We start from the raw sequence: 72,089 nt of genomic DNA, 5'->3' as shown, positions 1-72,089 counted from the left end.
TGATGTGTTCTTGGATTCGGTTGGCAAGAATTTTATTGAGTATTTTTGCATCGATGTTCATAAGGGAAATTGGTCTGAAGTTCTCTTTCTTTGTTGGATCTTTGTGTGGCTTTGGTATCAGCGTAATTGTGGCTTCATAGAAGGAATTGGGTAGTGTTCCTTCTGTTTCTATTTTGTGGAATAGTTTGAAGAGTATTGGTGTTAACTCTTCTTTGAAGGTCTGGTAGAATTCTGCACTGAAGCCATCTGGTCCTGTGCTTTTTTTGGTTGGAAGCCTTTCTATGACTCCTTCTATTTCTTTAGGCATTATGGGACTGTTTAGATGGTCTAGTTGGTCCTGATTTAATTTTGGTATCTGGTATCTGTCAAGGAAATTGTCCATTTCCTCCAGATTCTCCAGTTGTGTTGAGTACAGGCTCTTGTAGTAGGATCTGATGATTTTTTGGATTTCCTCAGTTTCCGTTGCTATATCTCCCTTTTCATTTCTAAGTTTGTTAATTTGGATACTTTCTCTGTGCCCTTTGGTCAGTCCAATTAGATTTAACAGATATATATAGAACATTCTATCCTAAAACAAAAGAATATAACTTTTTCTCAGCACCTCATGGTACCTTCTCCAAAATCGACCAGATAATTGGTCACAAGACAGACCTCAACAAATATAAGAAGATAGAACTAATCCCATGCCTCCTATCTGATCACTATGGAGTAAAAGTGGTCTTCAATAGCAACAGAAACAACAGAAAACCCACATACACGTGGAAACTTAACAATACTCTTCTCAATGATACCTTGGTCAAGGAAGAAATAAAGAAAGAAATTAAAGACTTTTTAGAACACAATGAAAATGAAAACACAACATACCCAAATCTATGGGACACAATGAAAGCAGTGCTAAGAGGAAAACTCATAGCCCTGAGTGCCTCCAAAAAGAAAATGGAGAGAGCATACATTACCAGCTTAATGACACACCTGAAAGCCCTAGAACAAAAAGAAGCTACTTTGCCCAGGAGGAGTAGAAGGCAGGAAATCATCAAACTCAGGGCCGAAATCAATCAAGTAGAAACAAAGAGAACCATACAAAAAATCAACAAAACCAGGAGCTGGTTCTTTGAGAAAATCAACAAGATAGATAAACCCTTAGCCAGACTGACCAAAGGGCACAGAGAACGTATACAAATTAACAAACTTGTACCTCATTTGATGTATGGATTATGTTTTGGGTATTCCAGTTTTCTAAGTTAATATCCACTTATTAGTAAGTGCATACCATGATTGATCTTTTGAAACTGGGTTACCTCCCTTGGTGTGATGTTCTCCAGCTCCATCCATTTGCCTAAGAATTTCATGAATCATTGTTTCTAATGGCTGAAGAGTACTCCATTGTGTAGATATACCACATTTTTGCATTGATTCTTCTGATGAGGAATACCCAGGTTCTTTCCAGCTTCTGGCTATTATAAATAGGGCTGCTATGAACATAGTCGAGCATGTATCCTTATTACCTGCTGAGGAATCCTCTGGGTATATGGCCAGGAGTGGTATAGCAGGATCTTCTGGAATTGACATGCTCAGTTTTCTGAGGAACTGCCAGACTGATTTCCAGAGTAGTTGCACCAATTTGCAACCCCACCAGTAGTGGAGGAGTGTTCCTTTATATCCATATCATTGCCAACACCTGCTGTCTCCTGAATTTTTAATCTTAGCCATTCTGACTGGTGTAAGGTGAAATCTCAGGGTTGTTTTGATTTGCATTTCCCTAATGACTAATGAACTTGAGCATTTTATAAGATGTGTCTCCACCATCCGAAGTTCTTCAGGTGAAAATTCTTTGTTTAACTCCATACCCCATTTTTCAATAGGGTTATTTGGTTTACTGGGGTCTAACTACTTTAGTTCTTTGTATATATTGGATTTTAGCCCTGTATCTGGTGTAGGGTTGGTGAAGATCTTTTCCCAATTTGTTGGTTGACAATTTGTCCTTTTGATCGTGTCCTTAGCCTTACAGAAACTTTGCAATTTTTTGAGGTCCTATTTTTCAATTCTTGATCATAGAGCATACACTATTGGTGATCTCTTCAGAAACTTTCCCCCTGTACTGATGTCTTCAAGGGTCTTCCCCAGTTTCTTTTCTGTTAGCTTCAGAGTGTCTGGCTTTATGTGTAGGTCCTTGATTCATTTGGAGTTGAGCTTAGTACCAGGAGACAAGGATAAATAAATTCGCATTCTTCTGCATGCTTACCTCCAGTTGAACCAGCGCCATTTGTTGAAAAGGCTATCTTTTTTCCATTGGATATTTTCAGCCCCTTTGTTGAGGATCAAGTGGCCATAGGTGTGTGGGTTCATTTCTGGATCTTCAATCCTGTTCCATTGATCCACCTGCATGTCACTGTACCAATACCATACAGTTTTTAACACTATTTATCTGTAGTATTGCTTGAGGTCAGGGATACTGATTCCCCCAGAATTTCTTTTGTTGTTGAGAATAGTTAGCTCGGGCAATTAGACAACATAAGGAGGTCAAAGGGACACAAATTGGAAAGGAAGAAGTCAAACTATCACTATTTGCAGATGATATGATAGTCTAGCTAAGTGACCCAAAAAACTCCACTAGAGAACTCCTACAGCTGATAAACAACTTCAGCAATGTAGCAGATTATAAAATCAACTTAAACAAAGCAGTAGCCTTCCTATACTCAAAGGATAAGCAGGTTGAGAAAGAAATTAGGGAAATGACACCCTTCACAATAGCCACAAACAGTATACAGTACCTTGGGGAGACTCTTACCAAACATGTGAAAGATCTGTATGACACGAACTTCAAGACTCTGAAGAAGGAAATGGACGAAAACTTCAAAAAATGGAAAAAACCTCCTATGCTCATGGATAGGCAGGATTAATATATTTAAAATGGCCATTTTGCCAAAAGCAATATACAGATTCAATGCAATACCCATCAAAATCCCAAATCAGTTCTTCATCGAGTTAGAAAGAACAATTCTCAAATTCATCTGGAATAACAAAAACCCAGGATAGCTAAAGCTCTTCTCAACAACAAAAGAAATTCTGGGGGAATCAGTATCCCTGACCTCAAGCAATACTACAGAGCAATAGTGTTAAAAACTGCAAGGTATTGGTACAGAGACAGGCAGGTAGATCAATGGAATTTATGTATGTTCCTGCATTTTGTTTGGCAGATTTTATGCATAGTGTCTTTAATGCTGTAAATACATATATTCAAATGTCCTGATATGATAAAAATTTTTCTTTCTTTCTAGTAATCTTTCTACTGAACCCTTCAAAATGATCCCAGTTATTTTGAAAAATTTAACTGTATCAAAATTATTTATAGTCAAAATTGCTTAAGTATGTGTTTTAATACAGAGCACTGATAAAGATTAAATGACATAGAACTATGTATGTATCTTTCAGCATGCGCTTTTTGCAATGGCATAACACCAGCTTGCCTGCTTCTCTAAATAGCCTAATGTCTGAAGGCTTTCCGGGACTTATAGTGCATGAAGGGCAATAGGTAAGGGATCCTCCCAAACAACAACAAAATCTAGGAACCCCAAGCAGTCTAGCAGATATGACCCATCACCCACCCAAACCCACCCCACAATCCCCACTCCTCTTCCTGGCACTCTCTTTCTGCTGAGTCAAATCACCAGCTTGTCTGCTCCTCTAAAGAACGCACAGTCTGAAAGTCTCTCTGGAGATCATCTTCTTTCAAGGGATGAAATCAGTAGCCTGTCTGACCTTCTAATGATACAACAGTCTGAAGGCCTCACAGGAAGTCTTCTAGAGCCAAGGTCACAGGCCTCACAAGATACCTGCAACAATCCAGGGACATATGAGGCAGGCTCCAGACAAAGATAGGCAGACCAGCTAACACCAGATACAAGCAGATTATGAGAGGGAAGCAAAAGACCATAAACAAGAGATGCCAGTATACTTTGGAATTACAAGAACCCAATTCTCCTAACATAGCCAGGCCCGGATACAACAACACACCTGAAAACCAGGATGCTAACATAAAATGCTATCTCATGAAGATAAAAGAGTCCTTCAAGTGGGATATAAATAACTCACTGAAAGAAATACAGGAAAACACAGGTAGAAAGGTGAAAGCCATTAAAGAGTAAACACATAAATACCTTTAGGAAATATTGGAAATCTTAATCAAGCAGGTGAAGGAATTGAACAAAGCAACCCAAGACCTAAAGGTAGAAGTAACAATAAATAAAACACAAATGGTGACAACCTGGAAATGGAAAACCTACAAAAGATGTCAGGAAATGCAGATATAAGCATAAACAACAGAATACAAGAGAGAGAAGAGGGAAACCTGGATATAGAAGATATTTGAGAAGGTCAAAGATAATTTCAAAAAGAAAAAAAAACCTCTAACCCAGAATTTCCAGGAAATCTGTGACACAATGCAAAGACCATATCTAAGAATAATTGAAATAGAAGAAAATGAAGGTTCCCAGCTCAAGGGACCAAAACATGTCTTCAACAATATCATAGAAGAAAACTTAGGCAACCTAAAGAAACAGGTGGACATAGATTTACAAGAAGCAAATGGAACACCAAGTGGACTGGACCAGAAAAGGAAGTACTGTCATCAGATATAATCAAACCACAAAATGCACAGAAAAAGAAAGATTATTAAAAGATGTAAGAAAAAAGGACAAGTAGCATATAAAGACAGATAAATCAGAACAGACTTCTCAAGAGAGACCCTAAATACCAGAAGGTATAGAGCTCCCCCTGGGTGTTAGAATAAATGGGCCATTACACCTATCTATGTTTGTCCTGGAGGCCACCGAGACTGATCCTTAGGACAGAAATGTGGTTACTGTGACAAATACTTTTGTGCCTCTTGGGACTGTGAGACCACGGGTGACACCTATTGGAATCCCTCCTCTTCTTGGGACCTCATTCAGGTCAAGAGATATAACCCACCACAAGGTCAAACCTATGACCAATGGTGAGGGAACCCCTACTCAAGAGGGTATACCCCTTACTTTCTATGATGTGAGTCCCAGTGTAATACCTTACAAATAACTTTTATAGGCCAGGGAAAGAAATTTGCTTGGGAAACTTCACGAGGAGCTGAGTGAGGCCCATGTACGTATAGAGAAGGCAAACACCCATGTCTTTCCTTTAAATTACAGTTGGAAAAGACATTAACCTATATACATCAAGCCTCCATTGGACCAAATCATCAATTATTTAATTTTGCCCCCTCGTCACCCAGAGGAGCCCCAGAGTCTAGGAATCCATCGGCCACACAGGCTTCACATAATTCTTCCTTGACTATCTTGTTCCAACCTACCATCCACCGGGGTCCCATGTCATCATCTCGGGTAATTCTTTCCATCCTTAGTGCATCTGCCTCTGCTTTGCTCCTTAAGGAACAGGAGACTAATTCATCTAAATATATAGAATGCTGGATATGTTTTTTGGCCTCTCCTCCATTCTATGAGGGCGTTGCTCTTTTTGGAAATTTTACATATACCAATGATTCTGAGGGTTTAAAGGAAAATTTCTTAGGATTCACCTTCACAGAGGTATCTGCCATAGGAAGCTGCGTTCTGGGAGAATATATGCTACCCCCCTCTACAATTGTTAGAGATATGCAACAATACCATAACTATTGACAATCTTTATGAGTATTTGCTAGCCCCAAATTATACCTATTTGGCATGTTCCTCAGGATTGACTACCTATATTATAATATCTAAATTCATACAGCATCACAATTATTGTGTGCTGGTACAATTACTTCCAAGACTTAGCATTCAGGAGCCAAGAGACCTTTTAAACTTCTGGGATGAGAATGTTGAGATGTCCCATAGGGAGAAGAGAGAACCTATTTTGGCTATCACCCTTGCTGTTATTCTAGGATGAGGTGCAGCTGGAACAGGCACAGGCATTGCTTTACTTGTTACCTCTCAACAGAATCGACAACAATATCATTTACTTAGTGCTGCCATTGATAAGGACATGGCCAAACTCAGAGATGATTTAGCCAATTTAAAAGATTCTGTTGCCTCCTTATCAGAAGTAGTATTACAAAATAGGAGAGGTCTTGATCTGCACTTCTTACAACAGGGAGGACTTTGTGCAGCCTTAAGGGAAGAATGCTGTGTTTATGTGGACAAGACAGGACAGGTAGATGACAGTCTGAGGAGAGTAAAAGAAAGTTTAGAGAAACGCAAAAGAGAACGAGAACAGCAGGAGTCTTGTTAGAAAAATTGGTTCTCCACATTCCCGTGGCTTTCTACCCTACTACCTTCTATTCTAGGACACTTCATAGGGTTATTACTGTTAATCTCCTTTGGTCCCTGGGCTTTTCAACGATTAACCCACTTCATTAAATCACAAATAGATTCCACCCTACCCAAGAATTATGTATTGGTACAGTATCATCGACTGGACAGAGGGGAAATGATGGACCCGGGGAAATGAGATGGCTCAGCAGAAACCCACCACAGAGAGGCTCAATTCAATAAGCTCCTTTTGTGAGAATTTGTTTGGCTTCCACTTATTCATCCCTGGGGTTATCTGAAGGAGGAGCTGATCCAACGTAGCCGTCTTAAGGACGGGCAACTTCCTCCATCCACTGACCAACCTAAGACACAGGGCCTTGAGGATGAGAAGGTAAACCTATGACAGGTAAGGCTGGGGATAGGGAGGTCGATCTTAAGACAGAGACAGCTACACATTATCCGTCTGGCACCCTTGCCCAGTATTTCTGCCCAGACCTTACCACTTCTAATATAAGGAAAGGGAGAAAATGTGGGAAGCCATAATGGACCCTCACTAACAGCCCAGAGGGCTGGCAGGGCAAAGGTCCTGAGTAAAACAAAGAAGAGCCTCTACCCATGAACTGATGGTTGAAGGGAAGTCCGGAGATAACCGCAGGATACTCCAGACTATGCAAACATCAGATGTCTCCACTGGAGGACCCTTATCTCTTCCTGCTGAAACTGCCAAGAATGCTCCTCCCTCCTTTGTTCTTGCCTCAACGCGAGCTCTTCCTCTGAGAGCTTAAAACATGTGTACCCCAGAAAATTAAATGAGACCTCACAATTGAACCCCTCCTTGCCTGATCTCCTTTTTCTCTCCCCCCCCTTTGACCCTCAGGTAGCACCCCTTGGAACCCTGAATAACTGGACCTGCTGGACGGGTCAGAAAAATTCATTAAAACCCTCCTAATTTTAAAAGCCCATTGGACAATGGCTCTAGTACAGAACATTTTACCAGATGTTCAAGCAAAAGATGACACCAATAATCCTCAAATCATTCTATAAAATAGAAACAGAAGGAGCACAACTTAATTCATTCCATGAAGCCACATGTACTTACAGTAAAACCACATAAAAACACAACAAAAAAGAGAACTTCGAACAATTTCGCTTAAGAACATCAACACAAATATACTCAATAATATTCTTACAAATCAAATCCAAGAACGCATAAGAAATCATTCACCCCAATCAAGTAGGCTTCATCCCATAAATGCAAATTTGGTTCAATGTAAAAATATCCATTAACGCAACCCACTCTATAAAGAAACTCGAAGGAAAAAAAATCAAATTTTAATCTCATTAGATGGGAAAAAAGCATTTGACAAAATACAACACACGTTCATGTTAAAAGTATTGGAAAGATCAGGGATTTAAGGCCCATAATAAAATCAGCATACAGCAAAACGACATGTAATAACAATTAAATAGAGAGATACTTGATGCAATCTCATTAAAACTAAGGACAAAGAAAGGACATCCACACTCCCAGTATCTATTCAATATAGTATTTGAGGTTCTAGTTAGTGCAATAAGAAAACAACAGTAGTTCAAGTGGAAAAGATGTCAAGGTATCACTATTTGCAGAAGATATGATGGTGTGTAAAAGTAACCACAAAAATTCTGCCAGAGAACGTCTGTAGTGGATAAACAACTTCCAAAAAATGGGTAGATATAACATTAACCCAAAGAGATCAGGAGCCTTTCTTTATAGAAATGATGAACAGGCTGAGAGAGAAATTAAGGAAAGACCACCATTAGCAGTCATCACAAATAATAAAATCTCATGTGTAAACACTAACCAAATAAGTGAAATATTTGTATTTCAAGAACTTCAAGTCTGTCAAGAAAAGAAATTAAAGAAGAAGATTTTGGGTAAAAATTAATATATATATATATATATATATATATATATATATATACCCCTAAAAGACATACAACCAACGAAAAAATGTGATAAAGAAGTAAACAGAATCTAAATAGAGATATCTCCAACAACGAGAAAGCAAATAAAGAAATGTTCAAAGACTTTAGTGATCAGGAAAATGTAATTAAAAAAAAAAAAAAAACCTCTGTGATTCTACATTATACCAATCAGAATGACTAAGATCAAAAACTGGTGATAACACATGTTAGTGAAAATGTGGGGAAAGAGGAATACTTCATTGATGGTAGGATTGAAAACTGGTACAACAACTCTGAAAGTCAATATGAAGGTTCTTCAGGAAATTGTAGAACTACCTGAAGACACAGCTATACCACTCTTGGGCTTATACTCAAAAGATTTCCCACCATGCCACAGGTTACATGTTTCTCTATGTTCATAGTGGCCTTACTTGTGATAGCCAGAAGCTGGAAATAACCCAGATGTCCTACGATAAAAGAATGGATGCAAAAAAATGTAATTCATTTGCATAATAGAATACTATTCAGCTTTAAGAGTGAGGATATCATGAGTTTTGTAGGCAAATGGATGGTATTTGAAATTATCATACTGAGTGAGGTAACTCAGACCCAAAAGAACACAAATTGTATGTACTCATTAATAAGTGGATATTAGCCAAAAAAGTACAGAATATCTAGTATACAATCCAAAGAAATCAAAAAGTTCATCAGGTTGAAATGCATAATGGAGGATTCTTCAATCCTAGCTGGAAGTGAGAAGCAATCATGAAGAGCAAAGGGACCTGTGTGGGAAAGGGTATAGGGCAACACCATTGGGTATTGTGAGAAGGAATCAAGAATGAAGCCCTGAGGGTTAACACAAAGAATGGAAACATGCTACCTCAAAAGGTACTCTCTAAAATATACCAGAGTCCTGGGAGGTGATAGACGCTCAGGACTCAGAGGGAGACCTTGGATGAAAAATGTAACCATAGGGACAGGAAACTTGCAGATTCTTTCTGCAGTAGACGACAAGGTATCAATTATAGGGGTGGGATTGCCATACCACAGTCAAAAAGTCTGCCCCAGAATTTTCCCCATCTAAAAGAATTCCAAGGACAAACATAGAAAAGTGTCTGTGTGAAAGGAGTTTGAGTGAAAATGAATAGCACAAATTTAGATCCCACTCAAGGAAAACTCCAAGGTTTGACTCTATTATTGATACCAAAGCGTGCTTACGGATAGGACCCTAGCATGGTACTGCTCCTGAAGCCCAACAAGCAGCTGAAAGACGCAGATGCAGGTACTAAGAGCCATCCCATAGACAGAACACTGGGACTTCTGTATTTGAATTAGGGAAAGGCCGGGAGAAGCTGAGAAGGAGGGTGACCCCATAAAGAGACCAGCAATCTCAGCTAATCTCGACCCGTGAGATATCTTAGACACTTACTGAGCCACCAAACAGGCAGTTAGCGGACATGAGACCCCCCCAAAACATATAAAACAGAGGACTGCCTGTTATGACCACACTGAGAGAAGAAGCACCTAAGCCTTGAGAGGCTTGAGGCCCTGTCAGGGGGTAGTTGTGGTGGGGTGTGAAAGAAGGTGGGGACATCCTCTTGGAGATGGGAGTCTAAGGAACGGATGAGGAACTATCAATGGCTTAACTTGGATGTGGAAAAAACTGGAGTGTGTAAAAAAGATTAAGTAATAATAAAAGAATGAAATACAAATGTGTGAATCTTAAATAAAATGAGAACTGTAAGAAAGCACAAACTTCAATTATTACATTTGTACTTTTGATAACGATTCCCTGCAGAAATTACGTGAAATCCTCTTCCCTGGGGACTATGTATCATGGTACTTGAAGGTGTCATGAAAGACACCAAAGAAGAGAACCAAACAACAATTCTTCCTAGCTGTTCCACCTGTGAACCGCAATGACCAACATGACTTAATTGCATTCTTAGTTTGAATTATGCCTCACATAATATGGAGGTAGTGGATAGCTTTTTACTGGACTTAAGACATGTTGAACAAGAGAGAAACTGTGCATAGTACTAAAAACCTAGTCAACTACCCAGGGCTAGTGTAGCCATGGGTATTTGAGTACAACTCACAGCTACCACATTACTAAACCAGCATAATCTCTAAATACATTCCAAGCATTTATCATCATGTCTACTGAAAAGTGTGTTCATTACCCATCATCAAGAAAACAACTCTTGGACACATACAGAGCTCATTCTTGAAAATGAGAAACAATTATAATGCAGAATTGTGGAGATCTATCACAAAGGCTATATCTATCAAACATATCCATGAGGTAAAAGCTTTGGGATCACTGTAAAAGAAAGGATGGAGAGATTCTTAGAGCCAGAAGATCAAGGATTTTACTTTGAGATTATCTCTCCTAGGGATATGAAGAACATCCATGAAGCCTCAAAATCATGGCTGCCTAAACAGGAGATGAACAAATACAGCAGCAATAGACATGTTATCATGAAGAGGAATAAATAAAAATAACAAAACACGCACACACAGAAAACTATAGGAAACTATGAGATGTTAAGTACCGAAGTGATAGTCCTCCCCAGGCAACTGTAAACAATTTGGTTATATAAAACCAGTCCAACCTGAAAATATACATTAAAGAATCTTTATTCTGAGTAGGTTAAATTAATATGTTTAGAAATATAAAGGCATATGCATGTACACACACATGGATGTACAACAGTCAAGATAAAAGGAGACCCTCAATTTGAAAGAGAGTGAAAAGTGGTGTATAAGATATAGAGAGACAAAGTTTCAAACCTGTACATATATAAAGTAACTCATAGAGAATTACATCCATGAATGAGAAAAATCCAGATTTTTCTGTGAATAATTATCATGGAACCATGTCTTAGTGCTGGTAATTAAACACTATCAGCATAATTCAAAAATTATTTCAATAATTAAAATGTATATCCTACTATATTGGTTTTCTCTGGCTTTATATACATTGACAAGATAACATCCAAGAAAGACATTTATGCTTCAATATTTGCCTCAACCACATTATATGCCATATTTATAAGATACAACTATATATCTTAGTATAAAAATAGTTGAGGTATCTATTTACAGCCACTATCCAATTTTTACAGACATCTGGTAGATTTTTCTTTTAAAGATACGTAGCAATGTATGTAAAGAATGGCCATTAATCATTTATTTCTGTCAATACATCTGATGAGACAATTTTGATGAATGCATACTAACCCACAGAAAAATAATTTCTAAAGAAGGGCAAGTTATAAAAGACAAAATATAATTAAAATTGATATTCTAGTATACTTGTTAAAGTACCTGAATTAAAATGAGTGACTATATTTTTAATGTACTAATTTTTCTTTTAGAATTGGGAAATGATGTATAATACCGTTAAACTTTTAAAAAGAGTTTATTAAGTATAAAACAAAACCAAGTAAAGAATATATACAACATATATATTTATGTATATGCATGATAGAAAATATGAATCAAATAAGGAACTCAAAGCTCCCATCAAAATTTGACTGTTTCTTCCATTTCTATTTTGTGGAAGAGTTTGCAGAGTATTGGTATTAGATCTGCTTTGAAGATCTGATAGACTTCTACACTAAACACATCTGGTACTCAGTTGGTTTTATATTTTATATTTTTAACTTATTTTATTTTATTTCTTAGGGTAGGGAAAGCATTTAATGAGGGCCATTTATTTTCATAGAGGTTATGGGATTATTTAGGTAGTTTTCCTGATACTGGTTTAATGTCGGTACTTGGTATCTGTGTAGAAAATTGTTCACTTCATCCAGATTTTGTTGAGTATAGGATTTTTTTAGTAGGACCTGATAATTTTTGAATTTTCTTGGATTCTGTTGTGATGTCTCCCTTTTCGTTACTAATTTTGTTAATTTGGATACTCTCTTTGTGCCATCTGGTTATTCTGGATAAGGGTTTATATTGATTGAAAATCTTATTGATTTTCTAAAAGAATAAGCTCCTTGTTTTGTTATTTGTATAGTTCTTTTTGTTTCTACTTGATTGATTTCAGCCCCGAGTTTGATTATTTCCTGCCCTCCTCTTACCCAAGAGGAGTCTCTTGGGTGTATTTGATTCTTTTTTGTTCTAGAGCTTTCAGATTTGCTGTCTTGCTGCTAGTGTATGCTCTCTCCAGTTTCTTTTTGGAGGCACTCAGAGATATGACTTTACCTCTTTGCACTGCTTTCTTTGTGTCACACAAATTTGGATATGTTTTACCTTCATTTTCCTAAATTCTAAAAAGTCTTTAATTCCTTTCTTTAGTACTTCCTTAACAAAGTTATCATTGAGTAGAGTGATCTTCAGCTTCCATGTGTATGTGGGCTTTCTATTGCTCTTGCTGTTATTGAAGGCCAGCATAAATCTGTGTTGATTTGAAAAGATACATGAAATTATTTGAATCTTCTGGCATTTGTTGAGACCTATTTTGTGACCAATAATATGGGCAATTTTGGAGAAGGTACCATGAGGTGCTGAGAAGAAAATATAACCTTTTGTTTTAGGATGAAATGTTCTATAATTATGTTTTTAATTCCATTTGGTTAATAACTTCTGTTACTTTCACTTTGTGTCTGTTTATTTTCTGTTTCCATGATATTTCAATTGGAAGAGTGGGGTGATGAAGTCTCCCACTAGTATTGTGTGAGGCACAATATGTGCTTTGAATTTTACTAACATTTCTTTTATTAATATGGGTAGCCTTGCAATTGGAACATAGATGTTCAGAATTGAGAAGTAACTTTGGTAGATTTTTCATTTGATGACTATGAAGTGTCCTTCCTTAACATTTTTGATAATATTTGTTTGAAAGTCGATTTTATTTGAGATTAGAATGGATACTCCATGAATCCATAATTACACTTATAACTAAACCACATAAAAACCCAATAAAGAAACAGAACTTCAGACTAATATCCCTCATGATTATTGATGCAAAAATACTCAATCAAATTCTTACAGACTTGAAGGACACATCAAACCAATCATCAATCATGATGATGTAGGCTTCATCAAAGGGATGTAAGGATGATTGAATATATGGAAAAACATCATTATAAACCTCTCTATAAACAAATTCAAAGAAAAAAAGACATGATCAACTCATTAGATGCTGAGAATGCATATGACAAAATTCAGCACCCTTTCATGGTAAATGTCCTGGAAAGATCAGGAATTCAAGGCCCATACCTAAACATAGCAAATGTAATATACAGCAAATGAGTAGCCAACATCAAACTAAATGGAGAGAATCTTGAAGCATTCCACTAAAATCAAGGACTAGAAAGGCTGCCCAGTCTTTCCCCACCTATTCAATATTATATTCAAAATTCTAGCCAGAATGAAAGGAGGTCAGTGGGATCCTAATTGGAAAGGAATAAGCCAAAATATCACTATTTGTAGATGATATGATAATATTGTATAATTAAGTGGCCCTAAATTATATGATAGTATAGTGTGCTGAAGTAACCCCAGAGAACAACTAACCTGATAAAGTACTTCAGCAAAGTGGCTGGATATAAAATGAGCTCAAAGACATTAGTAGTAGCCTTCCTCTACTTAAAAGATAAACAGGCTGAGAAAGAAAATAATAAAACCACACTCTACAAAATAGTTACCAATAATATAAAATATCTTGTTGTGACTCTACCAAGAAAGTGAAAGATATGTATCACAAATGTCTGAAGAGAAAAGTCAAAGAACAACTCAGAAGATAGAATGAGATTTCCTATGCGCATGGATTGATGGGATTCTTGCCTAAAGTGATGTACAGATTCAATGCAATTCCCATCAAAATTCCAACTCATTTCTTCATAGAGTTAGATATAGAAATTTATTCCATCTGTTTTTGTTTTGTCAAATAATTTGAAGAGTATTGGTATTAGGTCTTCTTTGAAGGTCTGATAGAACTCTGCATTGAAGCCAACCTGTACTGAGAGGTTTTTTTTTTTTTTTTTTTTTTTTTTTTTTTTTTTTTTTTTTGGTTATGAGGTTATTAATGAGTGTTCCTATTTCTTTAGGGGTTATGGGAATCTTTATGTCATTTATCTGATCCTGAACTATTTAACTTGGGCTTTTGTAGTAGGATCTGAAGATTTTTTGGATTTCCTCAGTATCTGTTCTTATGCCACCCTTCTTTCTGATTTTGCTGATTTAGATAGTGTCTTTGTGCCTTCTGGTTAGTTTGGCTAAAGGTTTATCTATCTTGTTCAATTTTTTTGTTTGTTTGTTTTTTGTTTGTTTTTTGTTTTGTTTTGTTTTTTTTTTTGTTTTTTGTTTTTTGTTTTTTTTTTTTTTTAATTTGGTTCTTTCGAAAGAACCTCTATGAGGGTGCTTCTTCACCCATTCGCCTACTCCTGCCTCACCCCTGTAGCATCCCCCCATTCTGGAGCATCAAGCCATCCTCCTCTCCAATTGAAGTCAGATAAGACCATCATCTGCTACCATGTATCTGGAGTTCATGCCCCCTCCATCTATACTCTTTGCCTGGGGGTTTCTTCCGTGGGAGCTTTGGGTGGTCCAGTTAGTTGACATTGTTCTTCAGCTCTTTCAGTTCTTCCCCTAGCTCTTCCACTGGGCTCTGAGGGCTCAGCCTGATGGTTTGAGTATCTGCATTTGTGTTGCTCAGGTGGTGGTAGCACCTCTCAGAAGACAACCACATCAGGTTCCTGCCAGCAGGCACATCTTGCTATCAACAATGGTGTGGAAGTTTGGTGTCTTCAGATGAAATGCATCCTTAGGTAGGGAGGTCTCTGGTTGGCCTTTCCTTTATTCTCTGTTCCATTTTCTGTCCCTGTCTTTCATTTAAACAAGAATAATTCTGGGTTAAAAAATTTGAAATTTGTGGGTAGCCCTCAACTGGGGACCATGCCTATCTACTGGAGGTTGTTTTTACAGGTTGTATCTCCAATTTTGTCAGGTATTTTGGCTAAATTCATTGTAATTGGATCCTGGGAACCTCTTGCTTCCATGGAGTCTGGTACTTTCTAGTGGTTAGCACCAGTTCCCTATTTGCTATTGCTACATATTTCTACTACATTTTGTGACCCTCTGTTCTTCTCTCTTGTCTTTTCCAATACCTGTTCCTGCCCCCCCCCCACTTTCTCCCTACCCTTCCTCTTTTCCTCTCAGTTTCCTCCCCACTTTGTGCTGTGAATATTTTGTTCCCTCTTCTATGTAGGATTAAAACATCAACACTTTGGCCTCCCTTCTTAAGCCACTTATGGTTTGAGGATGATATCATGGGTATTCTCAGCTTTGGGGCTAAAATTCACTTACCAATATGAAAATACCATGTGTGTTCTTTGTGTCTGGGTTATGTCACTCAGGATTATATATTCTAGTTCTATCAAGCCTGCACATTCCATGATGTGATTGAATTTAATAGCTGAATAGTACTCCATTGTGTAAACTTACCACATTTGGGTTGTTTTCAACTTCTATCTATAATAAATAAGGCTGCTATCAATATAATGGAGCATGTATTCTTGTTATATATTGGAGTGGGGTTTTTTTTTGGGGGGGGGTATGTGCCCAGTGTGGGTATTGCTGTGACTTCAGGTAGAACTATTTCAAATTTTCTAAGGAACCTCCAGATTGATTTCCAAAATGCTTTTACCAGCTTGCAAGCTCATTAGCAAAAAAGGGGGTGTTGTTTCTCCACATCTTCCCAAGGATCCACTGTCTCCTGAGATTTTTAATATAACCATTGCAATTGTTGTGGCATGGAATATCAGCGGTTTTTTTTTTTTTTGCATTTCCCTGATGACTAAGAATGTTAAAATTTCTTTTAAGTGCCTCCCACCCATTCAAGATTCCTCAGTTGAGAATTCTTTGCTTAACTCTGTGCCCCATTTTTAAATAGGGTTTTTTGTTTCTCAGGAGTCTAACTTCTGGAGTTCTTTGAATGTTTTGTATATTATCCCTCTACTGGTTTTAGGGTTGGTAAAGATCTTTCCACAATCTGTGGGTTGCCACTTGGTCCTATTAACATGGTGCTGGTCTTACAGAAGCTTTTCAGTTTTATGAGGTCCCATTTGTCAGTTGTTGATCTTAGAACAATTGTTCATCTGTTCAGTAAATTTCCTCCCATTCCCATGCATTCTTTCCCACTTTGTCTTCCTTTTGATTCAGTATATCTGGTTTCATGTGGTCCTTGATCCACTTGGACTTTACCTTTCTGCAGGGAGATAAGAATGGGTTAATTTGCATTCTCCTACGTGCAGACCTACAGTTGAAGCAGCACCATTTGTTCAATATACTATATATTTTTTCCACTGTAGGGTTTGATTCTTCGTCAAACATCAAGTGACAATAGGTGTGCAGGTTTATTTCTGGGTCTTCAATTTTATTCCATTGATCTACCTGTCTCTGATACATTACTATGCTGTTTTTTTATCATTATTGCTCTGTGGTACAACTTAAGTTCAGGGATGGTGATTCCCCAGAGAAGTTCTTTTATTGCTGAGAATGTTTTTTCTTTATGCTGGGTCTTTTGTTATTCCAGGTCAATTTGAGAATTATTCTTTCAATCTTCGTGAGGAATTGAGTTGGAAATTTGATCGGGATTGCATTGAATATGTAGATTGCCTTTGGTAAGATGCCCATTTTTTTCTATGTTAATCCTATCAATCCATAAGCATGGGGTATCTTTCCATCTTCAAATTCTTCCTTGATATCTTTCTTCAGAGACTTGAAGTTCATGCCATACAGATCGTATAGTTCCTTGGTTAGAGTCATATCATGTTTTTGTCATTATTATTATTATTATTATTATTATCAATGACAATTTTGAAGGGCATTGTTTCCCTAAATGCTTTCTCAGCCTCTTTATCCTTTGAGTCGAGGAAGTCTACTAATTTGAGTTGATTTTGTATCTAGACACTTTGCTTAAGCTGTTATTACCTGTTGTAGTTCTTTGTTGGATTTTCTGGTGTCACTTATATATACTATCATATCATCCAGAAACACTGATACATTGACTTCCTCCTTTCCAATTTTCATCTCTTTTTGTTGCCTAATTGCTCTGGCTAGAAACACAAATACTGTATTGGATAGAAAGGTAGAGAGTGGGCAGCCATATTTTGTCCCTGATTTTAGTGGGATTGCTTCCAATTTCTCTCCATTTACTTTGATGTTGGCTATTGTATTGCTGTGCATTGTTTTTTTAATATTATGTCTGGGCCTTGACTTCTTGAATTCAGGATCTTTCCAATACTTGTAACATGATGAGGTATTGCATTTTGTCAAAGACTTTTTCACCATCTAATGATCATGTATTTTTTGTTTTTTGTTTTTGTTTGTTTTATTCTAGTTTTTAAATAGTAGAGTGTGTCGATGTACGATTTACATACATTGATACATCCTTGCATCACTGGAATGAACCCTACTTGATTATGGTGAATGATTGTATTGATGTGTTCTTGGAATCTGTTGGTGAGAATTTTATTGAATATTTCTGTGTCAATATTGTTAAGGGAACTTGTCCTGAAGATTCCTTTATTTGCTGGGATTTGTGTGGTTTAGGTATCAGTTTAACTGCAACTTCCTAGAATGAATTGGCTAGATTTCCTTCTGCTTGTAGTTTGTGCATTAGTTTGAGACATATTGGTTTTAGGTCCTCTTTGAAGGTCTGAAAGAATTATCCACTAAAACCATCTGGTCCTGGACTTTTTTGGTTGGGAGAGTTTTAATGACTACTTCCATTTCTCTATTGGATATGAGGCTACTTAGAAGGTTTATCTGATTCTGATTTAACTTTGGTACCTGGTATCTGTCTATAAAATCATCCATTTCATCTATATTATCCAGTTTTGTTGACCATAAGCTTTTGCAGTAGGATCTTATGATTTTTTCAGTTCCTTCAGTTTCTGTTGTTATGGTTCCCTTTTCATTTCTGATTTTGATAATTTGCATACTGTCACTGTACCCTCTGGTTATTCTGGCTAAGAATTTATCTATCCTGTTGATTTTCTCAAATAACCTGCTGCTCCTGGTTTTGGTGATTCTTTTGTAGTTCTCTTTGTCTCTACATGGTTGATTCCAGCCCTGAGTTTGATTAATTCCTGCTGTCTACTATTCTTCAGTGTGTTGGTTGCTTCTTTTTATTCTAGAACATTCAGATGTGCTGTTAAACTGTCAGTGTATGCATTATCCAGTTTTACTGTTTGTTTTGTTTTGTTTATAGAAGTACTCAGAGCTCTGCTTTTGTTATATCTTAAAAGTTTGGGTATGTTATGCCTTCATTTTTGTTAAATTCTAAAACAGTCTGTCATTTCATTCTTTATTTCTTCCTTGACTAAGTTATCAATTAATATATAGTTGTTTAGCTTCTATATGTATGTGGGCTTTCTGTTGTTTTGTTGTTAAGTCTAGTCTTAGTCTGTGGTGATCTGCTAGGATGTACAGCATTATTTCAATCTCCTTGTATAGGTTGAGGCTTGTTTTGTGTCTGATTATATGGTCTAATTTGAAGAAGGTATCATGAGATACTGAGAAGTATATTCTATTGTTTTAGGGTAAAATGTTCTGTAGATATATGTTAACTCCATTTGATTAATAAATTCTGTTAGATTAACTGTGTCTTTGTTTAATTTTCATTTCTATGATCTGTCCACTGGTGAGAATGGGGTGTTGCAATCTCCTACTATTATTGTGTGAGGTTTAATGTGTGCTTTGAGCTTTAGTAATGTTGTATTAGAAATGTGGGTACCCTCGCATTTGGAATGTTAATTTTCAGAATTGAGAATTTATCTTGGTGGATTTTTCTTCTGATGAGTATGTGGTTTCCTTTCCCATGATTTTTGATAACTTTTGGTTGGAAGCCTATTTTATTGGATATAAGAGTTCCTCCTCAAGCTTGTTTCTTGGGACCGTTTCCTTGTAATTTTTTCCAGTATTTTACTTTGAAATAGTGTCTGAATTTATGACTGAGATGTGTTTCCTGTATGCAACAAACACCTGAGTTCCCTTTACATATTCAGTCTGTTAGCCTGTCTTTTTAATAGGGAATTGAGTCCATTGATGTTGGGGGATATTAATCACCAATGATTGTTGATTCCTGTTATTTTTGTTGTTAGACATGGAATTACAATTGTGTGGTTCTCTAGGGTTTATTATGACAAGATTAATTTATTGCCTTTTCTTTGATTTTTGTCATGGGTTGTATCCATTTGTGTTTTCTTTAATGTTTCTATTTCCAATTTTAGATCTTGGATGGTTTTCTTCAATTTCTTCACCAGTTCGGTTGAGTTTTTCTGTATTTCTTTAAGAGATTTATGTGTTTCCCCTTTAAGGCTTTCTGCATATTTACCTGTTTCCTCCTGTATTTTTTAAAAGGAGTTATTTATATCCTTCTTAAGATTATCTATCACCTTCATGGGATGGGATTTTATTTCTGAATCTTGCTTTCATGGTGTGTTGGTGGTATCCTGGGTTCTGAAGTTTACACGTAGCATTGGTTTCTGTTGTTTATATTGTTGTGCTTGCCTCTTGCTGTTTATCTCTAGTGTTGACTGGCCTTGCTGTCTCTGACTGATGTCTGTTACTCCTGTATGCCTGTGATGCTGTGATGCTGTGATCTTGACTGTGCCAGAAATCCTGGGAGTGAGTTCATCTCTTTCTGTGATCCTGTGATCTCATGGTCTTGAGATCTTGGGCCTGTCAGAGCACATGCATGTCATGCTGCTTCTGAGTGTGGATGCAGTGGGTTTAGCACCAGAGCAGAGGCTCTGCTCTGGGAATTGTTACAAAATGAAAGGAACATTTGCATCTGGCTGTGCAGGCGATCTTGAATCCTCTGTGTCTTGGGGAATCCCAGTTATGCTGCATATTTGGGGCAGAAGATGGGGCCTCACATCTGGTGCTGGGTTTGTAAGAGCTCAGAGTCAAGCTATCTGTAGGTATGGACAGAGCTGGTGGAGAGCCAGAACCCAAGGTTCACTCTGGGCTCAGGTGAAAACCAGAAGTAACTTATACCTCAGCGTTGCAGATATGCCAGGTATTGGAATGGAGGTTGTGAACCTTAGCTGAGGTCCTGGGTGTGTCAGAGCTCATGGAAATAATATTGCTTCTGGGGCTGTTTCTGGATATAGGTGGAGTCAGTGGTGAATATTTATTTTATCTTCTTCTCTCTCTCTCTCTCTCTCTCTCTTTTTTTTTTGATCCACATGGCTTCTCTAATGGAAAATACTAAAATATCTAATCTAAGTAGATTTCAATTTATTTCTTTTTTTTGTCTTTTTTTTTATTCGATATATTTTTATTTACATTTCAAATGATTTCCCCTTTTCTAGCCCCCCACTCCCCGAAAGTCCCATAAGCTCCCTTTTCTCCCCCTGTCCTCCCACCCACCCCTTCCCACTTCCCCGTTCTGGTTTTGCCCTATACTTCTTCACTGAGTCTTTCTAGAACAAGGGGCCACTCCTCCTTTCTTCTTGTACCTCATTTGATGTATGGATTATGTTTGGGGTATTCCAGTTTTTTGGTTAATATCCACTTATTAGTGAGTGCATACCATGAGTCACTTTTTGAGTCGGGGTTACCTCACTTAGTATGATGTTTTCTAGCTCCATCCATTTGCCTAAGAATTTCATGAATTCATTGTTTCTAATGGCTGAATAGTACTCCATTGTGTAGATATACCACATTTATTGCATCCACTCTTCTGTTGAGGGATACCTGGGTTCTTTCCAGCATCTGGCAATTTATTTCTTAAAATCAGTAGTGCATTTTACAAAATTAATTTTGTATCCATTTATTTACTTATTTATTTACTTATTTTTTATGAAATTAGGGGCACAAGAATTTGGGACATATATGTTTACTTTAATAAGGTCTTCTTTGTTAACTGTGCATTTTGTTAGAACAAAGTGTCTCTATTTATGTGAAACATCTTTCAATTCTGACAGAAAATTTTATTGGCATAATAGTCTAGGATTACATCATAGTCCTTTCAGCTTGTAATTCGTCACCAAAGGTTTCTCAGATTTTCAAATTTTCTATTGGGAAATTACTTCTTATTTTCATAAGATTGTCCCTATATGTTCCTTGCACTTTCTTCCTATTGAGGATTTCAATTCACATTCTTTGTTATGTATATTTACTACACTATGTAATTCAATCCCAAATGCCTTGGAATTTTATTATATGGTCTTTTATATTTGGGGTTTTGTGTTTATCTTGTGTCTGTATGGGCATATTTTTTTCCTTTTTTTTTTTTTTTTTTTTTTTTTTTTTTGAGACAGGGTTCCGCTGTATAGTCCTGGCTGTCCTGGAACTCACTCTGTAGACCTGGTTCGCCTTGGACTCAGAAATCTGGCTGCCTCTGCCTCCCAAGTGCTGAGATTAAACGCAAGTGCCACCACTGCCCAGCTTTTTCCCTTAATTTAATGAGATTTTCTTCTGTGACCTTGTTAAAGACCTGGTATATGCCATTAATTTGGGTTTTTTTTTCTTCCTCATCTATAATGCAGTATAATTCATATGTTTTATATTTTTATGGTTCCTACAATTGCTCTGTTGCATTTTTTTCTTTAAAAATCAATATTGTGTTCAATATTTATTTGTTGTCTATCCTATTTTTTAATATCCTTCTAGTCCCAATATTCTGCTTTCTTGATCAATTCTACTTCAAAGACTTTTCTCTGAGTTCCCAAGTTACATGAATGAATTCTTGAATATTATCATCATCTTATCTTTCACTTTAGTGTTTGTATTTCTTTACTGAGTCTATTCATGCCTTTTGGTTCTCCAATTTTTTTTTCCATTTTCTTCATGATGCACATACAACGTGAACACAAGGCAGGGAAGCATGGAATGGAGCCAGGTTCTGAATTCTTCTTATTCACTTTGGGTATTCAAACACTATTGTACACCAAACAAGAAAGAATCAATCAGAGCCCAGAACTATCCTGACAGGTTCGTGGTCCAGCAGTGAATGTAGTTGGGAGATCATCTCTGAGGATTTCACTGTTATTTCTCCTTTAGATGATATTCAGTGAAACAGTTCTCTTGGATAATAGTCAAAGAAACAACTTGCACTCTTTGTTCAGAGTGCTATATTAATCTTGCAAAGTGGTAGGGGGTTCTTCTTAGGGTCATTTCATTGCTTAAGGCCTTACATTCTGAGGAATCCGTATTTGTATGAAAAAGAATTTAGGAAGTTTAACATGTAATTTTACTGAGAACTGTATGACACCCCTAATATAGAAGATGTGTGGGTTAGACACCCTAGAGTAGGCAAAGAAAAGGAAGCCCTGCTAAGAAAAGTGAGTCTTCTACTTTATATTGAAGTCAGGAAAGTTGTCTGGAAATGGCTGATAACAATGTCAGTGGTAGGTTTTAACAAAATCTGACATCACCTCAGAATGTCTTCTTCTTAGGTTAACTTTCCTATTTTTGAGTTATTTCTTTGTTTCTTTTTAAATTATCTGAATTCTTTAATAAATATAATGATAGTTCTTATACAGTCTGTTCCCTTGTGTTCATCCAGCATTTGTTTTCAGTAGCAAACATTGCTTTAGGCATGGTATGTTTAGGAGTGAATGTACGGATGTAATTTTTTTATAGTAATTTTTAAATGGAATGTGGATGGTGTGGGCATTTTTACTTGTAGTATGTCTAATATTCACAAGGTAGATTGGATCAGAAGTAGGACATGTGTAGTGTGTTGGGCCTTGAGGTTATCAATGACTTACATAGAAGAAAGTCAGATATAGAGAGCAGTCTGGGATTGTTTACATGTTGTGTATCTTTATTCACTTGGATTGTGAAGATTTATCTTTTTTGGTGAAGTCAATTGAAGTGGAATGGGAGTGAGATGAATATTTAGTGGTAGAAAAGTCATGTCCTGATTGATCATAGAGGAGATTGGTTTGCTCAGTCTAGGCTAGGCCCATGATGTGGGATTGGAGAAAGAATTAGAAGGAAAGGGAGGGAAAAGTTGTGCAAGATTTTGTTAGGTAGATGGTTCATTGACCTTGTATATATAAGCTGCTTCATATCTCTGTTTTCCCAGACAGTACTCATATCGGTGCAAATGTATAATGAACTGATTCTCTGACACTGTTTGTGTGATATCACCTTCCTCACGCAGGAAGAGAATTTATGATAAGGAGATTGTTTCTTAGCATGTTTTTTTTTTTTTTTTTTTTTTTTTTTTTTTTTTTTTTTTGTGCTGAAACCCATCTGCATTCCTGGGTTCATGAGATTTTGTGTCTCTACATTCTTACATAATGCTTTTTGATTATGTTTTACTAGTAATTTAAGACTTGTGGAGAGATGAGAATTTGTCTAGTAAATCCTTCTGATACTGGTGAGATCAGATCTTAGGACAAAATAATCAAATCTCTGGTGGCAGGACAAAATGCAATAGTGAGAGGATAATATTCACCTGGCCTCTTAGGATCAAAAAGTTATTCATAAAGAACTCTATACTTCTGTTATTTTTATGCCTTGAGGATTTGAGCTGCAATGGAAAGATAAACCAATTGCAAATATGGATAATGAGAAGTTAGATAATTGAACCTGGAGGGTCAACATTAATGCAACTAGTGGACACAGATCTACTTTATAATATCACTATGTATAGGACAGGAGAAGCACATTTAATTTTACACACAGCCATTCAAGTCATAGTCAGGAAGCTTGTTGTTCTGCTAGCCCATCTATCTTTCCTGGGATCACAATTTCCACCTTTATTTTTCAATATCCAGAAAGGAAGTGGACAATAATTCCTTGATATATGCAAGATAATCTCAAGCTTTCCACAGTAAATATATGCAAGACTGAGGCTTCTGTTTCCTTTATTTCTTTCTATTACAATTCTCCCTTCTCAATTATTTTTTCACTACTCTCTTTTCCTTTTCTATTCTCTCCTCTACTTTCTTTCCTCTTTCTATTCTCTCCCCTCCCCTCCTCTCTCCTTTGTTCCTTTCACAGCTTCTGTTCTAGTGCTGGTATTATTTTCTTTCCTATTGTCCTCTCACTGTCTCTCCTGTTTTTTGTTTGTATGTTTGCTTATTTGTTTTACTCCTTTCTTGTCTTCTCATCTAATTTTGATTACCTCACTTCTCTCATCTTCAGCTAATTTTGTTCCTTGACAATGCAAAGAATGAGTTAAACATCAATTAATTGTTATCATGATTAATTGATAAGTTTGCAAATTAATTTGACACTATTATTTTGATATAGTTTGCTCTTTCATTCTATCTCATCATATTCACATATTTTTATTCCAAATTTTAAACTTCTCTCAAAAATATGATTTATCTTTTACAGAATGCATTTGCATATTTCCTTTACTAATTTTTTAGCTGATGTGCCTTGGTTTTTAAATTAGTTAATTTTCTAAATATAACCATCTCTGGCTGGGAATTTTAACTCTTAATAGAAACTAAGTTTCACCTTTAGTTTTTGTTTCATTTTTGTTGTGACTGACAAAATTCTATTTATGTAGTTCAGATTATTTATTTAATCACCTCTTTCACCTGTCTCAGCATCATGAGTACTTGAAATATACATACTAACTTCATAAAATTAATGTATTGCCACTCCATTCCTTTAAAAAAATATATCCATTTCTTCGCAAACTTGAAGTTCTTATCATACAAATCTTTTACTTTCTTGATTAGCATGACACCAAGATACTTTATATTATTTGTGACTATTGTAAAGGGTATAATTTACCAATTCTTTCTTAGTCACTTATCCTCTGAGTAAAGCAAAGCTATTGATTTGTTTGAGTTAATTGGAAAACTCATGATAGAACTCACAGACCATATGAAACTCAAGGAGAAAGAAGACCACAGCCAAGTGTGGATGCTACCATTCTATTCAGTAGGAGGAAGAGAACAATCTTAGGGAAGCTGTGGGAGACAGGTATCTGGGAGGGAGAAAGGAGGGGGAGAGAAAAGGGGGGGAATTCAGTTACTGGAGGTGAAGGGGAAGAAGTGCAAAGTGTTAGGAATTTGAAAGTAGGTGTGTAGCAGTGGAGGAGAGGGAACTTGAGGTAACCACTAGAATGTCCCAGATGCCAGGGACCAAAGAGGATCCCAGGATCCAACAGGGAAGGCATTAGCCACAATAACCAAGAAAGGGAAGATAGAACCTGGGAAGACTATATTCAGTGGATAAGCACTGCCCCCAGTTGAGGGATGGGGTATCCACCCACCCCAAAAATATTAACCCAGAATTTCTTTGGTGAAAGGAAATGCAGAGACAAAGAGTGGAGCAGAAACTGAAGTAAAGGCCATCCAGAGACTGTCCCACCTAGTGGTCCATCCCATCTGATGACACCAAACCCAGACACTATTTCTGATGCCAAGATGTGCTTACTGAGAGGAGACTATCCCCCAAAATGGATCTGCCAGAACTAGACAAATACAGATGCAGATGTACATAGACAAATATTAGACTGAGGGTGGGGACCCTAATGGAGAAGTTAGGGAAAGGACTGTCCTTTCAGCTCCTACTCTAGGAGCTGAAGGCATTGTCAGCCTCATAGGAAGAATAACATTATCAATCAACCTGACCCCCAAAGCTCCTAGAGACAAAACTTCGAACCAAAGAGTGCACTGTGAGTTACTGTGGGTCCAGCTGGATATGGAACAGGGAATTGCCTTATGTGGCATCACTGGTCATCCTGTCCTCATCATGTCCTCAGCAATTCTGTTTCTGTGATTCTGGGCATGTCACAGCATCTGGAAGTGGAACTTCCTCTAGGTGTCACAGGAGGAGCAGCGAGATTTACTTTCACATTAGGATGTAAAGCAGTACAAACCAGGAAAACAAACATACTGGAGTGTGGCATTCAATTATCTTATTTTTCTTTCTTGATTGATTGATTAAAAATAGGTTTATAAAAATAATGCATTATGATTAGAATTTACTCTGCTTCAACTCTCCACAGATATCTCCCAATTCCCCACCTAACATTTCTTTCTCCCTTCTATTGGAATACAAATACGCATCTAAAAAAGCAACATAACAAGATGAAAACATACAAATCAGCACAACAAAGAAATGGGGGAAAAGCAGAGAAAATGTATAAGAAACACATCTAGAATCTCCTATACTCAAAGGATAAGCAGGCTGAGAAAGAAGTTAGGGAAATGACACCCTTCTCAATAGCCACAAACAAAATAAAGTATCTTGGTGTGACTCTAACCAAACAAGTGAAAGATTTACCAAAAGAACTTCAGGTCTCTGAAGAAGGAAATCAAAGAAGACCTCAGAAAATGGAAAAATCTGCCATGCTCAGGGATTGGCAGGATTAATATAGTTAAAATGGCCATCTTGCCAAAAGCAATATACAGATTCAAGGTGATCCCCATCAAAATCCCAACTCAGTTCTTCACAGAATTAGAAAAAGCAATTCTCAAATTTATCAGGATAGCTAAAACTATTCTCAACAGTAAAAGAACTTCTGGGGGTATTAGTATCCCAGACCTCAAGCAATACTACAGAGCAATAGTGTTAAAAACTGCATGGTATTGGCACAGGGACAGGCAAGTGGACCAATGGAATAGAATTGAAGACCCAGAAATGAATCCACACACCTATGGTCACTTGATCTTCAACAAAGGAGTTGAAAACATCCAGTGGAAAGAAGATAGCCTTTTCAACAAATGGTGCTGGCTCAACTAGAGGTCAGCATACAGGAGAATGCGAATTGATCCATTCTTATCTCCTTGTACTAAGCTCAACTCCAAGTGAATCAAGGAGCTCCACATAAAACCAGACACACTGAAACTAATAGAAAAGAAACTGGGGAAAACCCTTGAGGACATAGGCACAGGGGAAAAGTTCCTGAACAGAACACCAATAGCTTATGCTCTAAGATCAAGAATTGACAAATGGGATCTCATAAAATTACAAAATTTCTCTAAGGCAAAGGACACTGTCAAAAGGACAAAATGGCAACCAACAAATAGGGAAAAGATCTTCACCAACCCTACATCAGATAGAGGGCTAATATTCAATATATACAAAGAACTCAAGAAGTTAGACCCCAGGGAACCAAATAACCCTATTAAAAAATAGGGTACAGACCTAAACAAAGAATTTTTGCTTGAAATTTGGATGGCCAAGAAGCACCTTAAGAAATGCTCAACATCATTAGCCATTAGGGAAATGAAGATCAAAACAACCCTGTGATTTCACCTCACACCAGTCAGAATGGCTAAGGTTAAAATCTCAGTAGACAGCAGGTGTTGGTGAGGATGTGGAGAAAGAGGAACACTCCTTCACTGCTGGTGGGATTGTAAGATGGTACAACCACTATGGAAATCAGTCTGGTGTTTCCTAAGAAAACTGGGGCATGGCACTTCCGGAGGACCCTACTATACCTCTTCTGGGCATATATCCAGAGGATTCCCCAACATGCAATAAGGACACATGCTCCACTATGTTTGTAGCAGCCTTATTTATAATAGCCAGAAGCTGGAAAGAACCCAGATATCTCTCAATGGAGGAATGGATACAGAAAATGTGGTATGTATACAGAATGGAGTACTATTCAGCAATTAAAAACAATAAATTCATGATTTTTTTAGGCAAATGGATGGAACTGGAAAATATCATCCTAAGTGAGGTAACCCAATCACAAAAGAATACACATGGAATGCAGTAATTGATAAGTGTATATTAATTAGCCCCGAAGCTCTGAACACTGAAGATACAATTAGCATATCAAATGATTCCCATGAAGAAGGAAGAAGAGAGCCCTAATCCTGGAAAGGCTTGATCCAGCATAGTAGGGGAGTATCAGGACAGAGAAAAGGGAGGGGGAAAGACAGGAGAATGAATGGAGAGAAAAAGGACTTATGGAACATATGGGGGGGGGGGTGACTGGGAAAGGGGAAGGCTTCTAGAATGTAAACCAAGAATATAGAAAAATAAATAAAAAAAATTTTAAAAAAGACTCTTGAGACACACATGTTCATACATACACAGAAAACCCTTAAAACAAAGTAAAACTCTCATTGTAATAAGGAAAAGACCTCTAAGGTTAAAAAAAAATCCAGAAAATACACTGTGAAATGGAAAATCTCAGAAAGTACCCTTTAGTTTATTTTATATTGGCCACAAGAGATGAGCATATATTCCTCTATAAAGATGAAAAATTATTTATAGATAAAAGGAAGTCTGTAGAAAACTCTTAGCAAATCTCTTTACTCTCATATACTTGAACATGTTAACAAAAATTTACATCATGCATGTGGAAACTGAATGCCTTACAACTGTGCAATTGCATATTTTTTTAAAGTTCCAGCATTGTTCTTATATCACACATTTATGACAGTGTGGGATTAAAAACTATGACCATGCTTGTTCATTTCAAAATTTTATGTTGAAACTGTAAATATTTTTCTGTTATCTTTTTCTTGGAAAATTCTGCTACAAAACCAAGAATTAGGCTAGAAGGCTCATGACAATATTCAAATGCCATATGAAATATTTCCATGATATTGTACTATGATATTTAAACATCTTTATTGAAAACTCTTATGTCAGTTTGTGGAAAGAACTTAGAAATGAACAAATAGCTATTTTGCAATACATTTTATTTATATTATATAAAACATTATCAGTTTTTTAAATATTTTCAGTTATTCTTGAGCATATCCACTCATGTTCTGTCATCTATCTACCTATAGAATTGCCTAAACACGGTTTTTCAATCTTCATGTTCCAGATTTTTTAGACACTCTTTTCTATTACATTTCCAACTTATTTTGCATATACGTAATTTTACTTGAATAAATAGATAAATAGAACTTGATGTTCTATCTCACTGAACAGAACACCAACAGAACACCGTAGCTTATGCTCTAAGATCAAGTATTAACAAATGTGAGTTCATAAAATTACAAAGGAAGGCAAAGGACACTTGTCAAAAGGCAAAATGGTCACCAACCAATTTGAAAAAAGGGATCTTTACTTATTCTACATCCTCTAGAGGGCTAATATCCAATATATACCAATAAATAAAGAAGTTATACTCCAGAGAACCAAATAACCCTATTAAAAACGGAGTACAGAGCTAAACAAAGAATTTTCAACCGAGGAATACTGAATGGCTGAGAAGCACCTAAAGAAATGTTCAACATTCTTAGTCATTATAGAAATGGAAATCAAAACTACCCTGAGATTATACCTCACTCTAGTCTGAATGGCTAAAATCAAAACCTCAGGTGACAGCTGGGGAAAATATGGAGAAAGAGGAACACTCCTCCACTGCTGGCAGGATTGTAAGCTGGACAACTACTCTGGAAATCAGACTGGCAGGTCCTCAGAAAATTAGGCATAATACTACCAGATAATAATGTTTTAGGGACATAAATTAAGCTTTCTACTTTGCCTGCCCCAATAATTATGGTAGCTACTTTGGTTAACAATGCGAAAGTATGAAGTTTGTCACAAAATTATCTAAAAGTGAACATAAATTTCTTGACAAAGTTATTATAAGAAGTAAGGAATTTAAAGATTATAAAATTTTGAGAATTTGTGGAAACATAATGAAAAATAATGAGGGTTGTTTGAAACAGAAATTTCTGGTGTCTTTGGAGACTCACTTATTCCATGAGCTGTTTTTTTTTTTTTTTTTTTTTTTTTTTTTTTTTTTTTTTTTTTTTTTGGAAGCTCTTATAAGAGGATGCTTTTGATGAAGCAGACTTCTTGCAGATGTGTTGCTCAAAACAGACACATGATGGTTTCTGGGAGTTGTGTGGAAAAAGAGCATGTGACATTTTGCTACAATAGACTCTTGAGATAATATGTTATTTTTGGAAATTGTATAAATATAACCCAACAGACAATGGGTGAGGCGGTATAGTAAATGTTCTCCCTTGCGTTCTTTTTTGATCACTGTTTGTCATGACTTTGTAGAGAGAAATATGCCAAACAAATACTGGTGGTGCTTCAGTGGCTTCTTGATACTTATGAGGTTTCTTTTTTATCAAGCTGCCTTTGCTGATTTGAAAATTGTGTTTGGGAGTGGATCAAGCTATAGCTACTGATTTATGTGAAATGAACTGCTGATATCTTGACAATGAAGATTAGTTTTGCCCCCCAAAACTGTATCTAGACAAGTCTACATCCTCTTCTGTCCATTAATATTTTCTTTATACCGCCTCTGTTTGAAAAAGACCTAGAAGGGAGTTAATACACTTAGTTATATTTATTATTACTTTTAAAAATCTAAGCATAGAGTTGTTTTCTTTTAGAATTTTTGATAAATTTACAAAGAAAAAGAATGATGCCCTTGAAAAAAAACTGCTTCTAGTATCTTATTATATGGTGACAAAGAACAACTATAATCTAAGTTCATAAAATTGACCATCTCTAGAGTAACAGATAGAAAGTAAAGTTCATCAATGTGTTCTAGAGTAGCCAAAGAATTCAAGTTACAGAAAACTCAAACAGATCTCATTATAAGATTGGATGAATTCTGATGAAAATCTGGTCTTGAAGAGTATCATTGGTTATAGTAATGGCACTGATCATTAAAGAACATGAACCTGTACATTCAGATGGATATGTGTGTTCGGGATTTAATGATTCTAAAAACTTAGAAAACTTATGTACTTGAGGATTATTTCAACCAAGGAAGATTTACCTTATCCCTTAATAAAAAGTGTGCTCACACTTCTATCACATAGAGTATTTCCTCTTCCTTTAGCAGATAAAAGCAATCCTTTACCTTTTGCTAACGCAGGAGTGATTTTCTCTGAAGGAGATGCCAGATAGAAAATACTTATGTACCTCATAGTTACCGCTGGAACATACTTAAGGATAATCAGGCTTCTAGAGTAAAGAAAGTATAGTCATTGAAGAGTGGCATTACACTAATGAAGAACTTCAAGTATTTACTTATTTATTCAGGCAGGAGCTGAGAAATAAGTATGGGAGGAAGGAATATAAAACTGGATCACACAGAGTTTACCGGTATGAGCCCACTGAGTGGAGATTCTATGATTAATAGGGACACTCACACAGTTAAAAGAAGATGACAAAAGTTTTTTTGGGTATTTGGTAGAAGTATTTGTCAAAAGATGTCCCATTACAAAGAAGTTGGAGATGCCTGTTATTCCTTAGCTAAGTGATAATGAATGGATTTTTGAGCTTTGAAGGCATTTTAGTGCTATGGTGGGTATGCCATATGAAACATAGTCTGCTACAGGGCATAAGTAGAAAAGATATATTTTCACTACTCCTATAAAATGCAAAATGTTGAGAAGTGTACCATCATACCTAAAGAGATGTGTTGCTGCTATTATCATTGTGCCAGAATTTATGAGTGAGAACTAACTTTAACATACCTTCTTAGCTATTAATGTGGGAGGGCCTAGCCCATTTTGTGTGGTGCCATCTATGCACTGGTGTTCCTAGTTCCTAGTTTCTATAAGAAAGCATGCTAAGCAAAGACATGAGAGCAAGCCAGTAATCAGGACCCATCTATGACTTATGCATAAGTTACTTTCTCAAGGTTCTAGACATGTTTGAGTTCCTGTAAAGGCTTCCTTCCATTATTGACTACAATTTAGAAGTTTAAGCCAGATAAACACCTTCCTCCTCTATCTTGCTTTTTAATCATGGTGTTTCATTGCTGCAATAGAAACTCTAAGACAAATGGTAATTGAACAATGGGTGAAAGTAACCATTCAGACTTTGCTGGATCTATTGAATACTGTGACCTTATAGGGGTAAGTGTACAACAGTCAAAATGGTACAAACAAAAACAGTACAAAATCATAGATATTTCAGATCCACTGGATAAGGATTTAGAACTGACACTGATAATATTAGACCCCTAGAAGGACAGAGGCTCTCAAGTTAAAGTAGGGGCTTATGAACATCAGGTCATCAATGGAGATTGGGTTGAGGCCTGCAATACATGCTGTATTTGCTTCTCTATTCCTAAATTTATAATTGGCATACATATACTTGGAAGAGGACAGAAAACTCACACTGGTTCCATGTCTTATGGAGTGAGAAGTATGATGGTTAAAAGATTAAACTTTTGGAATTTCCTCTACCATGAAAATTGTGATGAAAGAAACTATTGGATCCTCAGTCGATTTGCAGAAATTAATTCCAGCTTTGAGGACATGAAAAATGTGAGGGTGGTTATGACACATGTCTGTTTAACTCTCTTGACTGGCTAGTTAGAGGTCAGAATGATCTGTGGAAGATATTAATTGAATATTAAAAGCATAAACAAATGTTGACTCAAATTGCAGGTACTTTACAAGATGTGATGTCCTATTCAAGCAGACCAATGCAGATCCTATTATGTGGAGTCTTAGTCATGTTCTATTAATATGAAGAGACACATGATCAAGGAAACTCTAATAAAAGAAAACATTTAATTGGGCACATGCTTGCTGTTTCAGGGTGTTCATTAATTCTTATCATGGAAGGTACCAGACAGATAAGTCCTGGAGCATTAGCTGGTATCTTTATATTTTGATCATATGGCAACAGGCATCAAGTAATGGAATTTGTGTAAAACTTTGAAGCCTCAAAGCACAGCTCAGGTATATATCTTCTCCTAAAAGGGCTTAAATCCAAATCCTTCCCAGCAGTCTAGCAACTTGAAATCAAACATATAAGTCCTCTCCTATATATGGCATTTTCATTTAAACTACAATACATAACATATAACTAACCATTGATCCAGAAAAAGTCTTTTTCCATAAAGGCCACCAGGACCAATTTGCTTTAACCTTACAAGTTCATCAGTATACATTTCCAGTTTTTACCACAAGGATATATTGCCTCCTCATCCCTATGCTATAAATAAGTTCTAATGAATCTTGGTCTTATGTCTCTTTCACAGAATTTTAATTTTTTAAATTTCTGAAATTTCATTAATGATTAAGTTAATTTACTATCATGTTGACTTCTATTTTTTTCTTCAAGTCTCCTCACATCTGTCTCCCCACACCCTTTCTAATTCAATGTACATTTTCCAGAAAATGTACTGTATCGAGACATTGCTGATCCTACATGAATGGCAGTCAGGATATCCACAGGAGCATGGGAAATACCGTTAGTTAATGACCAATTATTAAAAATGTGTGATTCCTCTTCTTCCAACAATTACTCATTCCAAAAAGCTCTTAAGCATTGATTTGGGCCTGGGTCTTTTGTACTTGTTCTATGTAAGATTTTTGTCTGCCTTAATCTTGTACAGTTATTGTATACTAAACCACAGTGATTGTGAGTTTATGAGATCAAATACCATATTATTCATAGAGACCAAATTTCATAGCACTCCTCATAATTATGTTATTTGTTACTTATCTTCTTCAGCCACATTTACTAGCCCTAACTCTTAGACATGTTGATGATGTGCTTAATGCAGGTGTTTCTTTTGGAAATTAAATCTCAATCTCTTCATCTCAGCACTTGGCCCAGTGATGAATTTCCCCATTGACTACTGCCTGCATCTGAAAGAAATTTGTCTCATCATGGATTAGAGCACCCTGAGTCTAAGAAAAGAAGCACAAATATGTAAAAGGCAATCATTACAGCCTAGCCTGTGTAATAGTCCTAACTTATTGTGGTTTTATTGATGTCTACTTAACTATTAATGTGGTAAAATAATACTTGCCTTATTTTTGGCTTTCCTTTAGTAATCTATCTCTTCTTAGAGCAAAAATATCTATTCACACTTGGCAATTGCATCATCATTATTATTATTATTAATTTCCCCAGACACACAAACAGAAGCAGCCCATACAAGAATCATTTGAAGAGAGTTCTTTAAAAATGTGATAAGGATTCTGAAGTGAAGCTTTTCACAGTTGAAGGCTTCTGGCAATGAGTAGGGGAAGAACTCTGGTATGTTTAGTGAGCTGGTTACTGAGAGTCTGACTATGCTCTAATGAGTATATGAGGAACAAAATTTGACCATGGTATATTAATATTATTTTTGGTATGTGGTCACAAATTAGGTCCTTACACTTGGTAAGAATGAGAAGCAAGTGTAATTGGGATTAATTTTATGAAAGTCTGAAATAATTCATGAAAGCATTATGTTTGAAAAAATATAATCACATTATTTCTTCCTTCCCTAATATATTTTCCATTTTCTTATGTTGTAAATTACTTTTTTAAAAAATTCTTTATATATCCTTCTCTATCTGAGAATTGCAACTCTTTTCCTTTCTTTGTGTTTAGGCTTTTCAGTTCTGTCTCACTGGAAATTAATTTTCATTTTGGGCTAGTAAGAGAACCTTTATATTGTCATTTATTTGAGATAAACCTTTCTCGTTGTGTATATTAAATTTGGCATTCCAATACTCTATAAGCTTTCCATGATTTCCAGCATATTTGTAGTCAATTGCTTTTCACAGAAGGACACTCTTACACATTGCATTATTTCGTTTCTCTCAGTAACATATATTCATGGTCATACCTATATTTCCATATAGTTTAATTCGGAATGAAAATAAATTTGTTTTTCAATATGTAAGATACATATATTCAGAAAAAAGTAAGAAGAAACCATAAATATGTAGTTATTTTAAAATTTATGTATAGATGCCTAATGAAATTTATCAGGACATGGTATATTATAAAACCTGCTTCTAACACATTTTTACATAATTATATTGAAATAAAGATTTTATTTTTAATTGTGGAGTTTACACACACACACACACACACACACATGCACACATGCTTTGATTAAATCCACCCACATTCATTCCACTCCTTTTATCCCCCTATGACTCCAACACTTTCTTATTAATAGGGTATGTAGTCTTTGCTTTAAAAAAAATTTTTTTGGATTCGGCGGTGGCGGCAGCAGCAGCAGCAGCAGCAGTAGCAGCAGCGGCTGGTCCAGAGGAAGGACCATCAGTAGTAGAACCAAGCGGACAGGGTCCAGGCAGACCCTGTGCCCACGACTACTGGCCATCGCTGGCCAGCCAGGCTGCGAGCAGCGGAGGATTTAAGGCGCCTTTCACCACACAGAAGCCACATCAGAATTCTGCCTCCCGCCAGTCAGTTACGAGGCCTCCATATTGGTTCTCGGTCGCCAGAGAAATCAGACTAAGGTACGCAAATATAACCCGCGACCAACATTGCGGGGGTCTAAGCCCGACGGGCGTTGGCCTGCACCGAGGCAGGCCCTGGGCTGATTGGGGGGGTCACCCGGGTGCAAACCCAGCCAGGAGGTTTTCTTCCCCGGGCCAGCACGTGCAACACCGCCATTTTGCCTAAGGGAATCCAGAGAGACCTAGCAGGCTAAACCAAACTGGCTAACAGGCATAGCCCGAGGCGGTCATAGCAGGGGTCTCAGACGGTCAGGCCCTGGACTGCCCCCAGGTCCTGGGCTGCTCGGTGGGCCATCTGTGTGCCGACCCAGCCAGGAGCTTGTTTGCCCCGGGCCGGCGCACTCCACCGCCATTTTGCCTACAGGAAGCCAGAGAGACTAGCAGACAAAACCAAACCAGCTAACAGGCATAGCCAGAGGCGGACATAGCAGGGGTCTCAGACAGTCAGGCCCTGGACTGCCCCCAGGCCCTGGGCTACTCGGTGGGCCATCTGTGTGCTGACCCAGCCAGGAGGTTGTTTATCTGGGCCGGTTTGTGCACCACCGCCATTTTGCCTACGGGAAGCCAGAGAGACCTAGCAGGCAAAACCAAACCAACTAACAGGCATAGCCCGAGGCAGACATAGCAGGGGTCTCAGACGGTCAGGCCCTGGACTGCCCCCAGGCCCTGGGCTGCTCGGTGGGCCATCTGTGTGCTGACCCGGCCAGCAGGTCGTTAGCCCAGCAGACTCTCCCAGCACTCTCAGGGAGCACGCGCACGCCACCATCCTAGCCACCTGACAGACCCAATTAACACTCACAGCTGAGGGGCACTTTGCTCCGACATTGGCCTGCCAGGCTTTTGCCTAGACTCAGGGCCTGAGCAGCTAGGCTAGCCTTGTGTGCACCAACCCGGTTGGGAGTCCTGCTGCCCAGCAGAGAGATCAGCACACAGAAAAGGTCCCTGCAGCATACAGCATCAGCGCTCCCTGAAGGAGCAAACGGGCACCTTCTGGCTCCCAGACACAATCTGGGGCAAAGAACACTAGGGCTGCAAGGGCACCCAAGAGGAGGAAAGCACATCAGCAATCTGCAAAAGGGAAAACCCTGCCCTCCAGTGTTGCAGAAATAGCCCTAGAGCCTCTCAGGAGGCTGTAACACCAGCCGGAGACAAGACCAATTAGCTCCAGAGAACAAGATGGCAAAGGGCAAATGCAGGAACGCTACTAACAGAAATCTAGGCAATATGGCAGCATCTGAACCAAACTCTCCAACATCAGCAAGTCCTGGTTATGCCAACACACCAGAGAAACAAGATTTGGATTTAAAATCACTGTTCATGATGCTGCTAGAAGAACACAAAAAGGACATGAATGAATCTCTTAAAGCAATACAGGGGAACATGAATAAGCTAGAAACCCGTTTAATGGAAACACAAAAAAACACTTAAAGAAATGCAGGAGAATAAGGCCCAAGAGATAGAAGCCAATAAAGAAGAAAGGCAAAAAAAAAAAAAAAAAAAAAAAAAAAAAAAAAACTTAAAGAAATGCAGGAGAACTTGAGTCAACAGGCAGAAGTCATGAAAGAAGAAACACAAAAATCTCTTAAAGAATTACAGGAAAACACAGACAAACAAATGATGGAAATGAGCAAAACCATCCTGGACCTAAAAACAGAAGTAGAAACAACTAAGAAATCACAAAGGGAGACAACTTTGGAGATAGAAAACCTTGAGAAAAAATCAGGGGCCATAGATGCAAATATAAACAACAGAATACAAGAGATGGAAGAAAGAATCTCAGATGCCGAAGATACTATAGAAACCATTGACTCAACTGTCAAAGAAAATGCAAAATGTAAAAAGCTTGTATCCCAGAACATCCAGGAAATCCAGGATACAATGAGAAGACCAAACCTAAGGATTATAGGTATAGATGAGAGTGAAGATTTACAACAGAAAGGGCCAGCAAATATCTTCAACAAAATTATGGAAGAAAACTTTCCTAACTTAAAGAGAGAGATGCCTATGAATATACAAGAAGCCTACAGAACTCCAAACAGACTGGACCTGAGCAGAAATACCTCCCGTCACATAATAATCAAAACCCCAAATGCTCTAAACAAAGAAAAAATATTAAAGGCAGTAAGAGAGAAATGCCAAGTAACATAAAGGAAGACCTATCAGAATCACAGCAGACTTCTCACCAGAGACCATGAAAGCTAGACGATCCTGGGCAGATCTCATGCAGACTCTAAGAGAACACAAATGTCAGCCAAGACTACTATACCCATCAAAACTCTCATTCACCATAGATGGAGAAACCAAGATATTCCATGACAAAACCAAATTCACACAATATCTTTCCACAAACCCAGCTCTGCAAAGAATAATAGGAGGAAAACTCCAATACAAGGAGGGAAACTACACACTGGAAAAAGCAAGATAGTTACCTTCCTTCATCAAACCTAAAAGAAGATAACCACTCAAATATAAAAAGAATATCAAAAATGACAGGAAGTAATAATCAATATTCCCTAATATCTCTTAACATCAATGGTCTCAATTCCCCAATAAAAAGGCATAGACTAACAGACTGGATAAGGCAACAGGACCCTACAATTTGCTGTATACAGGAGACACACCTCAGTGTCAAAGATAAAAACTACCTCAGAGTAAAAGGCTGGAAGACAATCTTACAAGCCAATGGTCACAGGAAACGAGCAGGAGTAGCCATTCTAATATCAGATAAAATTGACTTTCAACCTAAAGTCATCAAAAGAGACACAGAAGGACATTTCTTGCTGGTCAAAGGAAAAATCCACCAAGAAGAACTTCAAATTCTGAACATCTATGCGCCAAATGCAAGGGCACCCTCATTCGTAAAAGAAACCTTACTAAAGCTCAAAACACACATTGCACCTAACACAATAATTGTGGGGGACTTCAACACTCCACTTTCCTCAATGGACCGATCGGGAAAACAGAAACTAAACAGGGCCACAGTAAAACTAATTGAAGCTTTGGATCAATTGGATTTGACTGATATTTATAGAACATTTCACCCTAAAGCAAAAGAATATACCTTTTTCTCAGCACCTCATGGTACCTTCTCCAAAATCGACCATATAATTGGACACAAGGCAGACCTCAACAAATATAAGAAGATCGAAGTAATCCCATGCCTCCTATCAGATCACTATGGAGTAAAAGTGATCTTCAATAGCAACAAAAACAGCAGAAAACCCACATACACGTGAAAACTGAACAATATTCTACTCAATGATACCTTGGTCAAGGAAGAAATAAAGAAAGAAATTAAAGACTTTTTAGAACACAATGAAAATGAAAACACAACAGACCCAAATCTATGGGACACAATGAAAGCAGTGCTAAGAGGAAAACTCATAGCCCTGAGTGCCTCCAAAAAGAAAATGGAGAGAGCACACATTACCAGCTTAATGACACACCTGAAAGCCCTGGAACAAAAAGAAGCTATTTCACCCAGGAGGAGTAGAAGGCAGGAAATCATCAAACTCAAGGCCGAAATCAACCAAGTAGAAACAAAGAGAACCATACAAAAAATCAACAAAACCAGGAGCTGGTACTTTGAGAAAATCAACAAGATAGATAAACCCTTAGCCAGACTGACCAAAGGGCACAGAGAAAGTATCCAAATTAACAAACTTAGAAATGAAAAGGGAGATATAACAACGGAAACTGAGGAAATCCAAAAAATCATCAGATCCTACTACAAGAGCCTGTACTCAACACAACTGGAGAATCTGGAGGAAATGGACAATTTCCTTGACAGATACCAAATACCAAAATTAAATCAGGACCAACTAGACCATCTAAACAGTCCCATAATGTCTAAAGAAATAGAAGGAGTCATAGAAAGTCTTCCAACAAAAAAAGCACAGGACCAGATGGTTTCAGTGCAGAATTCTATCAGACCTTCAAAGAAGAGTTAACACCAATACTCTTCAAACTGTTCCACAAAATAGAAACAGAAGGAACACTACCCAATTCCTTCTACGAAGCCACAATTACGCTGATACCAAAGCCACACAAAGATCCAACAAAGAAAGAGAACTTCAGACCAATTTCCCTTATGAACATCGATGCAAAAATACTCAATAAAATTCTTGCCAACCGAATCCAAGAACACATCAAAACGATCATCCACCATGATCAAGTAGGCTTTATCCCGGGAATGCAGGGTTGGTTCAATATACGGAAATCCATCAATGCAATCCACTACATTCACAAACTCAAAGAACAAAACCACATGGTCATTTCATTGGATGCTGAAAAACATTTGACGAAATTCAGCATCCTTTCATGCTTAAAGTCTTGGAGAGAACAGGAATTCAAGGCCCATACCTAAACATAGTAAAAGCAATATACAGCAAACCGGTAGCCAGCATCAAATTAAATGTAGAGAAACTTGAAGCAATCCCACTGAAATCAGGGACCAGACAAGACTGCCCCCTTTCTCCTTCTCTTTTCAATATTGTACTTGAGGTACTAGCTCGGGCAATTCGACAACATAAGGAGGTCAAAGGGATACAAATTGGAAAGGAAGAAGTCAAACTTTCATTATTTGCAGATGACATGATAGTCTACCTAAGTGACCCAAAAAACTCCACTAGAGAGCTCCTACAGCTGATAAACAACTTCAGCAAAGTGGCAGGTTATAAAATCAACACAAGCAAATCAGTGGCCTTCCTATACTCAAAGGATAAGCAGGCTGAGAAAGAAATTAGGGAAATGACCCCCTTCACAATAGCCACAAACAATATAAAGTATCTTGGGGTGACTCTTACCAAACATGTGAAAGATCTGTATGACAAGAACTTCAAGACTCTGAAGAAGGAAATGGAAGAAGACCTCAAAAAATGGGAAAACCTCCCATGCTCATGGATCGGTAGAATCAATATAGTTAAAATGGCCATTTTGCCAAAAGCAATATACAGATTCAATGCAATACCCATCAAAATCCCAACTCAATTCTTCACAGAGTTAGAAAGAGCAATTATCAAATTCATCTGGAACAACAAAAAACCCAGGATAGCTAAAACTATTCTCAGCAACAAAAGAAAATCTGGAGGAATCAGTATCCCTGACCTCAAGCAATACTACAGAGCAATAGTGTTAAAAACTGCATGATATTGGTACAGTGACAGGCAGGAGGATCAATGGAACAGGATTGAAGATCCAGAAATGAACCCACACACCTATGGCCACTTGATCCTCGACAAAGAGGCTGAAAACATCCAATGGAAAAAAGATAGCCTTTTCAGCAAATGGTGCTGGTTCAACTGGAGGTCAGCATGCAGAAGAATGCGAATTGATCCATCCTTGTCTCCTTGTACTAAGCTCAAATCCAAATGGATCAAGGACCTCCACATAAAGCCACACACTCTGAAGTTAATAGAAAAGAAACTGGGGAAGACCCTTGAGGACATCGGTACAGGGAGAAAGTTTCTGAAGAGAACACCAATAGCGTATGCTCTAAGAGCAAGAATTGACAAATGGGACCTCATAAAATTACAAAGTTTCTGTAAGGCAAAGGACACCAACAAGAGGACAAATCGGCAACCAACAAATTGGGAAAAGATCTTCACCAATCCTACATCAGATAGAGGGCTAATATCCAATATATATAAAGAACTCAAGAAGTTAGACTCCAGAAAACCGAACAACCCTATTAAAAAATGGGGTACAGAGTTAAACAAAGAATTCTCACCTGAAGAACTTCAGATGGCGGAGAAGCATTTTAAAAAATGCTCAACTTCATTAGTCATTAGGGAAATGCAAATCAAAACAACCCTGAGATTTCATCTTATACCAGTCAGAATGGCTAAGATTAAAAATTCAGGAGACAGCAGGTGTTGGAGAGGGTGTGGAGAAAGAGGAACACTCCTCCACTGCTGGTGGGGCTGCAAATTGGTACAACCACTCTGGAAATCAGTCTGGCGTTTCCTCTGAAAACTGGGCACCTCACTTCCAGAAGATCCTGCTATTCCACTCCTGGGCATATACCCAGAGGATTCCCCACCATGTAATAAGGATACATGCTCTACTATGTTCATAGCACCCCTATTTATAATTGCCAGATGCTGGAAAGAACCCAGGTATCCCTCAACAGAAGAGTGGATACAAAAAATGTGGTATATCTACACAATGGAGTACTATTCAGCCATTAGAAACAATGAATTCATGAAATTCTTAGGCAAATGGATGGAGCTAGAGAACATCATACTAAGTGAGGTAACCCAGACTCAAAAGGTGAATCATGGTATGCACTCACTAATAAGTGGTTATTAACCTAGAAAACTGGAATACCCAAAACATAATCCACACATCAAATGAGGTACAAGGAGAAAGGAGGACTGGCCCCTGGTTCTGGAGAGACTCAGTGAATCAGTATTCGGCAAAACCAGAACAGGGAAGTGGGAAGGGGTGGGTGGGAGGACAGGGAAAGAGAAGGGGACTTAAGGGACTTTCGGGGATTGGGGGGCTAGAAACGGGGAAATCATTTGAAATGTAAATAAATTATATCGAATAAAAAAAAGAAAAGAAAAAAAATAAATCACAAAAAAAAAAATCTTAGTGCTCTTTTGCATGTGCATGTATGTAGTGTCATATACTGGTTCATTGGTACCCAGTGCAATCATATCTTAAAGATCAAAAATTAGGCAAATACTTAGGAAACCTTGCTCTTCAAGTCTAGAACAGGGATGTATTATAGCAATTGTTTCAGAATTTGAAATTATTCTAGCAGAGGATAGGGCTTAAATGACATATTTTTAACATCATAAATTTACATAATATTTTTCTAAACTCATTGATTCTATCAAGAAAATCAGGCAAGGATAGAAAAGATTTAATGGAGAAGTAAAAGACAAAGATAATTTATAGATCTTTCTTCTATCCTATATTCTTGAAAATAAATCAAAGCATTCTAATTTAATTCACTACTGTTAAGATTGTTTAATTGTTTTGGCCTGAGAGCATATTCAATGTTGAATTTTTAAGGCATTATACATACAATTTACCTGATAATTTATAGAAGTAAATTTAATTGATGATGACATATTATTCTGGGTATTCTTATTATGACAGCTATCAGTACACATCTACAAAATTGTTCAGAATCTAAAAACTGCGTTGCAACTATTTGGTCACCAATAATACTATCATGGAGATGCAATTTGTGTCAGTTGTATCCATTCCATAACCAATTGTAATTAATTTTCAAAATCAAAAGAGAAAACATATCTCCATGACAACTGTAATCATTTGCTCAGTATTTTAAGCGTTACATCCATTTTCAAAGAGTCCATATGAATACTGAAAAAAACAAAATATGATTAAATATTAAGCATAGTGAAGAATATTCTATTTAAGAGCTTTTAATAAGTACATTTATTAAATGCATTATATGGATATTATTTGTGGGTGACAAAATTGGGTTTCACTTAAAACAATAAATACAGGATGACCATAATTAACACTAGAAATAAAATGCTGACTGCCTGTATCTGAAATTCATCACCATAACTAATATAAATTATGATTTTCTTCCTATCTTATCTTTTTTGGCCTTACTACCTGAAATAATTTTAAAATAATCTGCCAATTACACAAAATTCTTCTCTCTTCTTTTACTGGTTCTGCATAATCTAGTACTCAATACTTACCACATCTTATAACCCCATCTAAATGACAAAAACCCTAAAAATGTATTTAAGGCTACCATTTTGTACAGTACAGAGAGGGAATGTGGCTATTGCATCAAAGATAAACATTATTGTGGCAAAAAAGAGCTAAAGTGATATGACTTTTTATATTATATTCAACTTGACCTATGCATTTTTTCTGAAACTCACAGCAGCTTTGAGTAGACTTGAATTACTATTAACTATAACCTGCCATCTGCCTTACTTTATATGTATTTGAAAAGAATATGTTCAATTTTAACTCAAAATTAAAGACATATTTTGTATTTTATAAAAGATGTCACATTCACTGTTTAGTTTCAAGTGTGATGTATCTGAATTCTATTTTTTAAATGTAGTAGATTTTATTGATGATAATTAATGCCAGACTGTCTTAAAACTGTCAACAACCCAATAATGTCACAGAGAGAGTTATTATTTATTATACCTCAGGCTTTTGCTTAGGCTATTCCACAGGTAGCTCATATAAATCAATCATCTTATTTATTCTAATACAAATTTTGTCAAGTAGCCCTTTACCCTTCCTTTCGTTATACCATCTTTTCTTTCAAACAGGGCTTGCAGCAAAATCTCCCATACCAGATTCTTTCTTAGAGTTCTCATCCCTAATCTGATGTCCTGACTTCCATCCCTGCCCTGCTATAGGCAATCAGATGTTTATCAAATCATTCAGAAGTTGATGAAGAAGAATGATTATGAAACACTGAGACAGGCACATAAAAATCACAATACCAATATCCACACTGTAGTCAGTGCTCTGCTGGAAAAGAAATCAATACTGGAATAATACAAACCAATTTTTAAACAGATTATCATAAACAGATTATCCCAACAATAATACTTAATACAATGAATATTTTAATTATGATATAAAGAATAATCCTCAGTAATAACTATGTTGTTTATCAGAATCTAAAACACAAGTTTCAGTTCTCCAGTACTCAAAACTCATATAAATACACCTTCATTTCAGTAGTATCTATACTGTATATATTTTATTAACAGTACCTACTTTTGAAAAATCAATAGAGAAAATATGACGCAATGACAGCTGTAATTTTAGTGTTGCTTTCTGTGTACTGTGCATAAAGTATGAGCTTTGAAATCTAAATTTAATTGATGAATATTAACCCAAACAATATAACTTAAGTGAAATATGCCAAGTGATTCCACATTTCAATCATTTTAAAGACTACAGGAAACTGAGAACTTCAGATCATTATATCCACTTAATTTGAATTTCTCTAAAATGCTACATTCATGCTGTAGGATACAGCACAGAAGATAAATGATTCTTTAAATAAAAGGGTTCTATAATGCAGGAACAACAAACAAATAATTGGATTGTTTCCAATGGAACGTCTCAAGGCACAGGTGATATATATACCGCAAATCAGATATTTACCAAGTTTCTTAGAGACTAAGAACCATTTTTCAATCCTCTAATACACATTAATACAATAACATGGATGAAATTTGGATTAGTGTTATGTTTACTAAGTATAGGTTACCAACAACAACTAATTTTAAGAAAACATAGAAAATATAACACCATGATACCTGTAATTTTAGAGTGTCTATCTATGAATTGTGGATAACACAAAGAACTAAAGTGAGAGACTAGGATTAATCCAAAAAACATTTGAAAGAAAATCAAATGTTTAACATGAGTTGAAATACACCAAGTACACATTGGAGTCACTTACATGAATACAGGAAAGTGTAGAATTTTTGCTCATTAAAATTATACTTAATTTGGCTTTCTTTGTACTGACACATCAGTAGCACATGATACATCATATAAGATAAATGAGCCTACCAAGAAGTTTCCTCAAGGCTTCCTTCATTTCTCTATTTCTTAGACTATAGATAAGTGGGTTTAGCAATGGAGGAACTACACTGTACATCACGGAAGCCATTGCTGTGTTTCTAAGAGAATCTGTCATGGCAGAACTGAGGTAAACTCCAAATCCTGTCCCATAGAACAAAGAAACCACAGACAGATGTGAAGCACAGGTAGAAAAAGCTCTGTGCTTCCCTCCAGATGACATTCTCGAGACTGATGAAACAATGTAAATATATGAAAAAACAATTCCACATACAGGACCACCCACAAAGACAAAAGCTGCAACAAATATAAAAAAATTATTGAGAAATGTATCAGAACAGGCAAGTTTGATAATCTGAGCCAGCTCACAGAAAAAGTGTGGGATTTCTAGGTCTGTGCAGAAGGAAAGCCTCAAAACCATTAGACTATGGAGTAAGGCATCCATAATGCTAAAGAAAAGGGAGAATAGAACCATCAGGACACAGCAAATAGGGTTCATGATGACTGTGTACCTAAGAGGCTTGCAAATGGCCACATATCTATCATAGGCCATTACTGCCAGGAGAAAATTTTCCATGCCACCAAAAATTGAAAGAAAGCAGATTTGAGAGAGACATTCTATGTAACTTATGCTATCATCATGGGCTTGGATGTTCACCAGCATTTTAGGGATTGTTACTGTACTGTAGCAGATATCATTAATGGAAAGGATAGAGAGGAATAGGTACATGGGAGTGTGCAGTTGGGAGCCAAAGCTGATAGCCATAATAATAAGCAGGTTTCCCAGAACTGTAATCAGATACATAGAGAGGAACATGGCGAAGATGAGGGGCAGCAGTTTGTAATTGTCTGTCAGTCCAAGCAGATGAAATTCTGAAACTGCTGTTTGGTTTTTCAGTTCCATTGTTTTGGTATAAACTTTGAAAAGTAGAAAGAAGTAAAAAGAAATTCGAATTCATGAGCAAAAGTGGTTTTGTCAAAACCACTTAGGTACCTCTTAAAATGGCATTAGAATAGCATTGCCTATAATAATTCTACTAATATAAACCTGTATCATATTTTGAACACAGCTAATGTATAAGAGTTGGTCACAGTACTTAGAACTACTCCTAAAACTTCTCTCCCCAGTGTGCAAAATCAGGAAAATTCTTTAGTATTTTAAAGAGAAATCTTGATTGAGAAGAGGCATATTTTTCAATGGAATAAAACCATATCTGTCATTGTCCAGAATTTGAAACCTGTAAGTAAAACCTTGGTTAATATTTGTTTAAATTCATGTGATCATTTGACAGAGAAGAGAGAATTCATAAGAATCTCTTTTCATAGTTCACTTTGCCTTGTTTACTTTCAAATTCCATTTTTAGGGCAAAATTTTCATAAAATATTTGCTTTATTTATTATATTTGCTCTTTGTGAATTCCCAATTATGCACCAAAAGGTATTCATGTCTTCCTCCCATCTTATCAGTTCTCTTACTTTTCAATCTTCTCATCCCAACAACAAACTGAAAAAAAAATCTCATTATGGAAGCTATAATGTTTCACAGTGTAATATGCATTGCTTCCTCAAACTTCTTTGTTTGCTAATGTTCATTGCAATGATGTGTTGGTCTGGCATGATGTTTCTGGTTTCTGCTACTCTACCAATACTTGAACCTCACTATGACTTGTCTAGATATCTTCTTGTAGCCCTGTGCATTAGTGATCCTCGAACTTTGAATCTGTAAATCTGGGTACTTCATGAACTCCAGTATTTTACTAATGATGTAGATGTTGGTTTGGGCCAATTCAGTTTCCTGAATCATGTACTCTGTTCTAGCTCACATAAAACCTCTGCAATCAGGGCCATCTTTTACCTGCAATTCAGGCAAGGGTCAGAGCTTGCTTTTACCACAGTGTGGCAGTCAGGGAGAGATTTGGACAGTTATTCCACTCTTAGAACCCTTCAACCAGCTGTCCTTTCTGACCCAGATGGTAAGGTATAATGTGGTGGTGGGAATGGGAGTTTCTATACCTTGTCTGTCCCACTGCCATTGCCCTAATTTTTAAAGCTCACCTGATTATTGGAAATTGTGTATATGTCCTCAGGAACTTTTTTTCTTAATAGGTCCAAGGTTTTCTGGTGCTGAGAGTATAAGTACTATGCTTTAAATTTATACCATACACCAAATTACACAGCTTCTTATCTCATGGGTGATAAATAGCAAATCTCCTAATTAGTCCATTTATCTTCATCATGGTTGTGGAATCCCCACAATGTCTACTGTGCAAAGCAAGTAGCATTTCACGTGCCTTGTTCTATGACTCTGGAGACAATATAAGTGCAGTTTTTAATTTTTCATTTATTTATTCACTTTACATCCCTATTGCATCCCCCTTCTCCCAGTTCCACCCTTACAAAAACCTCCTCCACTACCCTCTTTTTTGTCCTCACAAAATTGGAAACTCTATTGGGTTCTTGCCTACCCTTGGGCATCAAATCTCAGCAGAACTAGGTATAACCTCTCTAATGAAATTACACAAGGCAATCCAACTATGGGAAGGGATCCAATGGTAGACCAGAGAGTCAGAGACATCCCTCATTCCAATTATTAAGGGATTCTCATGAAAAACAAGCTGGGCATATTATTCTTTCTATTTATTGCATCACCCTTATTTGATAGATAGAGCCAGAATTTAGGTGTGAAATTTTTCTCCTCAGTCACATATTCTGGCAAATACAATGTTTTCCCTAAGCATATAGTGTCAGGCAGTTATAGACTCAACTTTCAGAAACTATGAAAAAAAACAATATTTGTATTCTTTCAGTGTTTTCTTCAAGTATCTTCAGTGCTATAAAAAGTTACTTATATATAAAAAGTCACTGAGCACATTTTCACTTATCTATCATAAATTTACATATTGTCTTCATAACTAGATAATAGGAAGACAAATGATGAATAGGTAGATGTTTAGAATATATCCATCATTTATTTTATTTCATTCATTATTTTACTTATTTGCATTTCAATTGTTATCCCCTGGGAACAGTTTCCCCTACACAAGACCCCTGTCCCTTGGCCCCTCCACCTGCCTCTGTGAGGGTGCTCCCCCATCCACTTTCCCACTCCTTACTCAGTGCCCTAGTGTTTCCCAACTCTGGGTTATTGAGCCTCCAAATGACTAAGGGGCTCCCTTCCCAGTGATGTAGGAAAAGGTGATCCTCTGCATATCTGGCTGGAGCCATGCCCCACAACTTACATATTCTGTGGTTGGTGGTTTAGTCCTTGGGAGTTTTGGGGGTTCTAGTGGGGTGATATTGTTGTTCTTCATATGATTTATTTTTATGGTGTTAATCTCCATTTCAGAGTTTCCTTGGGGGAAAAGCATCATATTTTGCTGATTGATTAATCTTACTTTTTCCAACATAATATTTTTACTGATTATTTGGGAATTTCACCTTATACCCTCCAAACACATTCATTTTTCAGTCATTCTATGTGTTCCCTCTCAGTTATGGATAGCCCTGGTCTTGTCTTTTGATTCTAATTTTACTATCCTGGCAGGGACTTCAGAAGAGGAATCACATATGCAGGTGCCTTATAAACCTTGACCCCACCTTAACATTTGAAATAAAGGCTGGAGCCAGTAATTCAGCAGTAGAAGGAAGATGAAGCTGAAAAATTTGGGGGAGAAGGGAGTGAGGAGGAGAGAGTGAAATGCAGGATGTGGAAGGAGAATAGAACAGAAGCATGTGGCTTAGAGAAAATACAAGTTATATGGGATATCGTAAGTGGGAATAGAGTAGTGTAGTGGTAGATCTGCCTAATCTATGCATGTAGCTTGTATTCAAATTAATTGAGGTATCATTGGCCAATTTGTTCTGGAGATTTTTCTCAACAAATTTGTGCCCAATTTAGTGCTTAGAACTCAACAACCCTGAGATAAAAAGTTCACTGTCCCCCAACCTCTGAATATGGCTTGGGCAGTAATATAGGCTACAGTAGTATGGGTTGGAAACTATCTGGGTCTGAGTGACCTAAAGAGAAAGGCAGGAACTCCCTCAGTTCCTGACAGAGAGCTATGGCCAGGGGCAGAACCTCAACCTATAGGGAGGGATAGAAGTCCCTGGAGCACAACTGCCTGTAAGATACTTTTGTGGCAGAAACAGTGAACTATTAGGGGCATCTATGCCTCAAAGAGACTTTCTGTGTTAGTTCCCTGTGTCCTTTACTCTCAACCGTGTTTCCCCCACCCCATGTTTAGGACAGCCAGACTGGATTTCCAGACTGCTTGTCTAAACTGTGGGTTGCCTAAGATCAACACACAAGCACAAGCTGACAGCTGCAACCCAAACAGGGACACAGACAGTGTGGGTCTTTCCATACTCAGCCAATACCTATGATTAAAGAATTAGGAGATAAAGATACAAAGGTCTCTATACCAGGTAATTCATTGATATAAAGAGAGATGTATAAGATTATAATACTTAAAGATGAGGAACACAATTACTATATTTTTGGCTCTATGTGATAATATTCTGAATGGCTTGACAGGAATGGACTTAGAGGAAATAGACACCTTCTCATTTACTGGTCTTGAAATATTTATCCTGTCCATTTATTATGTCCTGACAAAAGACAGGGCCCTAGATAAAAAAAAAAATCCCTTGCCTTAGAAAAGAGATAAAAAAAAAAAACCACTAAAACTAAATGTTCAGAATTATTTTGGTCAAAATTAACAACAAAAATAGAATGAAGGTTGGACACAGAAGCTGGAAGTGATGCTAGAACAGAAATTTCTGAAGTTCATAGATGAGTGAGCAACAGAGACATAACATTAAGATCTAGCACCATAGTCTAGAGGAAACACTAGAACTAAAGTTTTAGGATTCCATTGGTCCAAATAAGGAGCCAAAAGAGGAGAATGAAGGTTGGAGACATAAGTTGGAAGACACACACACACACACACACACACTCAAAAAAAATAAATAATTTACAGATCAAACTCAACAGCAAGGGTATAGAGATAAAATTTGAAAGTAAAGTCTTGAGGATAATTTACTAAAGTTAGCAAATGAAAATAAATCAGATTCTGAAATATTAGAATTACAACATAAAGAGAAGCTAAGATTATGCAAGCAGGACTAAGTACAGAAGATACAGGAAATTATAGAACAGCATGAACAACAGAAAGAGGAAGTTAGGACTTACAACATGCCTTAGAGGAAACACTAGAATTGAAGAAACAGGGAATTATAGATCACAAAAAGAGAGAGAAAGATGAAAATGCTGGTGGGAAATGGGAGCTAGAAAAGATGCTAGAACAAAGGACACAGCAGCTCACAGATCAGTCTGAGCAGCCGAGAGAAAATAATGAGGTTTGGAAGTTAGTCTTGAAGAATAACCTTTGAAAATTGATCAATCAAAATAAAATGGACATCAAACTATCAGAATTTCAATATAAAGAACAAAATCAAATTGTGAAGGCAGAACTTTGGACAGAGAATATAGGAACTCAAGGAACAGAAAAATCTACAAAAGGAGAGATATGGAGGGTGGACACAGACATTAATGGAGGAATTTAAAATTTCACATAAGGAAAACACTCAGGTAGAGACAGAAGATAAAATTAGAGAAATCCAACCAAAGCTTATTAGAAAACAAACTTTGGTCTACCAGTCTACTCAGTTAATATACAACAAAAACCTCCAGACAATGATTATCCACAGGATTATCAGGAATTTGAATGCCAACCTGTAGATATGCTAGATCTGAGAAAATTTAAGAAAAGTGTCACTAATTTTGGAATGCATTCACCATTTGCAAAACAAATCCAAACTTCTTGAGCTATTAAAAATAGAATAATCCCCTAAGACTGGAAGGATATGGCAAGAGCATCACTAGAAACTACTACAAATTTACAATGGTTTGAATGGTGGAGAGATGAAGTGAGGGAGATAGCACAACAAAATATAGAGTCAGGGATAGAGAGATTTCCACAAACCAACTGCTTGGTGAAGGTCATTTTGCTGATGTAGATGTGTAAGGTGTATGTGATGCAGAAACTCTGGAATTGTGTCCATTATCAGCCTTAAAAGCCTGGGGCAAAGTAACAGAATCAGGGAACAGACTTGAATCATTTATTCAAGTCATACAAGGGTCATTGGAAACCTTCCCTGACTTTTTACAAAGGCTAACCTCAGCTGTGGAAAGTATATCAGATTCAACATCAAGAAAGGTAATAATTGAGTCTAGCATTTGAAAATGCAGATGCTGAACACAAAGAAGTAATCAGACCATGAGGGCAAGATCAGCATCAATAGGTGAGTAGATTAGATATACAGCTGATGTTGGATTGCACTTATTGATATGACTATAACAGAAGAAGCTGCTACCAGACACCTAGAGATGACTCAAGATTTCAAATCTTATTGTCCTGAACAGGGTCACCTCAGAAATGACTACAGGAACAAACAAAGTAATACCAAAAGGGGGCCTATGCCTTCTGGAACATGTCAAAGATCTGTCAAAGGCTGACATTTGACTAGGGAATTTAGAGGAAGAACAGACAAAGGGGACAACACCCTGCCAAAAAACCCCCAAGGGATCCTCTCACAGGTCCTAATGCCAGGCAGGGAGAGTTCTATTCCTCAGGACAATGAAACATCAGTGCTTCAAAAACAGATGTTCTGAGACCAGCCAAGACTGAAACAAGTTCTATAGACAATTTAAAAGGCCTCAAAGGGAGCCAGTAACAAATATTTTGGCAAATTTCTATAAAGGATCAAAGGCAAAAATTAAGAATACTAATAAACAATATTGAGATTGAAGGAATTATTGACATAGGATTAGATGTCACCATTTTCTCTCCAAAATCTATGCCTGTGAGTTGGCCCCTTCAAGAAGTAGACAGCCGATTTCAAGGAATTGTGACCTTAATCCAAATAAAGCAAATTACCAGATGGATTATATGTATAGGAGCAGAAGGTCAGGCTGGAAAATTGAAACCATATGTGGCTGATAAAGCCATTAACTTATGGGGAAGAGACCTATTAGGTATGTTACTTCTATTTATTTCCCTATAGGAATTCTTATGCATAGGGCAGATTATATCTTAGAATTGATATTTTTAGCACACGAACAAAGTAAGAAATTAAAAACCTACATTGAGAATGTCTCTGAATTGATACTAAAATGAAAATGAGTCTTTGACAATTAGTTGGAATGGATCTGGCTGAAATTGTAATACCTTTTACTAATGCAGAAATTGCTTCATTATGGGGCACAGGCTGAACATTGGCAAAGAGAATACAATAACTTCTTGAGAGATATTAACAACAGATACCTTAAGATTATGCCTCTACTGTTCATAAAAGGAACTAATTGGATTCTTCCTTGGATAATAAAGGGAACTCCAATATCTGGAGCCCATACATTTCACACTGATGCCAGTAAATGAGGAAAGATAGAATATAAATCAGAAGATATAAATAAGGTGGCTGAGAGTCCCTATAAGTCAGTTAAGAAATCTGAAGTATATGCAGTCATCATGTTGTCAGATTTTCAGGAATCTCTTAAAACAGTAACTGACTCTCAATATGCAGAAAGGGTTGCTTTACACATAGAGACTGCTGAACTTATTCAGAATGATTCTGAATTGACTTCATTAATTATTCAGCTACAACAAATGATCAGAAGTGTGGTTATCCACTATATATAACACACATAAGATCCCATACAGGCCTGCCAGGCCCTGTGGTGCAAGGTAATAAAATTGTCCAACTATAGATTGGAAGTGTACTAAATGTTTCAGAATTCCATTAAAAAACATGTTAGCAGCAAAAGTTAAAAAAAAGAATTCTCTTGTCACTTGGCAACAAGTCAGGGAAATTGTGAGGCAATGTCCTACTTGTTTATTATATAACCAAACTCCATTGCCTATAGGAATTATCCCTAAGAGTATCCAAAGAAATGATACTTGGCAAATCAATGTCTTCCATTTTGCAGAATTTGGTAAGCTCAAATATGAGCACTATAGTATAGACATATATTCAGGATTTATTTTTTTATTTTTATAATTTTTGTTTTCAATATTCTTTGTTTACATTCAATATTATTTTCCCTTTCCCAGTTCCTCCCTCCCCATAAGTTGCCTAAGCCCTCTTCCCTCCGCCCATTTCCTATCAACCCCCTCCTACTTCTTGGTCCTGGTATTTCCTTACAATGCTGGAATAAGCATTTTCAGGACCAGGGACCTCTCTTTCCTCCTTATTGGGAGTCATTTGATATGTGAATTGTGTCTTGGGTATTCAGAGTTTCTGAGCTAATATCCCCTTATCAGTGACTGTATTCCATGTGTGTTCTTTTGTGATTGGGTTAACTCACTTAGGATGATATTTTCCATATTCAGGATTTCAATGGGCAACTGACTTAGCATCAGAAAAAATCTGATTCTGTAATTACAAGTTTTTTAGAATTTATGGCCATTATGGGACTACCCATAAAAACTGAAGCAGACAGTGGTCCAAGATATATCTCTAATAAGATGAAACAGTATTTTTGTATACTATAATATAAAACATGGTTCAGGCGTATCACACAATCCTACAGGACAAGCAATTGTGGAGAGAAGTAATTGAACTCTAAGGGAGATGCTTAATATGCAAAAAGGGATTAACAAGATCCCCCAAACATAGATTATAAAAGTGTTTTATTTACCTTAAATTTTTAAATGCTACTGAACAAAACACCACAGTTGCTGAAAGACATTAGATTGCAGAACGAACTATTGAACTAATCCAGACTGTTTATATTAAGGATATTCTAGCATCACAATGGAAAATGGGAAATGTGTTATGCTGGGGGAGGGGTTAGGCCTATGTTTCCACAGGAAGAGAATAGGTGGAAACATAGGCCTATGGGTATGTGGGTCCCTTCTACATTTATAAAAAAAAAATTAGACATGGCAAAGGGAGATCTCCTGAAGAACATGGTGGACAGAGAAGAAAAGGGAGATTTGTGCAATCAACAAAATAGGTGATGTATATGTGGTGATGTTTATGTCTCCATATGGAAACAGCTCTGGAACCAGGTGAGATTAAAGTGTCTATATGCACTCAATAACACTTATTGCATACAAATTTCTCTTAACTTGATATTTGCCAGGAGACATTCTCACATAGATCCCAAAACCTCCTCTGTTCAGCCATCTTACATGCTCAAGACTGCTTCTAGAAGAAAAAAATATTAGCTTTCAGGTGTGACAAATAGCAAGTTGGTCACCACATATAGAGCTCATGTTGGTTAGAAAAGAGTTCACCTGCATTTAGGTTATTATAGCAATCTCTTTCCACTTCACCTCCTCGTGATCATTTTAGTTTGACAGCTTCCTTGAAGCCCAAGCCAGGCTTGTCATGAGATTCTGAGAGATGATTCTGAGAGACTACTTCCTAGAGACGATGTTTAGAGACAGTGCTTGCCGCCCAAGAGGCTGTTTTCTGGAGACAATATTTGCCCCTCATACCCCCTCCTTACATCTTGCTTGCTTTCTTTTATATTGCCGTGTGTAAACCAATAAAATTTGACAGCTTGATCAGAATACTGTCTTGCTGTCTGTTTCTTGCATCTCTTGTCTCACATTCTCTCCTAGTTGATCTGGGGATGCAGTTGACTGTCCTATGGGTCGGGACAGTTTTTGTGACAGCTCCTTCCCATAATTCAACCCCCACTCAAAACAAAATAAAACAAACAAACAAAAATGTCAACAGTCTAAACAGAAAGATATTGAAGAGGACTCTATAGAAGTGTGATAAGGAGGCCAGAGTGTAGCTCTCCACACCTGATGGCTTCTGGCAGGGTTGTGTGTGGGAAAGGACTCAGTTCTAATCAAGAGCCAAGTCATTGAGAGTATGACCAAGCTCTAGTGAAAGTAAAGATAATAGAAATTAGATGTGTTTTCTTTTTGTTGTTTTTGTTGGGGATTCAGAAGAGTTGAGAGGTGTTGGAGTAAATCTGCAAGACAGAGTGGCTCAGATAAAGAAATCACAACTCAATTAATTTGAATACAATCTATAAGCCTAGATTGGGTAGATCTACCACTACACTACTCTATTCCCATCTATGAGATCCCATATAACTTATGGTTTCTCCAAGTCACATGCCTCTCCCTCCATTCTCCCTCCACTTCCTCTATTGTTCTCTCTCCACCCCACTCCCTTCTCCCCTAAACTTTTCAACTCCACTTTCCTTCCTACTGCTGGAATCACTGGCTCTAGCCTTTATTGAAAAGTTAAGGTGGAAAAGGCTATCTTTTTTCCATTGGATGTTTTCAGCCTCTTTGTCGAGGATCAAGTGGCCATAGATGTGTGGGTTCATTTCTGGATCTTCAATCCTGTTCCATTGATCCTCCTGCCTGTCACTGTACCAATACCATGCAGTTTTTAACACTATTGCTCTGTAGTATTGCTTGAGGTCAGGGATACTGATTCCCCCAGAATTTCTTTTGTTGCTGAGAATAGTTTTAGCTATCCTGGGTTTTTTGTTATTCCAGATGAATTTGATAATTGCTCTTTCCAACTCTGTGAAGAATTGAGTTGGGATTTTGATGGGTATTGCATTGAATCTGTAGATTACTTTTGGCAAAATGGCCATTTTAACTATATTGATTCTACCGATCCATGAGCATGGGAGGTTTTCCCATTTTTTGAGGTCCTCTTCCATTTCCTTCTTCAGAGTCTTGAAGTTCTTGTCATACAGATCTTTCACATGTTTGGTAAGCCTTTTCAACAAATGGTGCTGGTTCAACTGGAGGTCAGCATGCAGAAAAATGCGAATTGATCCATCCTTGTCTCCTTGTACTAAGCTCAAATCCAAATGGATCAAGGACCTCCACATAAAGCCAGACACTCTGAAGCTAATAGAAAAGAAACTGGGGAAGACCCTTGAGGACATCGGTACAGGGAGAAAGTTTCTGAACAGAACACCAATAGCATATGCTCTAAGAGCAAGAATTGACAAATGGGACCTCATAAAATTACAAAGTTTCTGTAAGGCAAAGGACACCATCAAGAGGACAAATCGGCAACCAACAAATTGGGAAAAGATCTTCACCAATCCTACATCAGATAGAGGGCTAATATCCAATATATATAAAGAACTCAAGAAGTTAGATTCCAGAAAACCAAACAACCCTATTAAAAATGGGGTACAGAGTTAAACAAAGAATTCTCACCTGAAGAACTTCGGATGGCGGAGAAGCATCTTAAAAAATGCTCAACATCATTAGTCATTAAGGAAATGCAAATCAAAACAACCGTGAGATTTCACCTTACACAAGTCAGAATGGCTAAGATTAAAAATTCAGGAGATAGCAGGTGTTGGAGAGGGTGTGGAGAAAGAGGAACACTCCTCCACTGCTGGTGGGGTTGCAAATTGGTACAACCACTCTGGAAATCAGTCTGGCGGTTCCTCCAAAAACTGGGCACTTCACTTCCAGAAGATCCTGCTATACCACTCCTGGGCATATAGCCAGAGGATTCCCCACCATGTAATAAGGATACATGCTCTACTATGTTCATAGCAGCCCTATTTATAATTGCCAGGTGTTGGAAAGAACCCAGGTATCCCTCAACAGAAGAGTGGATGCAAAAAATGTGGTATATCTACACAATGGAGTACTATTCAGCCATTAGAAACAACGAATTCATGAAATTCTTAGGTAAATGGATGGAGCTAGAGAACATCATACTGAGTGAGGTAACCCAGACTCAAAAGGTGAATCATGGTATGCACTCACTAATAAGTGGATATTAACCTAGAAACCTAGATTACCCAAAACATAATCCACACATCAAATGAGGTACAAGAAGAAAGGAAGAGTGGCCCCTTGTTCTGGAAAGACTCAATGAAGCAGTATTCAGCAAAACCAGAACGGGGAAGTGGGAAAGGGTGGGTGGGAGGACAGGGGGAGAGAAGGGGGCTTACGGGACTCTTTGGGAGTGGGGAAATCATTTGAAATGTAAATAAAAAATATATCGAAGAAAAAAAAAGAAAAAAAAAGAAAAGTTAAGGTGGTAAGAAGTTTCACAAGGCACCTGTATATGTGATTCACTCCCCTTCTAAAGCCCCTCCCAGAATAGTAGAATTAGCATCAAAATACAAGACCAGTGCTATCCACAACACTTCCCCCTCTCTATCCAATTATAGGACTCTTTTATCTCAGTTATAAATTGAGCACAACTATTACCATATTGTAATTTGTAAAGTACAAATTAGACCTAACACCCAGTCCATCATTTTTGTTAATTAAATAGGACCTCTGTCATCTATAGTTAACATAAAGGACTTATAATTCAACACCCGACTCATGTCCTGGCTTTAGATTGTATGCCATCTGAAAACCATCATCTCAAATCTATATCATCCTTCTCAATGCTAAATAGCTTGGACTGGATCTGAGACTACCAGTCTTTAACCCTGTCAGAAATCCAAGAACGACTAATATTGCCTGAAAAGGTAAGTAGCACAAAATAAAGCTTCCAAATCTTAGATAAATTATAGAGATTACTGATTACTCGGAGAGTCCCTGTATTTCAAAAGTCTGAGCATCAGTCTTTAGCCTCCTGGCCCAGGATCATCTGACAGACCTATGCAATGCAGAATTTTGAAGGGCTTATTACCCTGTCTTGCACATAGTGCGTCCTTTATCTGGACAGTATTTTATCTGTAGATGAAATGAAACAATTCTTGTCTAGTGGCTGTCTTACCACAACTAGAGCAACTCCACTGATGCGAAATTTCTTCTTTGAATCATAAAAAGGTGCTTTCAGGAGCAGACAAGTCTCTAGGTAAATTATCTTTAATGAAGAAATGTCCATAAATTTCATATTCTCTGGACTTATAATGCCTTTGAAGGCTATCTATCTATGAAAAGCATCTCTGAACTGTTAAGCTTTGACTACACTCTTGACAATTTCTAATTGAAATATCTCTGAAACACCCTTTTAAGTAACTCAAAACCATGAGTTTGCTTTCTGGTGCTTAACTCCTATTGCTTAATTATCTTAAAACGGTTTATAATAGCAGTAATAGAAAAACTGTGTCTAAGCTTTATATTCTTAAATATGTTATACAGGCACGTGCCTATATGAGAATAACAATATTAATCCCAATTTTATATCAATAAGAGATTTATACCAATGAAAATCTTAAATGTGTATCAAATAAATTCTGTACCAACATAAGAAGGGACTGTATTTTTCTTTGTTTAGCCTACAGTATATAAAACTTAAAAGTAGCATGTAGTGCTGTAAATACATTCAAATGGAGTATGCAGGATGCACAGACTGGTCAATGAAGATCAATAAAGAAAGATGATTGCCTTTCTTCAGTAAAGTTTGATCACATAATCAAACTGCAATATAACTTTGTATACTTGCTTTCATAAAGGACAGTATGTAGTATCTGTCAAGACCCACAGGACATACAGTCTTTCTGCTGGCCCTGTGGCAGCATTTCCCCTCACCCAATACCAGATCAGGTTCTCTTCTCACCCCAAACTGCCCCATCCACTTTCCCTCTCAGCTAATTCTCTCTCTCCCCACATGTGGTTGCTTTCTTCTACATCCCAAGGGGAGCTGGTCTAACTTGCTGTCTGTATGTAGAAACATGAAAATAAACACATATTTGTCACCTTGCACAAACCTCAAGTGAAAGTGGATCATGGATCTCAACATAAAACCAGATACACTGAAACCAATACAAGAGAAAGTGGGAAAGAGCATTTATCTCATTGACTCAGGGAGGAATTTTCTAAACAGAACTCTAATGGCTCATGCTCTAATATCAAAAATTAATAAATGGAACCTCATGAAACTGGAAAGCTTCTGTAAGGCAAATGATATAATCAATAAGAAAAATTGGCAAACCACAGATTGGGAATATATCTTCATTAACTCCATATGGCCAATAGATGACCAATACCCAAAATATATAAATAAGCCAAGAAGCTAATCACCAAAAACCCAAACAACTCAATAAAATATTTGGTATAGAACTAACCCAGATTTCACAACTGAGGAATCTTGAATGGCTGAGAAGCACCTGAAGGCATGTTCAAAGTCCTTAGTGATCAGAGAAATGCAAATCAAAATGACACTGTGATTCTACCTTACACCAATGAGAATGGCTAAGATCAAAACCTCAGATGACAGCACATGTTGGAGAGGATGTGTTAAAAGCGAAAAACTCCTTCATTGCTGATGGGATTATAAACTGCTACAATCACTCTGGAAATCAAACTGGAGTTTCCTCAGAAATTTGGAAATAGATCTACTGGAATACCCAGCTGTACCACTCTTGGGAATGCATCCAAAGATACATTATGCCATAGGGGCACGTCTTCCACTATATTCTTAGTGGTCCTACTTGCAATAGCCAGAAGCTAGACACAATGCATATGTCCCACTACAGAAGAATGGATACAGAAAATGTGGTTCAATTACACAATGGAATACTACTCAGCTATTACGAATGAAGACATCCTGAATTTTTCAGGAAAATGTATGGAGGTAAAAAATATCATTCTGAGCAAGGCATCTCAGACCCAAAAAAGAAATGCATGTTATGTGCTCACTAATGCATACATATTAGCCAAAATATATACAGTACAAAGTACCCAAAATATGGTCCACAGAACTCAAAATATTTAATTAACAAGCTGAAGTGCCCAAGTGAGTAGAGTTTCTGTATAGGCACCTTCTTTGAACTGATACTGGATTCTATTTATATATAACAGTATTTAGTCATGAAAACAATTTGTGAATTTCAGTGCAAGGTTGGCTCTGCACTTCAGAAAATTACTCTTAATTAATAATATTACTCATAACCAGAGAGGCTTTCTCCACCTGCTAATGGGAGCCAAGACTCACAGCCAAGCATTATGAAGAAAGAGAAAACTCAAATTGAAGCTCTCCATCTGTTTTTTCACATTAGAACTCAAGTAATCCCAAGGAAAAGTGGGAGGAATAATTTTAGAAGCAAGAGGGACCAAAAGAACAAGGCAACAAATCTCACAGAATCAACTAATCAGGGCTTATAGGTGCCCACAGTGCCTGAAACAATAATCATGGATTTTAACTGCGTCTTTGGCATATATGTTTTTGTTGGATTATTCAGTGGGAATGGGGAATATCTCTGGCTCTTTTACTTGAACCTAGGACCCCCTTTCTCTTACTTAATTGCCTTGGCCATCCCAGATATAACAATTTGTACCTAGTTTTATTCTGCCTTGTAATGCCATGTTCCCATAATATCCCTGCTCTTTTTTAAACTGAAGGAGAAGTGGATATACAGAAGAGTGGAGGTAGCAGCGGTGGTGGGGTGGAGTTGTAGTGAGGTGTTTGGGATAAGAGTAGTGGATGGAGGGAAACTGCAGTCAGGATGCATTGCATAAATCAAGAATGTTTTAAGAAGAGCAGAAAATACTACCATACAATATTATGTCAGATAATTTAATAAAAGATGTTTTTATGTGTTCATTAAATAATTTGATAACACTCATTTTTACAAATTAATTTTCAAATATTTCATATGTTTTATTTCAAAATTGTAGTCAATGTTATATTAATATTTTTTACAAGCTTGTGCATAGAGATCCCTTATTTAAGGCATATGTATTAAGAGCTAAAAAGAGTATTGAACTATTGCTGATAGCCCAGAATATTTGAAAGGGTTAGAAAATATCTGGATGGACAACATCACCATACTTAAGTGAGGATTGATGACACTGAATGCATTATCTTATGAATAAAGCTCACAACTTAAAGTATTAGAAGATAATTTCAAACTACTGGCATAATCTGATAATTTGTAAGAATATAAATGAAATAAGGTACATGGAAAAAGTCATTAAAGATATATCACTTCTAGGAACAAATTTCAGAACCTTTAAAAGTGAAAGCAGTTCCAACCATTTGCCTAAATATTTCATAGATTCATTGTTTTTAATTGGTGAGTAGTATTCCACTGTGTGAATATACCACATTTTCTATATCCATTTCTCCATTGAGGGACATCTGGGTCCTTTCCAGATTCTGGCTATTATAAATAAGTCTGCTATGAACATAGTGTAGCATGTGTCCTTATTACATGCTGGGGAATCCTCTGGATATATGCCCAGGAGTGGTATAGCAGCGTCCTCCGGAAGTGTCATGTTCAGTTTTCTGAGGAACTGCCGGACTGATTTCCAAAGTGGTTGTGCCATCTTGCTATCCCACTAGCAGTGGAGGAGTTTCTCCACATTCTTGGCAATACCTGCTGTCTCCTGAGTTTTTAACCTTAGCCACTCTGACTGGTGTGAGGTGAAGTCTCAGAGCTGTTTTGATTTGCATTTCCCTAATGACTAATGATGTTGAACATTTCTTAAGGTGCTTCTCGGCCATCTGAATTTCTTCAGGCAGAAATTCTTTGTTTAGCTCTGTACTCCATTTTAATAGGGTTATTTGGTTCCTTGGGGTCTAACTTCTTGAATTCTTTGTATATATTGGATATTAGTTCTGCTGCATTGGATGTAGGGTTGGTGAAGATCTTTTCCCAATTTGTTGGTTGCCATTTTGTCCGTTTGACAGTGTCCTTTGCCTTACAGAAACTTTGTAATTTTATGAGGTCCCATTTGTCAATTCGTGATCTTAGAGCATAAGCTATTGGTGTTCTGTTCAGGAGCGTTTCCCCTGTGTCCATGTCCTCAAGGGTTTTCCCCAGTTTCCTTTCTATTAGAATCAGTGTGTCTGGTTTTTCGTGGAGGTCCTTGATCCACTTGGAATTGAGCTTAGTACAAGGAGATAAGGATGGATGAATTCACATTCTTCTGCATGCTGACTTCCAGTTGAACAAGCACCATTTGTTGAAAAGGCTATCTTTTTACCACTGGATGTTTTCCACTCCTTTGTCGAAGATCAAGTGACCATAGGTGTGTGGATTCATTTCTGGGTCTTCAATTCTATGCCATTGGTCCACTTGCCTGTTGCTGTGCCAATACCATGCAGTTTTTAACACTATTACTCTGTAGTATTGCTTGAGGTCTGTGATACTCATTCCTCCAGAAGTTCTTTTACTGTTGAGAATAGTTTCAGCTCTCCTGGATTTTTTGTTATTCCAGATAAATTTGGGAATTGCTCCTAAGTGAGGTAACCCAATCACAAAAGAATACACATGGAATGCAATCACTGATAAGTGGATTTTTTTATTGTTATTTTTTTTTATTCGATATAATTTATTTACATTTCAAATGATTTCCCCTTTTCTAGCCCCCCCCCACTCCCCAAAAGTCCCGTAAGCCCCCTTCTCTTCCCCTGTCCTCCCTCCCACCCCTTCCCAGTTCCCCGTTCTGGTTTTGCCAAATACTGTTTCACTGAGTCTTTCCAGAACCAGGGACCACTCCTGCTTTCTTCTTGTATCTCCTTTGATGTGTGGATTATGTTTTGGGTATTCCAGTTTTCTAGGTTAATAACCACTTATTAGTGAGTGCATACCATGATTCACCTTTTGAGTCTGGGTTACCTCACCTAGTATGATGTTCTCTAGCTCCATCCATTTGCCTAAGAATTTCATGAATTCACTGTTTCTAATGGCTGAATAGTACTCCATTGTGTAGATATACCACATTTTTTGAGTCCACTCTTCTGTTGAGGGATACCTGGGTTCTTTCCAGCATCTGGCAATTATAAATAGGGCTGCTATGAACATAGTAGAGCATGTATCCTTATTACATGGTGGGGAATCCTCTGGGTATATGCCCAGGAGTGGTATAGCAGGATCTTCTGGAAGTGAGGTGCCCAGTTTTCGGAGGAACCGCCAGACTGCTTTCCAGAGTGGTTGTACCAATTTGCAACCCCACCAGCAGTGGAGGAGTGTTCCTCTTTCTCCGCACCCTCTCCAATACCTGCTGTCTCCTGAATTTTTAATCTTAGCCATTCTGACTGGTGTAAGATGAAATCTTAGGGTTGTTTTGATTTGCATTTCCCTAATGACTAATGAAGTTGAGCATTTTTTAAGATGCTTCTCTGCCATCCGAAGTTCTTCAGGTGAGAATTCTTTGTTTAACTCTGTACCCCATTTTTTAATAGGGTTGTTCGGTTTTCTGGAGTCTAACTTCTTGAGTTCTTTATATATATTGGATATTAGCCCTCTATCTGATGTAGGATTGGTGAAGATCTTTTCCCAATTTGTTGGTTGCCGATCTGTCCTCTTGATGGTGTCCTTTGCCTTACAGAAACTCTGTAACCTTATGAGGTCCCATTTGTCAATTCTTGCTCTTAGAGCATACGCTGTTGGTGTTCTGTTCAGAAACTTTCTCCCTGTACCGATGTCCTCAAGGGTCTTCCCCAGTTTCTTTTCTATTAGCTTCAGAGTGTCTGGCTTTATGTGGAGGTCCTTGATCCATTTGGATTTGAGCTTAGTACAAGGAGACAAGGATGGATCAATTCGCATTCTTCTGCATGCTGACCTCCAGTTGAACCAGCACCATTTGTTGAAAAGGCTATCTTTTTTCCATTGGATGTTTTCAGCCTCTTTGTCGAGGATCAAGTGGCCATAGGTGTGTGGGTTCATTTCTGGATCTTCATTCCTGTTCCATTGATCCTCCTGCCTGTCACTGTACCAATACCATGCAGTTTTTATATCTCTTAACATCAATGGACTCAATGCCCCAATAAAAAGACACAGACTAACTGACTGGATACGTAAACAGGACCCTACATTTTGCTGCTTACAGGAAACACACCTCAGGGTCAAAGACAAACTCTACCTTAGAGTAAAAGGCTGGAAGACAATTTTACAAGCAAATGGTCTCAGGAAACAAGCTGGAGTAGCCATTTTAATATCAGATAAAATTGACTTTCAACCCAAAGTCATCAAAAGAGACTCTGAGGGACACTTCTTGCTGGTCAAAGGAAAAATACAATGAGAAGAACTCTCAATTCTGAACATCTATGCTCCAAATTCAAGGGCACCCTCTTTCATAAAAGAAACTTTATTAAAACTCAAAGCACACATTGCACCTAACACAATAATTGTGGGTGACTTCAACACTGCACTTTCCTCAATGGACCGATCAGGAAAACAGAAACTAAACAAGGACACAATGAAACTAATTGAAGCTTTGGACCAATTAGATTTAACTGATATTTATAGAACATTCTATCCTAAAACAAAAGAATATACCTTTTTTTCAGCACCTCAGGGCACCTTCTCCAAAATCGACCATATAATTGGTCACAAGAGAGACCTCAACAAATATAAGAAGATCGAACTAATCCCATGCCTCCTATCTGATCACTATGGAATAAAAGTGGTCTTCAATAGCAACAGAAACAATAGAAAACCCACATACACGTGGAAATTGAACAATAGTCTACTCAATGATACCTTGGTCAAGGAAGAAATAAAGAAAGAAATTAAAGACTTTTTAGAACACAATGAAAATGAAAACACAACATACCCAAATCTATGGGAGACAATGAAAGCAGTGCTAAGAGGAAAACTCATAGCCCTGAGTGCCTCCAAAAAGAAAATGGAGAGAGCATACATTACCAACTTAATGACACACCTGAAAGCCCTAGAACAAAAAGAAGCTATTTCACCCAGGAGGAGTAGAAGGCAGGAAATCATCAAACTCAGGGCCGAAATCAATCAAGTAGAAACAAAGAGAACCATACAAAAAATCAACAAAACCAGGAGCTGGTTCTTTGAGAAAATCAACAAGATAGAAAAACCCTTAGCCAGACTGACCAAAGGGCACAAAGAAAGTATCCAAATTAACAAACTTAGAAATGAAAAGGGAGACATAACAACGGAAACTGAGGAAATCCAAAAAATCATCAGATCCTACTACAAGAGCCTGTACTCAACACAACTGGAGAATCTGGAGGAAATGGACAATTTCCTTGACAGATACCAAATACCAAAATTAAATCAGGACCAACTAGACCATCTGAACAGTCCCATAAAGCCTAAAGAAATAGAAGGAGTCATAGAAAGTCTTCCAACCAAAAAAAGCACAGGACCAGATGGTTTCAGTGCAGAATTCTACCAGACCTTCAAAGAAGAGTTAACACCAATACTCTTCAAACTATTCCACAAAATAGAAACAGAAGGAACACTACCCAATTCCTTCTACGAAGCCACAATTACGCTGATACCAAAGCCACACAAAGATCCAACAAAGAAAGAGAACTTCAGACCAATTTCCCTTATGAACATCGATGCAAAAATACTCAATAAAATTCTTGCCAACCGAATCCAAGAACACATCAAAACGATCATCCACCATGATCAAGTAGGCTTTATCCCGGGAATGCAGGGTTGGTTCAATATACGGAAATCCATCAATACAATCCACTACATAAACAAACTCAAAGAACAAAACCACATGGTCATTTCATTGGATGCTGAAAAAGCATTTGACAAAATTCAGCATCCTTTCATGCTTAAAGTCTTGGAGAGAACAGGAATTAGAGGCCCGTACCTAAACATAGTAAAAGCAATATACAGCAAACCGGTAGGCAGCATCAAACTAAATGGAGAGAAACTTGAAGCAATCCCACTGAAATCAGGGACCAGACAAGGCTGCCCCCTTTCTCCTTATCTTTTCAATATTGTACTTGAGGTACTAGCTCAGGCAATTCGACAACATAAGGAGGTCAAAGGGATACAAATTGGAAAGGAGGAAGTCAAACTATCATTATTTGCAGACGACATGATAGTCTACCTAAGTGACCTAAAAAACTCCACTAGAGAGCTCCTACAGCTGATAAACAACTTCAGCAAAGTGGCAGGTTATAAAATCAACTCAAGCAAATCAGTGGCCTTCCTATACTCAAAGGATAAGCAGGCTGAGAAAGAAATTAGGGAAATGACCCCCTTCACAATAGCCACAAACAGTATAAAGTATCTTGGGGTGACTCTTACCAAACATGTGAAAGATCTGTATGACAAAAACTTCAAGACTCTGAAGAAGGAAATGGAAGAAGACCTCAAAAAATGGGAAAACCTCCCATGCTCATGGATCGGTAGAATCAATATAGTTAAAATGGCCATTTTGCCTAAAGCACTATACAGATTCAATGCAATACCCATCAAAATCCCAACTCAATTCTTCACAGAGTTAGAAAGAGCAATTATCAAATTCATCTGGAACAACAAAAAACCCAGGATAGCTAAAACTATTCTCAGCAACAAAAGAAAATCTGGGGGAATTAGTATACCTGACCTCAAGCAATACTACAGAGCAATAGTGATAAGTGGATTTTAATTAGTTCAGAAGCTCTGAATACCCCAGACATAAGTAGCATATCAAATTGCTCCCAGGAAGAAGTAAGGAGAGAGCCCTGATCCTGGAAAGGCCTGATCCAGCATTGTAGGGGAGTACCAGGATAGAGAAAAGGGGGGGAGGTGATTGGAAAATGGGTGGAGAGAAGGCTTATTAGACATATGGGGAGGGGAGAACCGGGAAAGGGGAAATCATTGGGAATGTAAACAAAGAATTTAGAAAATAATAATAAAAAAATAATGGTTTAACTTAGCTTTTGCCAAAAAAAAAGTGAAAGCACACTTTTGCCATCAAGCTAAAACTCCAATTCCCTGTCATAGCTTTTTGAATGATGAGATTAACAACTATGTATCACTTGCCTGATAGTATATTTTAAAAGAATGTCATTTTTTAAATATAAGTTCATATTAAAGATATAAACCACATGATATTACAATGTGATCATGTAAAATCTAACATAATATGCATTAAACATTGCTGAAATCTTTTGCCCTACATATCTGTCTATAAAAAATTCCACTTCGAGTTAGTTAAATAAATATTTGTTGAAATTGAAACTCCAACTCAAAAAGACTTTGTAGAATCAGTTACTACAATTTTTAATTTAGAATCACTTGAAAAAATACAGATCTGAGCACATAAGTGAATCAGATTAAATTTTTCACTGAAATGTACCTAGATATCATGTTATTATTAATTGAGGAAGATACTGGTGACAGATAACTCAAAATTTGAGTTTCACCCTCATTTTATATTTTGTAAAACTCCTACTATGGAAACAGGTATATGTCTAATACTTTACCTGCATTTGAGACATTTCTTTCCTTCTTTCTCCCATTGGGGGGCCTTCTTGTATATTATTATTATTATTATTATTATTATTATTATTATTTTGCTATTTGGCTGTCATGACCAGGAGGTGCTAGGTTTTTCTGTTGAGGAAATGGAGGAGGTGTAGATCACAGGAGTTTGAGGGAGGTGTTAACAGATTTTAAGAAGAACCTGAGGTTTTTTGAATCTCTTAAATCTACTACAGAATGTATTGATGGATGCTTCTATTTTCAATAAGAAAGGAGAGAGAGAGAGAGAAGGAAAGAAAGATAAAGAGATAGAGAAATAAAGATTGATTGATAGAAACACAAATGGACAAATAGAAAGAAAATAATGTTTTTACATATTTCTTGTATGGATGCAACTGTATCAAGAAGAACATAATATTTATGAGAATTAGCTTGTGTTACCAAACAAAACTTAATTTAAAAAGTGAACTTAGCCCATGTAGTCTATTACTGAAGGGAATGTACCTTTGTCATGCCTCAGATTTTTTGGGAAATATTTGAATCTGAAAATTTTCTGTGGTACTTCAAATTAACTGTCTCGTGAATGTATGAGGAAATGATATAAGAAACAGCCTCAGTAATTTTTTGACAGTGCTATTTCAGTCTATAGATTACCTCATATCTTATTTGGCCATCTTGGCAAATGCTTTCAAGTACAAAATTAAAAATGATAATTTAAAGTTATTTCATTTGTGTATTTAAAGGTGTGTGACATTCACATGCATATATGTGTTGTAATTTCATAGGTACATGTATGTGGATTTAGGAGTAGGTTAGAGAACTAACCTGGGTACTGTCACTCAGCCCTTAATCACTTTATGCCTTTTAGATTTTTTAAAGACAGTTTTGGTGAAGGCTGTGTGACCTGAATTCTCCAGGAATCCACCCATTTCTACTTTCTTATATCTGGAACCACAAGCACACACCAAAATTGTTGACTTTTAAAACATATTGATGTTTAGAATTCAATCTCAGGTCCTCTGAAAAGTGTTTTGCCCACTGAACTATATTCCAAGCTGAATAATAAAAATGGTTCAAATTACTTGATAACAGTGACACAAATTTTTTCTTTATTTTTCTGGTTGGTGTGCTTAATTGCACTTATTAGATCCCCTGTGACAGGCAGAAAGCCTCCAGGAGTTCTTTCACAATAGGTAAAAAATCATTGTGTCTCACAGACCTCACTTAGCCTATCTTGCTGTAAATGAAAGTATTATGTTATAGTAATTAACCTCTACATGTGAATATAATTGTTTGATTCTCTGTCTTATTCTAGTGGACTCTATTCTCATGAGACTTATAGCATGTCATTATACAATATAAACATACACCAAAAATAGCTAAATGAGGAAAGCAAACAGAAAATCTATGAAAACAGAAGAGAATGCAATCTTCCAGCGACAGTGACTCACTATAAAATAGATCTAAATAATTGAGCTTTTAAATAGAGATCTCCTTAGAGAGCAATAGTATTTAGCTCCCTGAGAACATAGAAGTAGTTTGACTGTGATAATTATTTCTTACAATGTTGGTTTCACACACTTGAAAATTGGTACAGTATCTTACTTTCTTTTAGAACAAGGAAATTTATTAAATTGGATGAGGTGGCCTGTGTTCTCATGGGATTTGCTAGGTATAGTTCCTAAGGGCAAGATAGTAACCACTTTGCAAAGCGTATATTTTTCCAGATTTCATAAACAGAGTGGAAAAAAAGAAACTCAGAAACTCAAATGATTTTACTCTCATCTTTAATCTACCCACCCTTGCTTGATTTTGTAACTTCTCTCTCTCTCTCTCTCTCTCTCTCTCTCTCTCTCTCTCTCTCTCTCTCTCTCTCTCTCTCTCAGTGTGTGAGTGTGTGTCTGTTTGACTCCTCATATTACCTTGACTTTATTAACACTTAGGAAATGGAGCAGTATTTGAAAGAATAAGAATGACGCTACTAAAATGAATGCAAATTTCAGAGAAAAGTTGGTGTGCTCTATGCACATCAGGAAATCTTATTTATGTAGAAAAATAAAGGAAACTGCATCTATGACACAAACACTTATGAATTTTTATTAAATGTACTTAATGCAAAGGAATAGCCCGCTCTTCTGATAGAACCAATTAACCAATTTTTGCCCTTCTCAGAGGTTTCCTGACACATGCTGGCATGTAAAAAGAATCATAGCAACAGCAATAAGATGTCATGAGGGAAAATTTGATGAGTATATATTGTGATAATAAGTCCATAAAATTTCATAGTTTAAGACAAACATGATCTGAAGAAAGGAAATGCAGAAGGGTGTTCTGGCATTAACCAATATATCTCAGCTACTCTTTGTAACATATATGCCTTAAATCAGTTAACATTTCTTTTTGAAGCCAATTAATACCTGAAAATTATCTAGGAATCATTTTGAAATTTTCTATAACTACAAAAGCCCAGGTGTTTCTATTGTTAAAGTATGTTATAAACAAAGATGTATGCACAAAGCAAACAGCAAGTTCACAATGTCTTGAGAAGATATCCTATAGATCAGACTTCTCACCCAGTTTGATAAGTAAATTCACCAGAATTCATGGTTAAGGGTTTATGTTGTTTGTATTATTACTGATTTTTCCACTGATGAAATGTTTTTGTCACAAAGCTGAAAACATAACCAAATAACAAAAAACATGTCATATCATGCTTGAGAGAAAAAGACTGAATTTTCGACTGCATTCTTAAACTGAGATGCCAAACATCAACAGACTTTATAAAAACTTTTCTGGATCATAGTTTGAACAATTTCACCTTATTTTCATGTTGCATACAGAGCAATATTCTGAAGCATTATCAAGAATTCAGAAGTATAATCCTTTCCAACCCTTTTAAAGAATACTTTACTGAATGATGATATCATACAAATATTAAAGCCGGGTGGTGGGTGCACAATCCTTTAATCCCAGCACTTGGGAAGCAGAGGCAGGTGGTTTTCTAAGTTCAAGGACAGCCTGATCTACAGAGTGAGTTCCAGGACAGCCAGGGCTACACAGAGAAAGCCTGTCTCGAAAAAACAAACAAAAAATATTAAACAAACCACCAAGTGGTTTTCAAGTTCCAAAGAGCATCTGATAAATATTCAAACACTTCTAATACAGAAAAGATGAGAAATCAGTCATTAATTTTATCCTAAAATTAGTTAGTAATACAGTGATACCTTGGTAACATAATGATAATAAATCAAGCTGACAGTGACTTGAAATTTTCTACTTGCCATATAGCTTTTCTTTCTTTTTCATTTAATATATTTTATTACTTTGAAATTTCAAAAATTATATGTACAATGTAGTTTAATCATGTCTACCCACCCAAAAATATGGAACGCTTCACGAATTTGCTTGTCATCCTTGCGCAGGGGCCATGATAATCTTCTCTGTATCGTTCCAATTTTAGTATATGTGCTGCCGAAGCAAGCATGCCATATAGCTTTTCAAGGTACTATAGAAACTATTGTATAGAAATTGTCTAACTTTATTCCTTCTTAGCTGTAGATCTATTATGATAGACTACTAATATATGAGGTAAACATTGTGCAGTAGTAGCCCATGGAAAATTTATCCTATTCATAAAGAAACCACAACTTTCACTGTGCCATTATTTTGAATTTATCTCATTTTCTCCTTTATCTCCTTTGAATAATCTCCACTTCTAGTTTTTGTGCTAATGGAAAACTTATCATACTTATTAAATATAGTAAACATGTTAAATTACTGACACTGGCTGTGCTTTCATTTATAGTACTCTAGTCATCATTCTTGTTGTGTTGCTGATACAAATATTTTTTATCATTTCATAATTAGTATTGACTACAATACCTGAACATATAATTTCACTGGAATTCAATTGTAAATATAAAGGAAAGTGCCTAAGTTATGTGAAGATAGTGTTCTAAAACATGATACATTGCTATGTGCCAGCCTGGCAAAAAATGTGCCTTTAGATATTACTATTATCAGGCATCCAATACCAGATGACTGGATTAGGCATTCTGACAATTCAATGTGATTATATATTAGGGTGTTTGAAACTATTGCTACCATTAAACTACAAGTATTTGCCCTTGTCAAAAATATCTATCAACCAACAGCAGTTCAATTATGCCTTAAGTTGGATAAGAACAGGGACACTACAATAAGAAAACTTGTATAGTTAGAAATTTACAAATGTAGTATTTAACATCTGGAACAGCAGAGGATGACTAAATATCTCATATATACAGTTTTATTAGCAAATAAGATATATATATATATATATGCCATGATGAATTTATTGTTAAATAACTAGTATAATTGAGGGAATGGAGCAATAGTGTGATTTTCCAACATTTTAATGGCAAATACTCATGCAAAATTAGCTAAATTCTAGAGATGCCTACTTCCTTAAACAGAGAGAGACAGAAAGATAGACACACACACACACACACACACGCAGAGAGAGAGAGAGAGAGAGAGAGAGAGAGAGAGAGAGAGAGAGAGAGAGAGATTATTTTGTAAGTTCTTCTGGGGAACCATGAATAATTCAGATTTTGGTAACATAGTTGGCTTTTTCACATCTAGGATTAGACTTAACAATTTGTCAAAACTTGTCAAAAGCCTCTCTATTACTAAATAATTACTAAATAATTTCCTAGAAATGCAGAGTTTCTAGGAGAAATCCCAATTTTGAACTACTTTACAACCTTAAAGAGACAAATTCATTAGACTATCATATTTCACCAATTGTGGGGGACAAAAAGAGATTTAGTGATTCTTTTATACATTTGGTAGTTTGTGGAAAAAATAAGAAAATTATGGATGTTGTTTGTTTGTTCTTATCATGTTGCATAAGTAGACAAAGCAAAATAATAAGCTCCATGATAAAATTTACCAAACTCTACCTTCTCAGAATATAGCAAGGTATAACAACGCAATGATAAAATTGATGAAGTTTACATGCATATTAATTGTCTAAAGTTCTCTAAAGCCACTCTGGAAAATAATCTTATTTTCAGCTGCTACAGAGCCTAAGTTGTAGAAAGTCAAACAGAAGCTATT

General features: G+C 36.9%; 1 protein-coding gene and 1 non-coding gene across 2 annotated transcripts; both read right to left on the bottom strand.

The window, feature by feature from the left end:
- Positions 1-44,852: 44,852 nt before the first annotated feature.
- Positions 44,853-45,806, bottom strand: LOC127690162 (olfactory receptor 7G2-like). The gene has a single exon (XM_052189711.1). It carries the CDS (start codon positions 45,786-45,788, stop codon positions 44,853-44,855), a length of 936 nt encoding a protein of 311 aa, XP_052045671.1. The 5' UTR covers positions 45,789-45,806.
- Positions 45,807-70,366: 24,560 nt separating this feature from the next.
- LOC127690458 (U6 spliceosomal RNA) lies at positions 70,367-70,473 on the bottom strand. Its single transcript, XR_007979146.1, has one exon. It is a non-coding gene; the product is annotated as a U6 spliceosomal RNA (small nuclear RNA).
- Positions 70,474-72,089: the final 1,616 nt, after the last annotated feature.

Source organism: Apodemus sylvaticus, chromosome 7 (assembly GCF_947179515.1).
Source record: "Apodemus sylvaticus chromosome 7, mApoSyl1.1, whole genome shotgun sequence".
NCBI lineage: Eukaryota > Metazoa > Chordata > Mammalia > Rodentia > Muridae > Apodemus > Apodemus sylvaticus.
This window is presented reverse-complemented; position numbering and strand designations above follow the sequence as displayed.

What these genes read in the sequence shown, in the direction of transcription:
- LOC127690162 (XM_052189711.1), bottom strand. Translation starts at nt 45,788, where the DNA reads ATGGAACTGAAAAACCAAACAGCAGTTTCAGAATTTCATCTGCTTGGA.